This window comes from Nyctereutes procyonoides, unplaced genomic scaffold, assembly GCF_905146905.1.
Source record: "Nyctereutes procyonoides isolate TBG_1078 unplaced genomic scaffold, NYPRO_anot_genome, whole genome shotgun sequence".
Classification (NCBI taxonomy): domain Eukaryota; kingdom Metazoa; phylum Chordata; class Mammalia; order Carnivora; family Canidae; genus Nyctereutes; species Nyctereutes procyonoides.
In genome coordinates this window covers 68605-129552 of record NW_026575047.1, presented here as the reverse complement: position 1 = coordinate 129552, position 60948 = coordinate 68605, and the positions used below count along the sequence as shown (strand labels likewise).

The 60948-nt window shown below is 60.1% G+C and overlaps 3 protein-coding genes across 5 annotated transcripts; 1 reads left to right on the top strand and 2 right to left on the bottom strand.

Annotated features, from left to right (window-relative positions):
• Positions 1-1715: 1715 nt before the first annotated feature.
• On the top strand, positions 1716-8888 carry SLC49A3 (solute carrier family 49 member 3; the record flags this gene model as incomplete). Its single annotated transcript, XM_055326780.1, has 10 exons — positions 1716-1823; positions 4743-4901; positions 5086-5299; positions 5438-5514; positions 6432-6569; positions 6693-6809; positions 7066-7218; positions 7485-7642; positions 7855-7964; positions 8143-8888. Coding segments are annotated over 10 exons (1392 nt in total), but the record flags the coding sequence as incomplete, so codon positions are not given.
• A 32-nt stretch (positions 8889-8920) lies between these two features.
• On the bottom strand, positions 8921-14888 carry MYL5 (myosin light chain 5). Of its 3 annotated transcripts, XM_055326290.1 has the most exons (8): positions 12963-13713; positions 11862-12001; positions 11351-11458; positions 11104-11179; positions 10411-10515; positions 9995-10073; positions 9468-9516; positions 8921-9209 (listed from the first exon to the last, which is right to left on the bottom strand). In XM_055326290.1, the coding sequence occupies exons 2-8, from the start codon at positions 11862-11864 to the stop codon at positions 9108-9110; spliced, it is 522 nt and encodes a 173-aa protein (XP_055182265.1). In that variant the 5' UTR covers positions 11865-12001; positions 12963-13713; the 3' UTR covers positions 8921-9107. The 3 variants fall into 3 exon arrangements, with proteins under 3 accessions (XP_055182265.1, XP_055182266.1, XP_055182263.1); XM_055326291.1 differs by lacking the exons at positions 11862-12001; positions 12963-13713 and adding an exon at positions 14741-14888; XM_055326288.1 differs by lacking the exon at positions 12963-13713 and having other exon boundaries at positions 11862-12083.
• A 1142-nt stretch (positions 14889-16030) lies between these two features.
• On the bottom strand, positions 16031-46431 carry PDE6B (phosphodiesterase 6B). The gene is made up of 22 exons (XM_055326285.1): positions 45964-46431; positions 42033-42185; positions 41525-41614; positions 27346-27486; positions 27192-27266; positions 26291-26355; positions 25479-25545; positions 25346-25393; positions 24523-24672; positions 24258-24401; positions 23612-23677; positions 23210-23356; positions 22492-22599; positions 22294-22403; positions 22105-22192; positions 21688-21788; positions 21397-21504; positions 20868-20931; positions 20458-20532; positions 19593-19676; positions 18331-18487; positions 16031-17524 (listed from the first exon to the last, which is right to left on the bottom strand). Exons 1-22 carry the CDS (start codon positions 46429-46431, stop codon positions 17463-17465), a joined length of 2571 nt encoding a protein of 856 aa, XP_055182260.1. The 3' UTR covers positions 16031-17462.
• Positions 46432-60948: the final 14517 nt, after the last annotated feature.

Sequence of the window (60948 nt, the reverse complement as noted above, 5' to 3'; positions counted from 1 at the left end):
GTTTTGAGGGCTTTTTATATTCTAGATACCAGCCCTTTGTTGGATATGTGGTTTGCAAATATTTTTCCCAGTCTATGTCTACAAAACCCTTTTGATAGGAGCTGTCTTGAGTGTATAGATCATCTGGGGAGAACTGACATTTTAAAATGTTGAGTCTTCCAATCCATGAACATGGTACATCTCTTGGTTTTAAAAAGACCTTCACTGATTTCTTTCATTTGTGTTGCATAATTTTTACACACAAGTCCTGTGTACAGTTTGCTAAGTTTATACCTGTTGACCTTAAAAAATGACTTTATTCAGAAATAGCAAATAACCACAATGCAGGACAAGCCAGCTGCAGCCAAAACCATAGGGTAATCCAACAAACAGAGGAGAGAAATGTTATTCTAAAGAGAAAAAGGAGGAAATTGGGAGGGGCTGTTTTGAATGAAAGTCCATTGGAGAAAGGCAAGAGTCTACGGTGATGGCAGTTTCTCCCTGGGTGAGTTTCAGGGGTGCTTAATTTCTTGTAGGAGATGCAATGCACATCTTTTCCTCTTGGGGCCTGTAACTGATGATTCTTACCTATTGATGATTCTTCTGTTAGGGTTTGTAACGGCAGTTTTTGACGTTGAATGGTACAGCATGAGAGCTCCCCCTTTTGGACTCCTGACTCCATTTTTGTTGAGGTTTCCTCTGATCAATTTTTATAGGCCCAAGTATGTAACTTTCTGAAGTAATTGTAAATGGTAATGTATCTTTATTTTTAGCTTCCACATGTTCGTTCGCATGTAGAAATGTGACTGTGGCCTTGCTGAGCTGCCTGCCCCACAGAAGAGCCCCAGGGATGGGGGGAGGGTCAGAGGTGGAGAGTGATACCAGTGCCAGGGTTGTATCATGTCCACGTATGTCAGCCCCTAGACATCATAGGTGACCTTAGGGAGATGTCTGAGGTTCCCTTCTGGGTGGGGAGGAAGCTGTAGGGGAGGCTGCCCTGACACCCCCTCCTCTCTGTCTTCAGCTCTAGGTCCTCTCCCCACTCTACCCTTGCTGTTTCCTCAGTTGGCAACTGTGGACCATCGCCCTGCGGGGGAGGCCGGCCGCCCCAGGTCTGCGGGGACACTGCCCTTGCGCTGGGCAGGTCAGGCAGGCCTTGGACTCCGCCTTCCTCCTCAGCCCCTGCCTGCTGCCCCTCATCTCTGCTTCCCCACAGGACCCAACCCAATGACTAGTCTGGATGCCACCTCCCAGACCCACCCCAGCTTCCTCTTCCACGCTGGCCTGCTGCCCTCCCAGTGACTTGTTTGGACAGCAGGACTTGCGGAGGGGACCTCTCCCCAGCCCCTTTCGGGAAATTCGGACCTTCTGCGGGGCCGAGTGACTTCGCGGGGGGCCTCTCCTCTACCCACCTGCGTGGTCGGGTGTGCACCTGGCGGCCCACGCGGAGGTCGGGGGCTGCCTGGCGCCTGGGAGGAGACTCTGTCCCTGTTTCGGCGGCAGACACGCCCGTCCAGCCCGATGGAGGAAGATCCCGCGGCGTAACCGTAACCGTAACCGCGCCTTTCCTCCCGGCCCCCCGCCCGCCGCCCCCGGGACCCACCCCGCGCGCCCCGCCCCGCGCCCCGGCGCCACCTCCCAGGGCGGCCCGGCCCGAGCGCGATCCTCGGCCCGACGGCGGCGCGGCGCGGCGGGCGATGGACGGCGGGGCTGGGGGCGGGCGGGGGGCCGGGCGGGGGCCCGATGCGCCCCGGGCCCTGGGCGCGCTGCTCGGCTACCGCGTCTACGCGCGCCGCTGGCTCTTCCTGCTGGTGCTGAGCCTGCTCAACTGCTCCAACGCCGCGGTACGGGGAGGTGGGGGCGCGGGCGGGGGCCGGTGCGGGGAGGTGCGGGGAGGTGGGGGCGGGGGCAGGTGCGGGGAGGTGGGGGCCCAGCCGGGTGCGCGGGGTCGCACGCTGCAGCCCCACCCCCGACGGTGGGGTGGATCGGGGAAGGGGGGGCCCCTGGCTGCAGGGCCCGGACGGCCTCTGTCCTCCTGGTGCCGGAGCCTGGTCCCTGCCACCTGCAGTGATTTGGAAAAGAATTCCTCTCCTGCCCAGGGCGAGGCGGGAGTCACTGTCTAGCTGACAAGGGGTCTCCCAGTAGCCCCCCTCGCTCTGGAAGACCCAACACCTGACAACAGGCCTCCAGGTCGGGCCCTGCCTGGCCCTGCCGACTCCATCCCCCCCCCCCCAGCTTAGGGTGCGGGTGCCCTCGTTGGATTCCTGACCCCTATGGGGACCCTCTCAGGGAGCCTTGTCTGCAGGCCCAGGGTCTCCATAGCTGCCCAGCTGGGATCTCCGGCGACTGTTGTAGAATGTCCCCAGGGCTGGCAGGGACTCCCCCAGAGACCGCTTGGTCGGCCAGTGAGAACAGGATCTACCAATCTCTGGGGCTCGGGGCTCCAGCTTCTCCCCAGCTCCCGCCGGAGGCTGGCGTCCCTCCTTCCCCAGCCCACCACGTACAGTGGGTTTGGTGGGGTGAATATTTTGCGGACCCCACCCCATGCTCCTAGGATAGGTGTCCTCGTGCACTTGGATGGAGGGAGGGCTTGGAGCCACGCTCATCATGTCATGCCGGCCGCCTGCTCACGGGGTCAGGCCGTGGTGCTGGCCCACCCGGAGCTGCACAGGGCAGCCTCCATCTCATTCCCCCAAGCCGCCTCCTCTGCCTGCTACGTGCCTGGACGAACCTGCCCGTGACTCCTCGGTTCCCACGGAACCCCAGGACTGCCCAGGCAGCACTAGGCCCCCACGTAATCAGGTCATGGAAAGCTACCTTGGCAGAAGGATCCACGGCTGGGGAGGCCGTGAGTGGCCGGGAGACGATCGGGACGTGCAGAGCCCCAAGTGCGGGTGGCGGGCAGGCGTGGACGAGACCTCTTTTTTTCTGTGGGACTCAAGCACTGTGCTGTACCAGGTCCCCGTCTAGGAAGCCGGAAAGGGTTTTTGGTGCAGGGTCTCCTTCGGCCCCTGATGCTGCTTTGATGAGTCTGAGGTCGGTGGGTCTCTTGGTGGCCTGAGGAGTTCCTTGCACACCGAGGCAGTGTCCGGCTGCACTCCCCTTTGGTCCGCGGGTTGTCATGGAGCAAACAGGACTCTCGCCAGGAATTGTGATCCCTGTTCTGGTCACCCCTGGGAGCACTGGCCATCAGGCTTACCCCAGCCACGTCCACTCGTGTCCTTCATCAGCAGCTGGGTACCCACAGGTCCCAGGTTCCTAGAGGGCAGTGTCGGAGGCAGGTGGAGCAGTGTCTGGAGTGAGGTTCGGGTGGCCCCACAGTGGCCCAAGGAGGCAGCCCAGGGGTGTGGGCAGGGGCGAGCGTGGGGGGCAGCCATCAGCACCCTCAGAGGGATGTGAGCGGCACTGGCAGGGCTGAGAGCAGATTGAGGGGAGTTGTCCCCATGTTGTCTGGTGCAGTTTGGCCCTGTCTCTGCTCTGCTGGCCACAGGCTTGGGGAGGAACAAGGAATGGCCTTGGCTCGGCGGGGTGGGTTTGGGGAACAGATACCACGCTTTTTCGCTGCTGGATCAGTGTCTTTCTGCACCCGGAGGATCTGTCCTCTGCTTTGCCCTGTAAAAGAAAAAAAAAAAAGGGAACAAAAGGCAGCTGTTGCCCAAGTTCTCTGTCATGTGATGCTCTGCAGTCGGCATCTGCGTGGGTCAGCAAGCCTGGACCTCACCCACTCGGCCGTGGAGGATGTGGCCTGGGGCCAGCCCCTGCATTCCCGGGTCTCACAGGGTGGCAGTGATCATGAGCTTTGGATTGTGATGCCCTCATCTTTGGTCCATCCCTGGCCTGCTGCCCTTCTTTCTCCAGCAATAAGCCTTGAAGAGCCCCTCCTCTCACCAGTCCTCTAGGGAGGAGACGCTGTCTTACCTCCTCAGGAAGTCTTCCCCGCTGACCTAATGGAACTTACTGTTTGCTAAAGGTCTGTGGGGTTCAGAGTCCTAGCTCTTGACAGCACCCAAGGCTGGGAAACGTCACCTGTCATGCTGTCAGGGAGGGTCTTACCTCCCAAACACTTGGGTCTCCTGAAGGACAGGTGAGCTGGCCTTGGGCAGGGACAGCCCACAGTCCGGGTGTTTTCACCTGGGGCTCAATCGCCGAGTTTGTAGACAAGCTGGGGATACCATTTGGGCCCCTTTCTGTCCCCCTCCCTGCCATGGAAACATCCCTCCCACTGCCACTTCAGTGGCTCCAGGCCCACCCTGCTTCCTACCCTTATCTACCTGGGTGTTCCCCATAGACAGCGAGCGTCCCCCCAGATGGGCTCCTCTGCCCAGCCCATCTGCACATCTATGCCATGGGGTGCCAGGGCCACCGGCTCTCCTCATCGAGACCCCCTCTTCTTTCGGCCCGGACCCCAGTGCTGTCCAGCACCCGGTCTACGCCCCTCCCTGCCAACTCACCACGCAGAGCTCCCCTTCCCCCTGCAGACACCTGCCTCTGGGCCCTCCCTGTAGAGGGTCCTGCAGGCTCTGGCCAGGTCTCCAGAGCCTACCCCTCGGACCACGCTGGCAGGATGGTGGTGCTTTAGTCCCAGGCACGCTGTCTGACCCCCTAGCTGGTGCATGCCCCCGGAGGTGACTAGTGGAGACTCTGGCTCCTGTGGGACTGCCGGACACTCTCTCCCTTGGGCTGGCTGCCCAAGCCTAGGACAGCAGGTGGCTGTGATGTCTGTAGCACCTTCCCCCGGGGCTGACACCGGTGTGTATCCACAGCTGTGGCTCAGCTTCGCCCCCGTGGCCGACATAATCGCCCACCACTTCGTCCTCTCCACTGAGCAGATCAACTGGCTTTCGCTTATCTACCTCGTGGTGTCCATCCCGTCCGGCGTGGTGGCCATCTGGGTTCTGGACTCTGTTGGGCTTCGCTGGGCAGTGAGTCAGATGCCAAGGAGGCTGGTTTTTAGATGGGGCAGGGTCCTTGAGTAAGGGCTCAAGAGCCACTGCTTCCTCCCCCAGGGGATCCCCAGGCAGAGCCGTTGGGGGGGCAGGGCAGAGGTCAGGGTGCTGGGGAGGGAGTCCGGGCTGACCAGGCAGTGCTCTGACCCCATCCCTGCAGACCATCACGTGCGCATGGCTGAACTTTGCTGGGAGTATATTCAGAGCCCTGTCCTCTCTGGCCATCAAGATCGAGGACCCGTTTGCCTTCCTCATGGGTGGGCAGAGCCTCTGTGCCCTGGTGCAGACCGTGGTCATCTTCTCTCCAGCCAAGCTGGCTGCCTTGTGGTTCCCGGAGCACCAGCGCGTCACAGCCAACATGATCGGCACCATGTGTGAGTGGCAGGGCTGAGGCTGATGGGTCCTGGCACTTGCGTGCTCCCCGCTCTCCGAGGGCAGGGGCTCGGCCTGTGGGCCGGGGACCAGGCCTGGCCCAGGGCGGGGCGGACACGTGTCTCCATCTGCCCATCCAGCAAACTCCTTGGGCATCCTGATGGCCAACCTGCTGTCACCTACCCTGGTGAAGAAGGAGAAGGACATCCCCTGGATGGTGAGGGAGCTCAGACGTGTGTGCATTCACGTGGTGTGTATGTATGCATGCTGGGCTTGCACGTGATACGTGTGGGCGTGTATGTGCTTACGTGTGGACGTACAAGTGTGTCTACAGCTGTCTGTGAGTGCGCACCTGCCCCTCCCTGCTGGTGACCCCACCGGCACGTGCACTTGGTGCACACAGGGTTTTTGCACGTGTGCAGGTCCCCAGGGGCTGCCTTCATGCCAGGTAGGGACCAGGATGTCGGTTTCCTTGCTGGGGGGAGGCCCTCAGTTAGGTGAGGGGCTGGCTGGAACAGGAGGAGGTGTTGAAGGGAGGGCTGGGGACGGAGACAAGGGACTGGCGGAGGCCATGAGGTGGATATGAGGTTGAGGGGTAGGGGCTGGGGTCCCAGGCCAGCGTGTCTGCTGAGCAAGGGGGGGAGGATCACCCCAGGTGGCAGGTGCTTGGCGTTGGTGGGATGGAAAACCCGGGCGTGTCTGAGGGGAGACTGGTCTGACCTGGCCCAGAACGCTGAGGAGCCAAAGACGTGCTCGCAGGGTCCAGTCGGGACCTCGGTTGGGTCGGGGAGTGGGGTTCTGAGGGGCAGGGGGCTTCAGCTGTGCAGCTGGGCGAGCACTGAGGTCGTTCATGAAGGCGGGCAGGAAGGCTCAGGGGGCAGTTGGGCGAATCCGGGGCCTGGGAGAGGCTCGGGCTACGGCTCTCCCCGTGGGCGCCACCCTTGGGTGATCTTTCGGAAGGCAGGGTTCCCGAGAGCAGAGCGGGTCCTGGGGCTCAGCTTTGTCTGCGAGGGCTGGCGGTGGGGTGCCTGGCAAGGGGGCAGTGTGCCCAGAGCGGCGGGGGTGCGGTCCCTGTGTGCACGCCCACATGTTTGCACACTTGCACACAGCCCCTCACGCGTGCCCTCTCCTTAGCTGGGCATCTATATCATCCCCGCTGGCCTCGCCTGCCTCCTGGCCACTGCCTGCCTCTGGGACAGCGTGCCCCCCAGCCCGCCCTCTGCGGGGGCCGCCCGCTGCTCCTCGGAGAGGTTCCTGGAGGGGCTGAAGCTGGTCAGTGCGGTGGGACCCACGCCGGGTGGCCGGGTGGCCGGGTGCGGGCGCAGGCTGAGGAGGGAAGGGGCGGGACTAGCCCGGGTGCCCGGGCTCCTGTGCTGAGCGGGGCTTCTCCCCCAGCTCCTGCACAACAGGGCCTACGTCACCCTGGCCGTGTGCTCCGGGGGTGGCATCGGCATCTTCTCCGGCTTCTTGGCCCTCCTGGAGCAGGTCCTCTGCGCGAAGGGCTACTCGAACGTGAGTACCGCTCCCCGGGCCCCTGTCCCGTGAGCCCGCGGCCGTGACCTCCGCCAAGCCTGGGTCTCCAGCCCTGGACCCCAGTACCCCTCCCTTTGCGGGCGGTACTGACGGGCCGTCCCTCACCCGCTAACCGCGCCGCGGCCCTTCCCTGCCGCCCCGCCACGGGCTCTCAGGGAAGGCGGGCGGGCTGCTCCCCTGGGGCCCCAGCATCCCTGCACCGGGTGATGGGGTGCCCCGGCCTCCTCTCCTCCAGGAGTTTGCAGGCCTTTGCGGGGCCCTCTTCATCGTTTTTGGGGTCCTGGGGGCGCTGGTTCTCAGCCTGTATGTGGACCAGACCAAACAGTTCACCGAGGCTGTCAAGATTGGCTACTGTCTGACCTCCATGGTCTGCGTGGCCTTTGCCCTGGTGAGTCCCCCTGAAGCAAGACCACCCTACGGGGGCGGGAGGGGCTGCTCTGGGGCAGGGCAGCTGGAAGCTGGTCAGCAGGAAGCCAGGCCTTGCCAGCCTTTGGCACTGCCCGCGGGGCGGCCCCCTGGCCCTGGTGCCGCCGCCTTGGCTGCCCTGCGCGGCCGAGACGATGCTGGAGGGCCTGGCTGGGTCTGCGTGTCCAGGGCTGCGTCCCGCTGACCGCTGCCCTGCCCCGCCCCTCTGTACGGCCCCCTGCCCCCCAGGTGTCGCAGCTGCAGGGACAGACCCTCGCGCTGGCCACCATCTGCTCATTGCTCGGGCTCTTTGGCCTCTCGGTGGTGCCCATTGCCATGGAGCTGGCAGTCGAGTGCTCCTTTCCCGTGAGTGAGGGTGCCGCTGCAGGCCTGGTGGTTGTGCTGGGGTGAGTGTTCCTCCACCGCTTCCCTGGGGACCCTGAGACCTGCCCCTGCCCCAAGGCCACTGGCGAAGGCCACCGCGTTCTGAGCTGTGTGCAGCCCTGGGCAGGCCGCCCGGCCCACAGCGACCAGAGCAGGACGCTGCCTCCCGAAAGACCCGTGGCGGTGAGCGGTGAGGGGTGCCCGGGGCAGGGCTGAAGAGCCTGTGGCTGTCCAGGCAGGCTGTGGGCGCGCTCGTCGTGGTCCTGCTGACGGCCCTGAGCGTGCGGCGAGCAGAGCCGTCCACCTCCACCTGCCGGGATGGCCGGGGCCCCCTGGACTGGAAGGGTGAGTGCCTCCGCTGCCCGGAGCCCCCGGGCCCAAGTGAGGAGGTCCGTGCCTGGTCCCTCACCGGCCACGGCGGGGGTCGGCTGGGGCCCTGCCAGCTGCGTGGCTCCGCTGGGGCCTGCGTGGGGAGTTCCAACCGCGGGGCAAGCCTCAGCCGAGTGGGGCCGTGTCTCCCCAGTGTCCATGCTGCTGATGGCCGGCCTCTGCGCCCTCTTCAGCTGCTGCTTGACGCTCTTCTTCCACACCCGCTACCGGCGCCTGGAGGCTGAAGCCCGCGTGAGCCGCTCCATCCAGGACGACGTGGACCACGCGCCCCAGCCGGCGGCCACGCCCTGAGGCTCCCCGAGGCTCGCCACCCCACGCCACCCCTTGGCCTCCGGTGCAGACCATAGGAAGCTCGGGGCAGCTCAGTCCTAGAGCCGTGGCCCCGTCCCCCCGCCTGTTCGCGGAGCCCTGAGGCCCTGGAGTCCCCGGGACTCGCAGAGAGGTCACGGGGTCCCTGCGGAGTCCGGAAGCCAAAGGAGCAGTTGGTGCGTCGAGAAGTGGTCCTGGGCGTGAAGGGGAGGCCAGGAGGGGCGGGCTTTGACCACCACGTGCCAGCATCCAGCAGCCCAGGCACCCGCGGAGCGCAGCGGGGTGGCCTACGGGAGGCCCCGAGGCCAGGGGGACATGCAGCCGCTGGCCAGACGGGTGCCCCAGCGGCCAGGCCAGGCCCAGGGTGGCTGGCGCAGGAGCAGTGACGGGGGGGGGGGCAGCTGGCATGAGAGGCCAGGGCTGTGGGGGAACTGGATGGATCCCGGGCCCTGGGGTCCCCAGCATCACTGAGGGGAGCGGACAGTTGTGACACATGCCTTCCTTGGGGATCCCAGCCCCCAGCTTCTCTCAACCTGCCCTGCTGAGCAGGGGGCATCAGGCTGGGCTGGGAGGGGCGGCAGGGGGCGCAGGGGCGGCAGGGGGTGGCCCCTCGCAGGTCCTTGCTGATCCTCCCGCCCCCAGCGGACCCTTCCCCTCCAGACTCTCCCAGTCCTGAGCAAACACTCGCACCCCCAGGAGAACACCCCCCCGCAGACACTGGCAGGCAGGTTTGTGGGTTCGCGTTTATTGAACGGGCTGCAGCCTGGGGGGTGATGGGGGAGACACCCCTCACTCCTCCTTCTCCTCCCCGTGGGTGAGCACGTAGCTCAGCGCCTTGTAGTCCAGGTTGCCCGCAGCATCGATGGTGGCAAACTGGAACATCTGGTCCACCTGCGGGCCGGTGGGGGTGGGGGTCAGGCCCAGGGAGGAGGGGAAGGGGCGAGGCGGCCAGCGAATTACAGGCACTGAACTCCAGCCGGCTCCCGTGTGGTTCTTGCTTGGGGTTGGGGGAGCTGGGGGGCAGTGCCCTGCCCGCCCCATGCCGCAGCCTCTGGGGGCCCGGGGTGCGTCCCCTGGCCCAGCCCCCCACCCCCCGAGCCCACAGAGGACCATGGGGAAGGAAGTGGGGTGAGGCAGTGTGGGCCAGACCTCTTCTGCAGTCATCTTGTCTGCCTGCGACATCAGCAGCCTCTTGATGCTGCGGACAAGGAGGGAGGAGCCGCATCAGGCTGCCCGGCGAGAGGGACCCGCGAGAGGGACGCCCCCCGTGGTGGGAGGCCCAGGTGGGGGGTCAGCTCGCCTGGCGGCGCCCCCCCACGGAACAGGCGCCTCTCTCAGCCTGGCCGGAGGGCGAGTCCTGGGCTCCGGGACTCACTGGGGCGTCTTTCCTGACTCATGCTCGGGGTCACCTCCCTGGGGGGCTCCATGGGGGGGGCGCGGGGGAGACTGAGGCACGTGCCTGCTACACCAGGTACACCCACTCCCCCCAGCTCCCGAGCCTCCAGGCAGCTACAGACCCAGCGAGGGTTGAGGGTCAGCCCGGATGCCCCGCCCTGTGGGCAGGACCTGTTTTGCCCTCTGTGACCCTGAGGGACCGGGATCTGGGGCGGGCAGCCAGGGCCTGGACCTGGGCGGGTGGGGGCGGGGGCAGCCCTTGGCAAAGGGGCCACACTCACTAGTCCTTGTTGATGCTGCCTTTGCCGTCGGGATCCAGCATCTTGAAGGCATTTAGGATGGTCTCCTCGGCATCCGTACCTGCTCACAAAAGGGGGTCTTCAGGGCTCCAATCCCGTCCCAGGCCCCAGGGTTGGCCTGAAGGAGGACCTGCAGCTCCCAGCTGGCGGGTCCCTAGGATCCTGCCCAGGCCCGAGGCTGACGTGAGGCCCAGGGAGTGAAGGACGGAGGCTACAGGACGCCCGGTGAGCTCACCCGCCCCACAGACGTGGGAACCAGAGTGTCAGGTTCTAGGGCTTTTTGACACATCTGAAAATCTGGATTTTCATGTGAAATGGTGTCAGGAGCCAACAAAATGCACGGTGCCTCGGCCGCCTGGCCCGAGGGCTGCCCCTACCCCCGCCCCCGCGGCTCCCACCTGTCAGCTTCGCCCCGAACATGTTCAGGAACATGGTGAAGTTGATGGGCCCCGAGGCCTCCTTGAGCATGGCGTCCAGCTCCTCATCCTTGATGTTGGTTTTGCCTGTCACCGACACGAGATGGGGTCACAGCCACCCTGGCCGCCCTGTTGTTGATGTGACCCCAGAACAACACTGGGGAGGCGAGCCAATGGGGGGACCTGTCAGCAGAGCCCCAGACCCTGGGCCCTGGGAGGAGGAGGAAGAGGCGAGGTGCGGGGCTTACCTGGGCGCGAGGGGGCCCAGAGGAAGGAGACGCACATGTTCTCCCCCCCCCCGGGGTGGCCTCGGCCTGAGAACGTGCCCCCACACGGGGGTGAGGGACAAGAGGGCCAGCCTTCGGCTCTTCAGCGGAGTGTGAGCCGGCCTCCCGGTCCTCCCAGGTCTGCTCTGGGCTTCCTTACGGTGCTCGGGGGGAGGAGGACACCCCCCTGCGTGGGGCTCCTCTAAGGTGTTGGCCCCTCCCGGGAGCTTCATCCCGACGACCCCATCCGGGGCGCCCATGCTCGGGCTGTGCCACCGGAGAGGGACTTCTCCCCAGGGGGGCCCAGCCCACCTCCTCCAGCCCACGGGCTATGGGACGCCGGGTCAGGCTGTAGGGCCAGAGCGTGTTCCCGCGAGGTTGTGGCAGACTTGTGCCCCCAGGCACCTACCCAGGGAGGCGTAGGTGTCCTTCAGGTCCTCCTTGTCAATGAAGCCATCTCGGTTCTGATCCATTAGCGTGAATGCCTGAAACCGAGGCCAGGCTCACTGGGTTCCCAGGCGGGCCACCCCGTTAGCACAGGCTTGTCCTCTCGCTGCTTCCACAGCGAGGCTCAGCCGGGGTCTTTCTGTCACCTGTGTTACGACTCACAGGGGACCCCTTGGGCGGGAGTTACTGGGACAAAAGCAGAGCCTCACCTCCTTGAACTCCTGGATCTGGGTCTGCTCAAAGTTGGAAAAGACGTTGGAGGATGCCCTCTGGGCCCGGAGGCCCCCCCCTTCCTTCTTCTTCGTTTTCCTGCTGGCCTAATGTGAGGACACCAAGGCTGAGGGGCCTCCAGGCAGGTGTTCGGGAAGACGCAGGGGGTGGGTGTGGTTGGCACTCGGGCCCCTGGGCGAGGCCAGCTGCAGGTGTGCGTATGAAGCGGCCCGACCGGGCCCCGAAAGCCCTGCGCCCGGGGCCTGCCGTCCAGCCAGGAGCCAGCTGGGCCTGAGTGTGCAGGCGGCCGGCCAGCGGGTGGGCCTGTTCTGGGGACCCGTCCAGTGCGAGGCCAGGAGCCTCCACCGTCCAGCCCCAGACTGTCACCGGGGCCCAGATCTTCCCCACCGCGCGCTCTTACACGGGCAAACACTCGTGTCGGCGGCACCGTGACCGCACAGCCACGCGCACGCTCACACTCCTGCCTGCTGCCCGGCGGGCCCCACTCACCATGCCCGGGCCTGCCTGCTGCGATGCTCTGCGCCCTCTGGGCTCGGGCCACCTGTCTTAAAGCTCCTGCCCGGTCCCCCAGGACTGCTCGGACTCCGGCTCCGCTCCCTACAAGGACAGGCCTAGGGCCACCCTGGGGACTGGAGGGACTGCACAGTGAGCTTTGGCACCGGCGGGTGACTCAGATGCCCCCCTCCCGCCCTGGCGCCGGCTTCCCAGGCACCTCCCCACCACCCCTCACCCAGAAGCCTTTGTTCCGGCTGTGGGAGCAGAGGAAGGCGCCTCTCCTAGATTTGCCCAAAGTCCCTGTGAGTGGCTGGTGACCAAGCATCCCCCCCGGCATGTTGTGTACGCCCTCGCCTCCCCGCTTCAGTGGCAGGAGAGGCCCAGGGCCCCGTCCCCCTGGCAGAGCGGGGACGTTTCTGGGGTGGAGTGCCTCGGGATGGGCCGAGCCCTGCGCCAGCCTCCAGCCAGGTTTCCCCGCTGCATCACGGCCCAGGAGGCAGTCTGGGGAGGGGACCTGGCCCAGGTGCCTGTGGGGTGGTGTCAGGCTTAGAGATCACCCCAGATCTTGGGGGGCATGACTTGCCAGGGGACCTGGGGACTCCCAGAGGGAAAACACTCAAGTAACGTGGGGGACCTGGGCTGGGCTGCACTCCCAGTCGAGCGGGTCTGACTGTGATGCTCAGAGCGAGCCTAGTGGGACTGCAGGAGCGGGCCCCCCACGGAGAAGGGAAGGTGCTCAGGAGGCCCCTGATGTGGGGAGGCCGCCGGACACCGGCAGAGCCCCTGGGGAGGTCTCCCGGGCTGGCCGCACTAAAGATAGCCAGCCGAGGAGCCGCCCGGGGGCAGATCAGGATTCAGCAGGACAGCTGGCCCGACAGGTGCAGAGGCGTCAGCAGGCGGCTCCAGTGTCCTGAGCCAGGTGGGAACCCCCAGGCCCTAAGGAGGGGCCCGGGCCCAAAGTGAGTCTCCCCTAGCTTCAGGGGTCCCCCTCGGCAGCCACGTGCGTGTGGGCGTGTGTGCGTGGTGTCCCCACCGCCCACCCCACCCCCCTGGAAGCTACTGATGGGTGGTCCCCCACCAGCACCCTGGCCTCACCTTCAGCCCCAGAGACACTTATTTTTAATTCTGGAAGCAGGAGTTGCTGAGAAGCCTTGTTTATTTTAACATCCAGAGAAGGGAAAACGTGTTTGCCACCTGAGCTCATCAGCTCGGCTGCCCGAGGGCAAGACCCGGGCGGGGTGGGGACGCGCTCAGCATCCCACAAGGCGCGCAGCTGGAAGAGGCTTAGTTCGGCCTTGTGGGGTCAAGGTGCACGGACAGCTTCCTCGGGGGGCACGGAGGCTGTTGGGCAGGCGTCGCCCCACCCTGGCCTGGCAGAGGCATCCGGCAGGGTCCCCAGAGAGCCCGGGCAGGGCCCTGCAGGACCGAGCTGGCTCCCGCCCCGGGAACCCGCCGTGATCCTGCAGCCCCGGGGCAGAGGTGGAGAGGACCGCGGGGCCGCGGGCAGGCTGAGCCCAGGAGCCGGAGGTGGCCACGCCGCCCTGCGAGCACCCGGAGCGGCTGCGCCTCGGCCCGGAGCGTCCGTCTCCGCTCTTCGGACTCAGCTGAGTTCTCTCTGGAAGCAGGAGGGCTTGGGAGAGTCGGGAAAAGTGGGCTCCCGTCTGGTGTATTGGGGACCCCAGAGAGCCTCAAGCTCCAGTTCCCAGGGCTTTGGCCTGGAGCAGTGCAGGGCCCGGCAGAGAGCTCCTCCTGCTGGCGCCCCCCACCTGGCTGCCTGGGGAGCCATGTGTCCCCACAGCCAGCACACGGCGCCCCTGGGAGCTGCTCGCCCACTGCCACCTGCCATGTAGGGAACCCCCTCTGCACCCCTGCAGCTCACCTGGTCGTGACGTCACCCCCTGCACCCCTGCGGCTCACCTGGTCGTGACGTCACCCCCTGCACCCCTGCGGCTCACCTGGTCGTGACGTCACCCCCTGCACCCCCGCGGCTCACCTGGTCGTGACATCACCCCCTCTGCACCCCTGCGGCTCACCTGGTCGTGACGTCACCCCTGCAGCTCACCTGGTCGTGACGTCACCCCCTCTGCACCCCCGCGGCTCACCTGGTCGTGACGTCACCCCCTGCACCCCTGCGGCTCACCTGGTCGTGACGTCACCCCTGCAGCTCACCTGGTCGTGATGTCACCCCCTCTGCACCCCTGCGGCTCACCTGGCCGTGACGTCATCCCCTGCACCCCTGCAGCTCACCTGGTCGTGACGTCACCCCCTGCACCCCTGCAGCTCACCTGGTAGTGACGTCACCCCTGCGGCTCACCTGGTCGTGACGTCACCCCCTCTGCACCCCTGCGGCTCACCTGGTCGTGACGTCACCCCCTGCACCCCTGCGGCTCACCTGGTCGTGACGTCACCCCCTGCAGCTCACCTGGTCGTGACGTCACCCCCCTCTGCACCCCTGCGGCTCACCTGGTCGTGACGTCACCCCCCTGCACCCCTGCGCTCACCTGGTCGTGACGTCACCCCTGCAGCTCACCTGGTCGTGACGTCACCCCCTGCAGCTCACCTGGTCGTGACGTCACCCCCTGCACCCCTGCGGCTCACCTGGTCGTGACGTCACCCCCGCAGGCTCACCTGGTCGTGACGTCACCCCTGCAGCTCACCTGGCGACGTCACCCCCTCTGCATGACGTCACAGGGCGAGCGCAGAGGCTCCGAGGGTGGAGCGACTCAAAGGAGAGGCCCCCCGCGTCCCCCCGGAGGGGCAGAAGGGGGAGACCGCGGGGCTGCTGGGGCCCTCGGCCGGCCAGGCTGCTCCTCCCGGGAAGACCCCGCCCCGGGCAGGGCAGCCGCTCCCCACGGGGCGCGCTCCGCTCACACCTGGGTTCCCAGCCCAGCCTGGAAGCCCGTTGCGGCCGCTGCGGGCGGGCGACCTGGGGCGGGGCGTGGTGGGGGCTGCCTCCCCGGCGCGGGGGCCCCGGGCCGCAGAGCCCGCAGCCAGGGCGCGGGGGCCCGTGTGCTTGCTGAGCCTCACGCGCTCGGCAAACCCTCGGGCCCGGCGGGCGGGCTCCTCCCGCGCTGAGCCCGGCGGACGGCGGGAGGCTCGTGCACCCCGCAGGGCCGCCCCGCCCCCACCCCGCGGTCGCGCATGCGTACTGGTCGCCAGGCGCCCGCGCACGGCGCCCGCGGCCCTCGCTACGCCTCCACGTCACCGCGGCGCTTCCGGCGGCGGCGGTTGTGCTTCCGGCGTGAGGGTCACGGACAAGATGGTGCCGCCGGTGCAGGTCTCCCCGCTCATCAAGGTGAACCGGGCTCTGCGGCCGTCGGCGGGCGCTCGGCCCCGTGGGGCCCCGCGTGCGCGACCTCGGTGGGGTGGGAGCCCCGGGCCCGGCCCCTCCCCCTCCCCCCTCCCCCCCGGGACCCCGGCCCCGGCCCCCGCCCCCCCGCCCCCGCCGCCCTGACCGCCCTGACCGCCGTCCCCCGCAGCTCGGCCGCTACTCCGCCCTGGTCCTCGGCATGGCGTACGGAGCCAAGCGCTACAGTGAGTGAGCGCGGGCGCGCGGGCGGGGACCCCGAGGGCGGGACCCCTGGTTCTCGGGACAAGTGGGTGCGTGGGGGGCGGGGCGGGGCGGGGGCGCGGCCGCGTGGGGAGCGCAGGGTCGGGCTCTCGGGCGCCTCCAGGCCTCGCGTGGACCGTTTCCCTCCGCGCGGCGTTTCGGCGAAGAAACCGAGCGCCTCCGCGCCTCCGCGCCTCCCCGCTGCGCCCGCAGGTTACCTGAAACCCCGGGCGGAGGAGGAGCGGAGGGCGGCCGCCGAGGAGAAGCAGCGGCAGGAGGAGCGGAAGCGGATCGAGCGGGAGCTTGCGGAAGGTGCGGGCGCCGCGGGCCCTGGGCTCCCGGGGGGGCGGGGGGGGCCGCGGCTGCTGGGCGCGGGGTCGGCGCGGCCCGGGTGGACCGCCTGGCGGCGGTGGCGGCGGTGGCGGCGGTGGCGGCGGTGGCGGCGCCCTGACGCGGCGTTCCCCTCCGCCCTTTCAGCCCGAGACGACAGCATCCTGAAGTGAGGCGCCCTGCCCCGGAGCGGCGCGCGAATAAAGGCTTTGTGCCGTGCGATGCTGGCCCGCGCCGTCTCCGGTTGTCTGATTGCCCGGCTCAGGCTCGGCTGCCGCTCTCCGTTTTCGGTGTGTGCGGCCTGGCGACGGGGAGCGGGTTCTAGAAGACGCGGGGTGCGGGGTGCAGGGGCGGGGACACCATCCCGTCGCTTGTCTGGGGTGCGCGGCTGGGGCGCCCCCACGGGAGCAGCTGGCGCAGACACAGCCGGCTCGGGTGTTGTGGGTGCTGCTGGGTCTTCACTGAGCCTGGCGCAGACCCCTGGGGGGCAGCACGGGCGCCGGGCTGGGGGGCTGGGAGGCGGCCTGATGCCCTTTGTCTCCTTGTCGGGAAGCCCCCCCCACCCCCACCCCCACCCCCGGCCCTGGGGAAGACGTGGCCAATGGACCGGGCTCTGGTGGGCTTGGGCTCTCGCACCTGCCCCTCTGCCCCTCTGCCCCCGGGCCGTGCTCCTTCCAGCCTCTGAGGCCTGCGGGTGGAATATGCTGTTTTCCAGCCCAGGTCTGGAGCACATCCCTGTCCCTGAGCCAGATTTTGATAGAAAAATGGATTCATTTGCAAACGTGAGGGGAAGGAGGAGCAGCATGTGAGCGCTTGAAAGCCTTGGTCTTAGGGCGAAGGTTGGGGGAGCCCGGCCGCTCCCACAGTGCTTGGCTGGTGCCGTCCGCTTGGTGGGTGGCCTGGCCCTGATCACAGGCAGGGTGTCCCCAGGAGCCCCTGCCGAGAAGGGACCTGCCTCCTCCCCGTCCCCCCACCTGCCCGGGAGCTCGGGAACTCTGGAGGCGTCAGATCGTGCAGCTGAGAGCAGCTTGCTGTGGGTTCAGTGTTCAGGGTCAGGGGAACCAATGCTTTGGGGTTAAAAGTCCCGAGTTTCTCCCAGGAAAGTAGCGTCTGAATCGCACAGGAGTCCTGTGTCCTGGTCGGGTCTGGCCGTGCTGGGTCATGAGCACGAAGCCGTCGCTTGGACGGGACTCGGCAATGCCAGGCGATCTGTGCAGAGGGCTGTGCAGGGGTTGTGCTCAGGTCAGGCCTGTGACCCCTCCTCCACTCAGGCCTTGACCTTCTGGCAGAACTTTCCGGTGGGTCACGCGTGATGTGCTGTCCACCAGAATCTCTGTCGTATTGAAGAAAAGGACAACTTGTTTTTATTTTATTCCGAGTTTCTGGTCAGGGTTCCTCCTAAGCCAGGTTGGCAGCGGCACGCACGTATCTCGTCTACCCGGGTACACATAAGTACTCGTGCGCTTGGCGTTCCCACCCAGCCCTCGCGGACGCACAGTTCACAGCCCCTTTCCAGAGGGCTCCCCGTGGCAAGCGGTGGGACACTCGGAAGGTGGCTGAGCGTGAGGTACACTAAACTTTATTCATAGTTGAGTTTATAAAAACACCTTAAAAAAGTTTCAAAATATCCAAAATTGTCTTTAGTCATTTTCTGGGGCTTCCTAACGTGTAGCAAACCCTTAGAGGCGGGGGCGCCGTCCGAACCTGGGAGCAGCTCACAGGATGCAGCAGGTGGAAGACTTGGGTGCGGGGCCACCATTGCAAATCTCTGTGCCCCCTGCGAGAGAGACGGGTCGGTGAGGGGAGGGTGTGCACGGCCTGGCGTCCTCAGCCCGGTGCCCGCCTGAGCCGATTAGCCTGCCCGGCCTCGGCCCTTCCTGCCTTCGCTCCCGTGACCCGTCAGCTCCGGCCCTCACAGCCCCGAAGCCCTGTTCACGTGCGTTTCCTCCCGAGAGTGCCAGGGCAGCTCCATCGGGTTCCTGGGGGCCGCGACCCTGCCGCGGAAGCACATGCCCGCAGCGGCAGCCCCGGAGACCTGTGACGCGGGCCGGGGAAGTGTGTCCCGTGCGCCCGACTCCTAGCTCACTTACAGGTCTTATGTTCCGCTTTTTAAAAAAGATTTTGTTTATCTGAGGGGCGCAGGACGTGTGTGCACAGGCGGGGCGGGGGCGCCAACCGGCTCCCTGCTGCATGTGACCCCGAGGTCACGGCCGGAGCCACTCGGGCGCCCTTCGGTCTTCCACCGGTTTCTGAGGGCAGCATGGACGTTACCGGTGGATTTTTCTGAGCGGGTTAGTGGGGAGGTGGATTTTTCTGAGCGGGTTAGTGGGGAGCGGCGGCCACTGTGGGGCTGTGTCTGCCGGGCTCCCCTCCCCCTTTGCAGCGGAAGCCGCGTTCAGTTACTTGGTTGGAGGAAACGCGGTCGGACGTTGGGGCTCTTCCCTGTTCCCGCTCGTCGGGCCCACGCCTGAGGGTCCCCATGCCGCGGGCCACCAGCCTGCCTCCAGGCTCGCCTCTGCTGCCCTGCTGTCCTGTTACACGCTCCGCGGGAGGCTAACCCGTGCCCACCCCTGCGGCCCAGACCTTTCTTGGCTGTCGTCCTGTCCTCTTGTTGCTGCTTCTCCTCCTCCAGGGCCTTCAGCTTGGCCTCGTACTCATCAGCCAAGGCCTTCCATTCCTTCCTGTTGTTCTGCAGTCGGTCGAACATGGGCAGGATCTCTTCGTGGAAACGGGAAAACTCCTGGACACAGAATCAGGAGGTCGAACCACACCTCTCGACCGTTCCCAGGCAGGGGGGGCAGGTGGCGGCCCCACGGCCTGGCCCTTGCTGAAACCAGCCTGCCCCCCAGCGCCTTGCCTCGCTCCCCCGGGAGGAAACCCCGGGGCAGGGGGCTGCCTGAGGGAGAAGGGGAGGCCACTGAGGGGTCACTTCGCAGCACAGCCCTGGGAGGGAGGAGGGGACGGGGAGCTGCAGGGTGTGAGTGCCCATGGCGCGGACGGCCACAGCCGAGCAAGGACCCCGAGAATGCAGAAGGCACATCAACGGCAAAAGGGGGGTCCCGGGGAGACTCAGGCAGACGTGCAGGTCTTGCAGCTCCTTCTCTGGTGTCCTACATCACACTTGTGTGCGTGCGTGCACATGGAGTGGGCGGGCGGACTCTGGGAAGGCAGGGGTGGGGGGAGCGCTGTGGTGGGGCCGTGACCTGCAACCTCAGGACTGGGATGCACATCCTGGTCCCGTCCTCCTTCCCAGCGCTCACAGCCCCGCTGAGGGGGCAGCAAAGGGAGCTGGGGTGCGCGGTGGTCGAGGTGGGGCGTGGCCTGCCCAGTCAGGGGTGACTTTGCTCAGCACCAGACCACCCCTCGGTCACAGTGTGGGTCCCTGCAGCCGCCAGGGCCAGAAGGCGCGGAGCCCAGGGCCACGTAGGGCATCACGTGGGAGGGCTCTGCACCCGGCCCCCCGGCACGCCCCCGAGCGTCCTCTCGACTGCGAGGTCACAGCTCATGTCCACTGTCAACCTCGAGTGTGCAACCTGTTGGTCGGGAGAGGCCTTCCCAGCTGTGGCAGGCGGCCCTCCCTGTCCTGGCCTCACAGCCGTGAACGCGTGTGCCTGCAGGCAAACTGCAGTCTGTGCCCTGAAAATGTGTAGGCCACGCGTGGGGGCCCTAGATGGGGCTTGGGGTGAGGCCTCCCGATGAGCGGCGGCCCTTCCCGAGGGTGGAAGCGGCTGGAGTGACGCTGCGGCTTTCAGGTCTAAGTGCCGGGGGCGGAGGTGGGGCTGCGGCAGGTCAGGCCCCGGGCCAGCCCGCGCCGCCCGCCTGTGACCCCGATGCACGCTGCTCACCTTGTACACGAACGTGCACACGAAGTCGATGAAGCCAACCTGTAGTTTGGGGAGCTCGGCTGCCTTGTTCCGGTCCATCATCGGCTTGTGGGGGAGCAGAGACACCTCCTCTGAGCCTGCAGGAGTCGGCCCCGGCCCGGCTCGCAGCCCCGGCGCACAGTGTCCACGGGGTGAGGGCAGAGCCTCTGCTTGGGGCTGAGCCTCCCGATGGCGCTGGGCCTGGACGGGGGCGCCCTCCCCGCTCGGGGCCACCGGGCAAGGCCCCTTACTTGCCTGCACCCGAGCCCCTGGTCCTTGGGAGCCACCCTCGGTCTGGCCCTGGCCCCAGAGCCTCCACCTGAGGTCAGCCGGCCCTGGACGGCGGGGTGCTGTGCCTGTGCCCTTGGGTCACGCCGAGGCCGCGTGGACGGCGCTGTGCCCGTACCAGTCCACGCCGAGGCCGCAGTGGTCCAGCAGCCCAGTCGAGCCATGTTGCTGACCCAAGGACATCAGCCTCGTCTGTCCCCTGTGTGGGCTGGGCCCCGGCCACGGGCCTTCCCTGGCACCCTACTGTCCCCGGGCCAGGCCTTCCCGGAGCAGCCCCCAGCCTGCCCGAGCCTCACGGCACAGCCTGCTCGGGCCACTCTCACAAGGACTTTCCATTTCTGCCCGGACACCACAGCTTCCTGCAGACCCTAGGTCGGGGTCTACACCCTACCCAGATCTCGAGCCATCAAAGTTCACACCCACCTCGTGTCATGTGACCAACCCCACAAAGTGAGACTGAGGTCTCCGACCCCAAGTCCCCAGGGGTCCTCTGCACCAAGCGAAGCCCGAGGTTCCCAAGGAGCCCGGTGGGGTAGAAGATTCTGGAAGTAACACTCACAATGGGCTGCTGATCCAGAACTGTCCTTTCCAAGTCCCCTTGTTCCCAGAACTCAGCCGCCACCAGCAGAGCAACCTTGGGGGGTGGGTGCATAAAAGGCAGTCATCTTGGGGGGGGTTCAGTGCTTGGTCAGAAATTGAGGAAAGAGGCTCCTGCCCTCCTCTGCCCTCGGTCTCCTTGGTCCCAGGCCCTCTGGGGCTCCAATTCTTCAGGCTGGGCCTAGTGCACAGGATGCTTATTGGCACTTCCCAGTGTGGCCGCCAGCCAGCCCTGGAGCGGGGGTGGGGCAGGGCTGGAGGCCTCGGGGGCTACTTGCAAGAGAAGGTTCTGTACCCCTGCCCTCCCCTCCCACCCCACAGGCTTCCTCTCCCTGTGGTCTCCAGAGGCAGGGACCCTGCATGACTTCTGACCTTGCTCTGGACTTCCCAGGGCTTGGTGATGGCAGACAGGTCACACGCCGTCATCATCATGGCCCTGTGGGCAGATGAAGCTCCAGGGCGCTGCTGGCCCCCTCCCACCCCTCCACGGCCACCTCGCACTCCCCCCCACTGCAGGCCCCACCCTCGTGTTCCCCCCCACCCCGGCAACCAGCTATTTATCAGGCAGCCTCCCTGTGGACCTCGGGGGCAGGCCTGCAGCGGGACCCGAGTCCTGAATCTCCGTTTCGTGGCGCATCAGTGGAGGTTCATAAAGTGAGGAAATCACTGCCAAGGTCACGAGCTAAGGAAATGGGCCGTCTGACCCCCAGTCCTGTCCTGTCCCCCGCAGAGGAGGAGGAGCAGGGCAGATGGAGCGCTGGCTTGACGCTTTAGCAAAGCCGTTTAGAGACGAGCTGCTCTGTTGCGGCCCCCTCGGGCAGGGCCGGGGGTCTTCTAGTTTTGTGGGGGGACGTCTGAGATCGACCAGCTGGGGGGGGCTCCTGTCGCCCCCACTGCTCACATGACTATCTCCTTCCGCGTCGTCTCCAGGGACAGGTACTCCACCCAGCTCTTCCTGTCCTCGTAGTTCTTAGACTCATCCACGATCTTCTGGAACATTGTCCTCTTCCTGAACCCCAAGAACAAAGAGAGTCTACGCCCCGCCCCCTCCTCCTCCTCGACCCTCACCCAAGCACCCTTCTAGGAGAGAAACCGAGGCAGAGAGCCCAGACCTGTGCGGCCCCTGCTCCCCACCGCAGCTCCCCGCGTCTCCTGGCCGCCCCCACAGGGAGGCGGGGGGGGGGGCACCCACTTGAAGTAGAGCGCCAGGTCGGTGGCGATGATGGCTATGTCCATGAGGTGGATCACGTGCTCGTGCTGCCGCCGGTTCAGGTTCTGGTAGATGTTCAGGGTCTGCGGGGAGGGCTCTGGTCGCGCGGGCGGGCCGGTCTGCCCCCTCCCGGGTCCGCCCGTGGGTCCCTGTCGGGCTGCTGGCCGGCTTCTACCCCAGGTCGTGGCACTGCCCCCGGGGGGCCCAGGGGACCCAGGTGGCCTCGGGCTGGTGCTGGGAGGCGCTCGGCCTCCACCGCTGCCTGAGACTGGGGTGCACCCCCCCCCCCGCCCTGACCCCACTGCAGCCCCCGACGGGCCTCGGAGGCCGCTCGGAGCCCTGTGCTGTCGTCGCTGGGCCGGGGGCGCGGGACCTGCCCTGAGCGGGGGCGACACGGACCTCCTCGGAGAGCAGGAACTTCCCGAACTCCAGGTGGTGCCGCTCCAGGATGGAGGAGCCGTGGAGCTTGGCCAGGGGGTTCTGGGATCTGCGGCGGAGGTTGGCTGGGTCAGAGGCCCGCAGCGGGCTGGGGGCGCCCCCGTGCTTCCCACGGCGCGAGCTCCGCGCAGCCCCCGCCCCGGCGCCTACTTCATCTGGTACAGGTTGTTGGTGCCGCGGTGGTCGATGTCGTGGCACAGGCCGGCCGTCACCATGGCGAAGGCCTCCAGGTCTGTGTAGTAGCTCTTCAGCTTGCCCGTCTGCGGACACAGGCACCGGCTCGCCGCCTCCGCCCGCCCCAGGGGTCGGGGCCCCCCCCTGCAGGGCGCCCGCCAGCCGGCCGCGCACCGTGAGCAGCGTGAACATCGTCTGGGCCACGTTGAAGCCGTGGCGCCAGTTGTGGTAGGTGATCCTCCGGTACCCCTTGCTCACGGAGAACAGGAAGCGCACCAGGACCTAGGGGAGGCCGGCCGGGCTGAGCACGGGGGCGCAGGTCTGCGGGGCCGCTGAGGCCCAGGCTCTAGGGCCCGGATGGGTGTGACAGCACCCCGCAGGCACCGCGCGTGGGCTTGTGTGTGTGTGTGTGTGTGTGACCCCGGCTGGGGCCCGGGCGCCGCGAGAAGCAATAACGCGTCCTCGGTGACTTTGAGGGTCAGAAAAGGATTCTGAAATCGAAGCAATTCTATTAATAATTTCTGTACTTGTATCTTTTGTGTTTCCCTTCAGTATGTAGGGAAGTGGCTTCTGAGGCCGCCAGCGTGCACCCGTTCCCAGGGGAGCGCGAGGCAGGCTGCTCTGCTCCTCACTGGGCGGGGCGGGGGGGGGGGGGAGCGGGCTCCCTGGAGAGTGAGGTGGAGGCGGGGGGGGGGGGGGTGCTCCGAGGGGCTCTCTGTGTTCACCTGGCGGCCTGGGACGCCCGCGACCGACCCCCATCCACCTGCGCCCACACATCCCCTCGTCCTGCATTTCCTCTGGGCACCTGTGCGCGCCCTGCTGGCCCCGGACCTCTGACCACTCGTCCCCACTGTTGGGGCTCGGACCTGGGACCCCTCGCCCTGCCCCCCACCTCCTGAGGAATCTGGAACTTGCGGACCACGCCCAGCTCGTAGTACATCTGGATGCCGCACTTGACCAGCTCCAGCTCCGTGCACTCCAGGTCCGAGAAGTGGAACTCGTAGATGTCGAACTTGCTTGGCCCCGGCAGCACCTCCTTCTGTGGGGGGACGGCGGGCTGAGGGGGGCAGGCTGGGCTGTGCCCCTCCCAGCATCCTCTGTGCACCTCAGACGCCCCGGGAGCGTGGGGACAGCTGCCCTTCCTGCGGGGGGGACACTCACGTGCCTGTGGTCCCCGGCCCCACCAGGACAGCAGGGGCGGGGACACCCCAGGCACACAGCTCCCCGGGATGGGGAGGGCTCCCGCCCCTCGGGCCTCCAGGGTCCACCTGAGGGGTGGGGGTCAGATTCTGACCAAGAGTGTTCCCAGCTCATCCTCCTCACAGTCCGCAGGCTCCTTCCCCAGGCGCTCCCTCGTTGGCTAGGGGGGAAGGGGGCCGGTCAGACTGAGTGAGCCGCCCGCTCGTGGGGGGGACGGGGCCCCTGGGGGAGGACGGGGCCTCTGGGGGGGAAATGGTCCCTGTGGGGGGGGACAGGGCCCCTGGGGGGATGGGGCCCCTCATGATGGGGACGGGGCTCCTGGGGGCGGGACAGGGCCCCTTGTGGGGGTACGGGGCCCCTGAGGGGGGATGGTGCCCCTCGTGGCGGGGACGGGGCGACAGCGCCCCCTGTGCCCCTCCTGGGGGCCCAAGGTGGCTTCTGGCACAAGCCCATTGGAAGCCCCAGCCACAGCCTCAGAGGTAGGTGACGGTGCAGGCAGCGGCTGCCCTTCCCTGAGTCCGTCCCGACCTCCCCGGCACACGGACGACGCCCGCGGGAGGCCTGCACGCAGATGACCGCCACCCGCTCGGGCCCAGGACGCAGGGAAGGGACAGCCGCTGGCTGCGCGGAGCCCCTGGGCCGCCAGGGGGGCTCGGGGCTCGACCACAGCCCCCCCCCCCCCCGCGGGACGGCCTGCCTCCCCTCTGGGCAGAAGGGGCCGTGGGCGACAGGAGTGGTACCAGGATCAGCTGGATTTCGTCCTTGTCGCATCTCACGTGGTACAGGACCATGTCCTGGGCGATGTCCTTGCGGTTCTCCAGCTTGTTCATCTTGTCGTAGGTGTCGGTGTTCAGTACCGACCAGCCCAGGAACTGAGTGAGGGACTGCAGACAGAGCGGCGGTGCCACCACCATGGGCACGTCCTCGGGCCGCAGGCAGAAGGCGGCGAGGGCTCCCCCGCTGTGCCCGTGTCCCCCCCCAGGGCCGCCCCGGGTCGCGCTTTACCTCCATGAGGACCTCATCCTGCTCATCGAAGGGCTTCCCGTCCTTCCTGTTGTAGAACGTGGCAACCCCCACGATCTCCTCCTTCTTATTGACGATGGGCATGGAGAGGACGTTCTTGATGACCCAGCCTGAGTCGTCCAGGGGCCCTTCCTGCAGGGAGAGGCGTCGGGGTGCCCGCCACGCTGCTTGCGGCCCGGCCCGTCACCCAGCGGGCATGAGCGATGTCCTCTGTCCCCAAGCGGCGGTGAGGGCTCAGGGTTCCTGTGGGCTCGGCACCCCCGCCTCCACCCCGTGGCCGGGAGCTCCGGGTCTGGGGGTTTGCGCCGGGACCTCTCCCACGGGCCCCAGCTGAGGCTGCGTGCCCAGCAGGTGGCTCCGGGGCGTGGGTCCCGCGGTCACGCAGGCTCCCTGGCTCCGAAGGCTCCAGCCCGGTTGGCCCTCTGCCCCTAACGCTCTCAGTCCTCGGGAGCGGGGCCTTGCCGTCCCTCTGCCGGCCCCACGAGTGGTGCAGCTGTTCCCGACTCGCGGCCCCAGAGCCCTGGCCGGTCCCGGGAGAGGTCTTGGAGACCAAGGCCAGTGGCGCGGCCCCGCTGACTCGGGCCCTGCCCGGAGGAGCCGGCCCCACAGGAGGCCCCTTCCAGCCGGGCCGCGCACCCACCGCAGCCAGCGCACCCACCCACACCGTGGGGCATGCGGGGCCGCCTTGGCCCCGGAGGTTTGGAGGTGGTTTCTTAAGGAGCAAACGCTGCTTCAGTGCAGCCTTGCGGAACCACAGCGTCTTCCTGCCCAGCACGACTCGCGTTCTGCAAGGAGGGGGACGTACCTGGAACGTGAACATCTCGTCCGCGGCGGTGTTCATGATGTTACAGATCTGGAAGAGGATGGGGACACTACTTGCCTGGCGCGCCCTCCGCGGCGGAGGCGGCGGGCGGGGCGGGCGGGGCCCCCAGACTCACAAAGCCGCTTTCTGCCACGTAGGTCGGAAGGCCGCTGGCCAGGGCCCAGTGGTCGGCGGGGGGCGAGCTGCGGGGAGAGCAGGGCGTCGGGCCGGGCTGCGGTTCAGGGCTCTGGGTGTCCCTGTATTCCCTTTCCAGAGCTCCGGGGCGGTGGAAAGCTCGCAGGCCGTGCCCCGGGAGACTCGGAGGAGGCAGGGTGAGGTTTGGGGTGTCTGAGCCGCTCGTCCTGCCTCTGTTACACGGAGGCCCCTCAGCCTGTCGGAGCCCCCCTCCCACTGGAGGAGCGCCTGGAGCTCAGCGTTGGTCCCCTGGCCCGCCGGCCTGCCCCCGGGAGCCCAGTCCCTTCGTGGGACCTGCAGGGTGGGGTCCTCGCAGGCTCGTGGGGTCTTGGGGCCACATGGCCAGCAGCTCTCCCCAGTCTCGCTGGTTTGCAGCCCGGCCCTGCCCCCCACCCAGCCGCGTTCCTTCTGGGACGGGTTTCCCCTCCCCTCCCGCCCTACGGGCCGTGCCTTCTGCCCCCCCCACCCCCCCACCCCGGCCTGCGTGGCTGGGTGAGCTAAGAAGCAACCCTGAGGGATGCAAAGGTCAGTTGCTGCTGGCAGGGCCACCTGGATGGCTCACCTGGGCCCCTGGAGGTCCACCCTGGCCGTCACGGTGTCTCCCCCCCTCCCTCCCCCGTCCTGCGCGCCCCACAGCTGAGGGAGCACCCCTGGAAGGCTGAAGAATCCATGTGGTGACTTCCCGAGGCCCACCCAGCAGGGGTCTGGGGTGCCCGCCCCCGCTGGCGCTTCTCGTAAAATCCTGGCACTTACGGGATGACCTTGATGTCCTCCTTGCCGTGGAGGATGTAGTCGATGACCTTGTAGAAGACGATTTCCTGTGAAAGGACCGCCGCGGTGGTGAGCGGCCCCGGGCAAGGCTGCAGAGGGAAGCCCCCGGAGGGGAGGGGCCCCCCAGTGCCCGCCCGGACGTGCGCACGCACCTCACCGACACAGCTACTCACAACCTGCACGTGCACACAGGGAAGTGCACACACGCGCCCACGCCGTTACATACGACCACACACGCAGACCACCCCCGACGCTCGTGGGACAAACGCACGTTCTGTGTCCCGCTCAAGCCCACACACAAGCTGGTTCCCCCTCCCCCTTCACATGGACACACACGGCCCACTCACACACACGGCCCACTGTACACACACACAACCGTGGCAGGTCATGGTCACAGCCACGCCACGTGCAGGGCCTCTTCTACACCCTTGGCACACGGTGCTGTGAGGAAGGCAGCTACCGCCCCCATGGGACAGGTGGGGACACTGAGGCATGGCCGGGCGGGGTAGTGTCCTGCAGATTGGACGCACAGTAAGTGGCAGAGGTATCCGCCCACGCTTCCATGCCCTTTTCACCCCGCCTCTCTCGTGCACAGGTACACGTGCGTGCACACACGTCTACACGGTTCCTCACGGAGCTGCTACAGGGACTCAGGGTAGGACACAGGACAGATGCTGGTCGTCCCAGCGAGGCTGACAACCCTCCCCTGGAGAACAGCCCCCCCCTCGCGCCCCCGAGCAGCAGCTGGAGCCAGGGGGCAGCACAAGCACTCAGAGCCTCCCTCCCTCCAGAGGGGTCGGGTCCCAGCCAGCCCGCCACCCCTGTCCCCACCTCCCACGCCCACGCTGCTCAGGCTGCGCCTTGCCCCTCCTCCCGGACTCACACGGCCATCGGGTGTGCGTGGGCCCGAGTACGGCTGCGCTTCTCCCATCAGCACAGGCCACACGTCAAAGAATTCCTGAGCAGAGACAGGAGGGACGGACGGTCAGTGAGGCAGCACTGCGGCGGTGCGGCGCCAGGAGGAGCGCGGGCCTCACCTTCTCCTTGGTCATGTCCAGGAGGCCCACGGAGTAGCGGTCACAGTTCAGGTAGGCCCGCACGGTGTAGAAGGCCTTGTGGAACTGCCTCTCGATGTCCGTCAGCTCCTCAAATACTTTGTTGGCCGACCACAGCAGCACCTGCGGGGCACACCTGTGAGCCTGTGGCCACACCCCCCCACGCACACCTGGGGAGCACAGCAGCGCCTGGGGGCACACCTGTGAGCCTGTGGCCCCCCTCCACGCACACTTGGGGAGCACAGCAGCACTTGGGGCACACCTGTGAGCATGTGCCCCCCCTCCATGCACACCTGGGGAACACAGCAACACCTGTGAGCCTGTGGCTCCCCTCCACGCACACCTGGGGAGCACAGCAGCACTTGGGGCACACCTGTGAGCCTGTCGCTCCCCTCCACGCACACCTGGGGAGCACAGCAGCACCTGGGGCACACCTGTGAGCCTGTGGTCCCCCTCCACGCACACCTGGGGAAGCACAGCAGCACCTGGGGGCACACCTGTGAGCCTGTGGCCACTTTCACCTCCACACACACCTGGGGAAGCACAGCAGCACCTGGGGGCACACCTGTGAGCATGTGGCCACACTCCCCACGCACACCTGGGGAGCACAGCAGCACCTGGGGGCACAGCAGCACGTGGGGCACACCTGTGAGCCTGTGGTCCCCCTCCACGCACACCTGGGGAAGCACAGCAGCACCTGGGGGCACACCTGTGAACCTATGGCCCCCCCACACCTGGGGAGCACAGCAGCACTTGGGGGCACACCTGTGAGCCTGTGGTCCCCCTCCACGCACACCTGGGGAAGCACAGCAGCACCTGGGGGCACACCTGTGAGCCTGTGGCCACCTCCCCTTCCACGCACATCTGGGTGAGCACAGCAGCACCTGGGGGCACACCTGTGAGCCTGTGGCCACTTTCACCTCCACACACACCTGGGGAAGCACAGCAGCACCTGGGGGCACACCTGTGAGCATGTGGCCACACCCCCCACGCACACCTGGGGAGCACAGCAGCACCTGGGGGCACAGCAGCAGGTGGGTGTGAACTGTCACTCCCCCCAACACGTACACACTCATGGGACTGCAGAGGTCCAGAGCCACCCTGGCGGGTGGGTGAGTGGGGGGGCAGCTGCATGAAGGGCGAAGGCGGAACTCTGAGCAGCCCGACTCCCCCATCAGCCTGAGAGGCTGCGTCTTGGGAACGGGGATGCGTCGTGTTCCGGACACCATAGAACGGCTCGAGGGTGGGGGTTCATGGACCTGCTCTGTGAGACCCGGCCTGACCTGCCCAGGTCGTCGGCCCCCGGGTCACTGGCCAGGCCCAGAGGAACCCCATGAGGCCTGCCCCCCAGGGCGCCCCACTCGGCTCCCCGCTACCTTCCGGCGTAGGGCATGTCGCCTGGGGCCGGGGCCTCCTTGCACGGCTGCCCCCAGCCCCTCGCAGACCCCCTGCTGTCCCAGGCAAGAATGGGCCCTGGAGACCCCTGTACCCCGGAGCGCTCTCACCAGGAGGCAGCGCAGCTCCCCCGCCCCCACCCCCACCGCAAAGTTCCTGGAGACCTGATCCACCCACTACCCCCCGTGGCTGGAGGAGGCTTTTCTGGTGGCCTGTCCCTGCCCCTCTCTGCCCATCAGTGTCCAAGGCCTGTGGCCCTCCCACGTGCCCTTGGCACGCACTCCGAGCGGCCACAGGGCCTTTGCAAAAGTTTTGTCCTCTGCCTTCACAGCACTTCTCCGGGGCGTCCTCACCTCGGAGTCTGAGCCTAAAGCCGTCTTTGGGGGGCCGGTGCTCGGCAGCTGCCCCACACGCTGCTCCACTCTGAGCGGCCGGCGAGGGCTGCCCACCCCACACAAGCTCGGGAGGCCGGGCGGTGCCGCAGTTCCGGATCACAGCTCTGGGCACCGAGACCTCGCACCTGTGTGCGTGCTGGCCCCACGGACGCCGTGCAGCTCGGCACTCTGGGGCGCGAGTTCCGGTCCCGGGCCGGCGGCTGCCTGAGCACGGATACACGGGGCAGCGTGGACCCGCAGCCGCTCACGCACTGCTTGGGGCCCCCTCTCCGTGCTGCTGGCCCGCACCCCAGTCCTGGGGGCTCCGGGACACAGGACACTTCGCCCTCCCCCCACTTGGCGAGGGGGCCGCCCATCTGCTTCTCCTCAGCTGACTGCCAGGGCCTCAGTCTCCCCACCTGTAAAGTGGGGACAGTGACGTTTGCCCCCTCAGGGTGCTGGGAAGAAGACTGGAGGATGAGTCAGGCTCCCTGAGAGCCCCCACGAACAGTGCGAGCGTGTCTTGGGGGCCTTTCCGAGCGCCTTCATCCCACATCTAACCCCCACGTGCCCCCTGGGCCCCTGCGGACGGTGCCCGGGTTAGGACGGTGAGGATGGGGAAGCCGGGCTGGGGGAGGCCGAGGGGCCCGCGGCGTGGGATAGCCTGTCCCCGGGAGGAAGATGCACAGCACGGCACCCAAGGGCGACCCTCCGTGACTCCCCACCCCGGCCCATCCCTCCCTCCCGCCCCCCCCCCGCCCCCTCCAGTCCGGCCTGCGCTGGCCTCTGCTCTGAAGCAGGTTCTCTCCTGGCCCTGAGGATGTCGGGGCTCCATGGCTGGGCCACATGTCCAGCAGCCCGGCTCACCGGGGGCCGCAGCCCCCCACCCCCCCATTTCCTTCTTTAATTTTCCCAGCCGAGTCTGGCACATGCAGTAAGCGTTGAGGTGGGACACCACGGGATGAACCTTCACGTCTGTGGAGTCAGGATCTAGGACCAGCGCCCTCCCTGTCCCTGCTACCGCTCGTCTGAGCTCCACTCCCTGGACTGTTCTGGAACTTGGTCCAGGTGTCTTCATGTGCTGCCTGTGCTGTGTCACTGTGCGGTGGCTCTTCCTGACTCTCCCAGGGCCTGGGCCTCCTGGACGGCCTCTCAAGCACTGCCTTGACCCCAGCCTGGGGCCTTCTGAGCCTGCTCCTGCCCTTCCCGCCCCGGGACGCCAGGCCAAGGAGACCCCGGCATCGGCTGACACCCTCCGTGTCGCCTGGTAGAGAGGAGCAGGCCAGGGCCCTCAGGGTCAGTGGATGGGGCTCAGGCTTGCTTGCTTGCGTTTCTTTTTTTTTTTTTAAAGTTTTTTTTTTTTAATTTTTGTTTATTTATGATAGTCACAGAGAGAGAGAGGCAGAGACATAGGCAGAAGGAGAAGCAGGCTCCACGCACCGGGAGCCCAACGTGGGATTCGATCCCGGGTCTCCAGGATCGCGCCCTGGGCCAAAGGCAGGCGCCAAACCGCTGCGCCACCCAGGGATCCCTTTGCTTGCGTTTCTTAAGCAGCCTCCCCGCCCAGCATGGAGCTCAACGCAGAGCTTGAACCCGAGGTCTTCAGGTCAAGACTGGAGCCGAGATCAAGAGTTAGACGCCTAACTGGCTGTGCCGAAACCCAGCTTCTTAAGTGAAATCTCGTCTTTAAAATATAGGAAACTTGTTGATTCACACTAGGGCCTCACCTGGCTCACCAAGGGCCTCTTGGCTTCCCCCGTCCCCTCCTTTAGGGTGCAAGTCACACCTCATCTCCTGGGCCTGGGCCCCTCCCTGGGGAGGGGTCACCCCTTCCTGACATCAGCACCCAGCACACCAGCGCCACCACATGTCACGTGAACCAAACACCAGGTGGCTGACGGGCCCAGAGCCATGATCCGCGGGGTGCTGCGGCGCTGCTCTTCACGGACTCCTGCTCCGACATGAACCTGGGGGCCGCGGTGACCTCAGAAACAAAGGGGCGGACAACAGAGGCCTGCATGGCCTCCTGGAGGAGAGCGCTGCCTAGTGAGGCCTGACCCACACTCCCCCTTCAGGAGGCGTCAGGATGCCTTCATCGTTTTCTTGCTGTTTCACTAGAGTTCACCTTTATCCATCTCCTGAAGTGATTTGTCGTGGGAAGGTGGTCTGTACTACGGCACATCCTCCCCAACTCTGTGTCCAGGGCCATCACGCGGGGGCCGCCGCCAAGTCGGCTGGCACTGCCCAGCGGGGAGAGGCGTGCCAGCCCCTCCTGGCTGCTTCCTGACCTCTGAACGTTTCTCCTCAGGCACAGGACAAGAATATGGGGCCAGCAGCTGAGCCCTGGGCTGTCCACATGGCCTCCTGAGATTGTCCGGTCCCGGGAGGGGCGGCGCCTGTCTTGTGGTCTTCAAGTGAGCCGCAGGCCGCGGGCAGCCTAGCAGGTGGAAGAGGACAGAGTCCTGTCTGGTGGGGCCCTTCATCCAGCTTCTGGCGCCCTGTGGCCCGCTGGACAGTGGGAGTCACTCTGCTAAAACTGACCAGTCACTCGACTCAGCAGATTTCTCACGGAGAAATTCTAGCATCCATGGCTGCACCTAATGTTGACCTTGTTGCTTCTGTCACCTCTGACCAAATGGCTTAGACGCTTCTGGAAAGGGACTGACAGGGGCCCCTGCGTGGAGTGTGCCAGAAGGGTGGTCAGGGCTGAGGGGCCAGGGCCCTGCTGAGTGGCTGCGAGGACCCTGGAGAGCAGCGAGGTCGGAGCAGGAGGGGCCCTGTTCCCCAGCACGCGGAGGCCAGGGGGAGGCAGCCGCAGGCTTGACGGCAAGCTGCGCGGGGCGGTCCCTGGTCACGACGGACCTTTCTCCCCGAAGGTGTGTGAGGGACAGCCCTGTGCTTCAGGCAACTAATTTACGGTTCTTTAAAATGTTGCTCATGGTATGAGGTGTCAGAAACAGCTTTCTGCCCGGACGGGGGGATGTCTGAGCAGGAAGTCAAGGCACACGGAGAGCCGCGGACACCCACCTCGAAGTCCCCCTGGAGCCCTGGCCGGAAGCCCACCGTGCATGCGTGTGGTCCGAGGGGCCAGAAACCTCGCCTTCCAGGTAGCCCCTGGTTCCCAGGCGCTGGCAATTCATTTGCCGGAATGATACTCATTACCTGGTTTAGAGCTGGGGTAACTGGACGACAGAACAGACAAAAATCCGAGTCTTAGGATTCCCTTCTGGGTGGGGGCGGCGGGCAGCTAGGACACGATCAAAATGAGCAGCCATTCGGCTTGTTACAAGATATGAGTAGACCGAGGGAACAGGAGAGCAGCGCTGGATGTGGAGCTGGGGCGGGGGGTGCCCTGCGGAGGAGCTGCACAGTGTGTGGAAGCTGTTCCTGGCAGAGGGACCCCATGGGGACGATGGCTGGGGTGGAGCGGGGGGTGGGGAAAGTCAGAGGAGGGGAGGGGACTGCACGGGAGCCCCTGAGGCCACCCAGTGACGTGACCCAAGTTTTCCAAGCATGGCTCTGACTCCTGAGTCAGGGTGCAGGACCAGAAGGACCCTGAGTTGTGTCTGTGACAGTGGCAGACAGAGCCCTGATTATATTTATAAAGGGGAGCAGTCAAGTGGGGGTAGTTGGACACTGAGGTGGGGGCTCAGGACACGACAGACATATAATTAAAAACCTGGCTTCCCCTGGAGGAAACTGCATCCCTCCCTCGACCTGGGCAACACCCAGTGGGGGAACGAACATGTGTGTGGTCAGGGCCAAGAAAACGCTCCCAGACTTACACCTACAATGTATGGGGTTGGATTTGAATCCTGGCCCGAGGCCACTGTTTGGAGATGCTGCTGATAAGAGTTAGGGAAATGTCCTCAAAGCAATTCTGAGGCCTGACTGAGAGGAAGCTGCATTATCCACTTCTGGGAGAAGAGGGGGCCACAGAGCAAGGGCAGAATGAGAGCAACTCAGCCCGTCAGCCCTAAGGGAGGGGGCCCAGACCTTGCCAGGGCAGAGGGATACACAGAGACAGTATTTGAAGAAATAAGGGCTGGAAACCCTCTGAATTCGATGAAATACATGAATGTGAACTAAGAAGTTCAACAAACTCCAAATGAGATGAACTAAAAACACTGACACCAAGACACATTATAATCAACTGTCAAAAGCCAAGACAAAGAGAACCGTGAAAACAGTGAGGAAGGTGACTTGTCACACACAAGGCTCCTGAGGCTGTCTGCAGATTTCTTATAAGAAATTTTGGAGGTCAGAATGGGTTGACATAATCAAAGTCCAAGAAAAAGCTAAAATCAAAGGTAAAAGAAAAAAAACCCTGTCAACCAAGAATCTTATATCCGCCAAGCTGTCCTTCAAAACTGAGAGAGAAATCAAGACATTCCCAGGTAAACAGAAGCTGAGGGCATTTGCCACCACTAGACCTTCCCTGCAAGAAATGTTAAAGGGAGTCCTGCAGTGGAAATGAAAGGACATAAGATGGACTCAAAGCTGTATGAAGAAATGAAGATTTCAATAAAGGTAAGTACATGGGCCATTATAAAAGCTAGTATTGTTATGAGAACTAAAGCTAGAAAACATTGCTGAAATAAATTAAAGAAGACATAAATAAATTGACATGCTTTAGTCATGAATTGGAAGACTTAATATTGCTACAATATCAATATCACTCAAAGTGACCTAGAGATTCAATGTAATCCCTATGAAAATCTCAATGATGTTTTTGCAGAAATAAAAAAAAACAACAACAACCCATCCTTAAGTTCATGTGGAATCTCAAGGGTCCTAAATAGCCAATCTCGGAAAAGAAGAACAAGGAGGAGGACTTATACTTCCTGAATTCAAGACTTGCTACAAAACTACCTTAACCAAAACATTGTAATACTGACATAAAGACAGACATAGAGATCCATGGAATGGAATAGAAAGTTCAAAAATAAACCCTCACATAAGTGGTCAAATGATTTTCAACAAGGGTGCCAAGATCATTCACTGGGGGAAAAGATAGTCTTTGAACAAATGGTATTGGGAAAACTGGATATTCCTATGCAAAATAATTAAGGTGGATCCTTACCTCACATCTTTTGCAAAAATTAACTAAAAATGAAGGATCTAAATATAAGACCGAAAACTACAAAACTCTTAAAAGAAAATGTAGGACAAAAGCTTCTTGGTACTGAGTTTGGGATGAAGGCATAGTCAACAAAAGAAAAAAAATTGGACTTTCTGAAAATTAAAAACTTCTGTGCATCAAAGGTAAAAGGGCAGCCCACAGAATGAGAGAAAATATTTGTAAATCATATATCTTGTAAGGGGTGAATATGCAGAAAATATAAAGAATCCCTAAAACTTAGCAACAAAAATGAGTTTTTGTTGCCCAAATGGGTGAAGGACTTGAACAGACATTCCAAAGAAGATACACAGATGGCCAATACTCACATGAAAGAATGATCAACATTACTGATCATTAGGGCAATGCACACTCGAACTGCAATGAAGTACCACCTCACACCCATTAGTGTGCTACCATAGAAACACACAGGAAATAACAAGTGCTGGAGAGGGTGTGGAGAAATTGGAACCCTGTGCACTGTTGGTGAGAATGGAAAATGGTGCCACCACTGTGGAAAACAGTATGAAAGTGTCTCAAAAAATTAAAACTAGAACTGCCCTATGACCTAGCAATTCCACATCTGGGTGTGTACAAAAGAGCTGAAAGCAGTGTCTCAAAGGGATGTTTGTGCACTCCGATTTATAACGATGCTATTCACAGTAAAGTGTGGAAGGAAACCAACGTCCACTGATGGACGTAACGATAGCAAAATGTAGTCTCTCCAGACAACGGAATGTTATTTAGTCTTAAAAAGAAAGAAATTTGGATACCTGCCACCAAATGGACGAACCTCAAGGACTTTATGTGAAATGAAACAAGCCAGTCACAAAAAGACAAATGCCGTAAGCTTCCACTTACACAGGGTACTTTGAGTAGCCAGAAGCACAGAGACAGAGGGTAGGGTGATGGGTGCCAGGGCCTGGGGACAAGGGCGCTGGGGCATTAGTATTTAATGAGGATAGAGTTTCAGTTTGGGAATATGCGGAGAGTTCGGGAGACGGATGCTGGAGTTGGTTACACAATATGAATGTACCTAATACGACTGAACTGTAGACTTGGTTAAGACAGTAAATTTTATGTTATGTCTTTTACCACAATAAAAATAATTAGAAAAAAAGTAAAGAGATGGAGAAATACTATAGCATGCTCGTACCAATCAGAAGAAAGCTGGAGTAGCTGCATCTGTTGTAGACAAAGCAGACTTTAGAAGAAGGAAAACTGTCAGCGGTAAAAAGGGACATTACATAATGACACGGGGGACATTTCTCCAAGGAGAGAGCACCCTTGCTGCATATGCACCTAGCAAGCTGGTAGAATTGGGGGAGCAGTAGATAAACCCGCGAGCTGGCCAACTTCTGCGCGCTTCTGTCACTAATTGATAGACCTGGCGGGCAGAAAATCAGTGAGAGGTGAGCTAAACAGCTCTGGAGATAACGGACATCAACAGACCCCGCATCCAACAACAGCAGAATACATGTTCTTTCGCGGTCACATGGAGCACTCACCCAAATAGACCATATTCTGGGCCATAAAACACATCTTAACATATGTAAAACAATAAAAATCATAAGGAATATATTTTCATAAAACAGTAGAATCAGAAATCAGAAATTAAACAGAAAGCTGGAAAATTCCAAAATATATGAAACAGAACTCTTCTAAATAATACATGGGTCAGGGATCCCTGGGTGGCGCAGCGGTTTGGCGCCTGCCTTTGGCCCAGGGCGCGATCCTGGAGGCCCGGGATCGAATCCCACATCGGGCTCCCGGTGCATGGAGCCTGCTTCTCCCTCTGCCTGTGTCTCTGCCTCTCTCTCTCTCTCTCTGTGTGTGTGTGTGTGACTATCATAAATAAATAAATATTTAAAAAAATAATACATGGGTCAGGGCAGCCCCGGGCGGCTCAGCGGTTTAGCGCCACCTTCGGCCCAGGGCCTGATCCTGGGGACCCGGGATCGAGTCCCACGTCAGGCTCCCTGCATGGAGCCTGTGTCTCTGCCTCTGTCTCTGTCTCTGTGTCTCTCATGAATAAATAAAATATTTTTTAAAAAATAATACATGGGTCAAAGAAGAATTCTTGAAAGAAATTTATAGAGTTTGAGCTAAATGAAAAAAAATACAGCTTATTAAAATTTGTGGGATGTAGTGAAAGCGGTGCTTAGAGGGATGTTTACAACATTAAATGGACAGAGGAGATTAGAGGAGGATAATATTAGGAGGATAGAGGATTAGAGGAGAAGCAAGACCTGAAATCAATAATCTGATTTTAGGAAACTAGAAAAGGAAAATCAATTTAAGCCTAAAGCAAGCAGAAGAAAAAAAAATAATAAACACTAAGAACAACACTGAGCCCCCAAATGTGACAACTTAGATTAAATGAATTTTTCAATGCTTTGAAAGATATAAACTACCAACAGCCATATAAGGTGAAATGGAATAATCTGAACAGAAGCATATGTATTAAAAATATTGGAATAATAATCTCCCAAAAACAAAGCACTGGTCCTTGACAAATTCATTGATCAAGGGAAGAAATTACGTAAGAAATTACACCAAATTAAGTACAATCTCTTTCAAAGAATAGAAGCAGAGGGAACACCTCTTAACCCATTCTACGAAGCCAGCATTACCTAATACCAAAACCAGATAGAGACATCACAAGAAAGAAAAACTATAGACCAAAATGTCTTATCAACAGAGATGCAAAAAATCTCTATAAAATATTAGTAAAACCAATCCAATAATGTATAAAAATAAGTACATTACATGACTAAGTGGGATTTATCTCAGGTATACAAAGCTGGCTCAACATTTGAAAATCGATTAATACAATCTACCACAGGGCAGCCCCAGTGGCTCAGTGGTTTAGCACCTCCTTCAGCCCAGGGCCTGATCCTGGGGACCCGGGATCGAGTTCCACGTTGGGCTCCCTGCAGGGAGCCTGCTTCTCCCTCTGCCTGTGTCTCTGCTTCTCTCTCTCCCTGTGTCTCTCATGAATAAATAAAATCTTTTTTAAAAAAAAAGTACTCTACCACATTAGCAGGCTAAAGATGGAAAAAGTAACATGATCGTATCAATCGATGGAGAACAAGCATTTGACAAAAATCCAGCGCTCATTCAGAATAGAAACTCTATGCCAAACAGAAATAAGCTTCCTTAGATAGATGAAAATTCTACAAAACCCTTTAGTGAGCATCAAACTTAATGGTGAGAAACTGGATGTTTCCCCCTAGTATTGGGAATAAGGCAATGATGTCCCCTCTCACTGCTCATATTCAACAGAAGTCCTAGCAAGTGCAGTAAGATAAAAAAAAAAAAAGAAATACTATGTATATTGATTGGAAGGGAAGGAATAAAACTGTCTGCCTGCAGATGACGTGATTGTCTATGTGAAAATACCAAGGAATCAATTTAAAAAACCTTCCTGCAACTAATAAGTGATTGTTTTAAGGTCACAGGATACAAGGTTAATATATGAAAGTCAGTCACTTTTCTTTACATTCATCAATACCTAATTGGAACTTGAAATCAACAACACAGAACCACTTACATTAGCATAAAAATGAAATACTAAGGTACAAATTAACAAATGCAGTCCCAACTAAAATATCAGCAAGCTGTTTTGTGGGGATAAACAAACTGATTTTAAAGTCTGTGTGGAAAGTCATCCCCCACCCCGCCCATGGAATAGCCAGTATAATACTACAGGAAAAAAAACTTAGAGAATTGATATTTCTGATTTCAGGACTATAAAGCTAAAATGATCAAGACTCTATGGTATTAGTGAAAAAATAGATGCATACATCAATAAAACAACAGAGAACCCAGAAATAGACCCACATAACTGCAGTTTGATGAAGAAACAAAGGCAATTCAATGGAGAAAGGATAATTTTTGCACAATTTGACACCCATATGCTAACAAGTGTATCTAGACCCAGACCTGACACCTTTTATAAATATTAATTCATGGACCTAACTATAAAACACAAAACTATAAAACTCCTAGAAGACGACATAGAAGAAAATATGGGTGACCTTGAATTTGGCAATGAAGTTTTATTTTTATTTTTATTTTTAATTTTTTTTTTAATTTTATTTATTTATGATAGTCACACACAGAGAGAGAGAGAGGCAGAGACACAGGCAGAGGGAGAAGCAGGCTCCATGCACCGGGAGCCGGACGTGGGATTCGATCCTGGGTCTCCAGGATCACGCCCTGGGCCAAAGTCAGGCGCTAAACCGTTGCACCACCCAGGGATCCCCAGCAATGAAGTTTTAAAAAAAACTCTGTTATTTTATTCCAGTTAGTTAGCACACAGTCTTAGTTTCCGGTGTACGATGCGGTGATTGAACTTCCATACAACAGCGATGCTCAGCCCTGCAAGCGCCCTCCTTAATCCCCAACACCTCTCTCACCTACCCCCCACCTCCCTTCGGGGAACCGTCAGTGTGTTCCCTGTTTTTTGTTTCCTCCCTCTTTTTTTCCTCTTTGCTTGTTTGTTTTATTTTTTAAATTCCATATATAAGTGAAATCACGTGGTATTTTTCTCTGACTTCTTTTGTTCAGCAATATGCTCTCCAACCATGTCTTTGGAAGGGGCAAGATTTCATTCTTTGTATAGCTGAATAATATTCCATTATATCTATCAGCTGTCTCACATCTGCTTTATCCATTCACCTATAGATGGACGTGGTAATGAGGTTTTTTTTTTTTTGGTAATGAGTTTTAAGATAGAACACTTAACTACACTTTATGAAGAAAACAATAATTAATTGGACTTCATTAAAATTTAAAACTCCCGGGGTCGCCTGGGTGGCTCAGCGGTTGAGCATCTGCCTTTGGCTCAGGTCGTGACCCCGGAGTTCTGGGATCGAGTCCCGCATCGGGCTCCCCTCAGGGAGCCTGCTTCTCCCTCTGCCTGTGTCTCTGCCTCTCTCTCCTCTCTCTGTGACTATCATGAATAAATAAATAAATAATCTTTAAAAAAAAGAATAAGATATATAGATGGCAGATAAATATATGAAAAGATGCTCAATAGCATTCATCATTAGGGAGTTATAAATTAAAACAAAAATGAGATACACTTATTGGAAAGACTAAGATCCAAGTAACTGACAAGGATCCAGAGCGACAGGAATTCTCATTCCTCGATGATGGGAATACAAAGTGGCAAGTTGCTTTTTGGCGGTTCCTCACAAAGCTAAGTAACAGTTATACCATATTATCCAGTGCTCCTCGCACTCCTTGAATATATATATATTCATACTCAACTGAACTGAAAAGTTACACACGTACAAAAACCTGCACACAAATGTTTATAGCAATTTTACTCATAATTGTCCCAAACTGGAAGCAGTCGAAGGGAGGTGGGGGATAGGTGAGAGAGGTGTTGGGGATTAAAGAGGGCGCTTGCAGGGGTGAGCATCGCTGTGTCCTTTCATAGGTGAATGTGATTCATCCACACAATGGAATATTACTCAGCACTCAAAAGAAATGAGCTATCAAGCCATAAAAAGACATAGAAAATCTTAAATGCATTTTAAGGGAAAAAAAACAACCTGCAAAGCTATACACAGCATGGTTCTAACTCTATGACTTTCTGGAAAAGGCAAAGCTGGAGACAGCCAAAGGACAGGGGTTTGGTGCAGGTGGGGAGGGAGAGATGGGCGGGTGGAGCGTGGGGGATGTTCAGGGCAGTGAAGTCACTCTGTGTGATGCTGTAATTGTGTGTCCCTGTCATGATGCATTTGTTGAGGCCTCTAGAAATTTCCAGCACAAAGGGTGAGCCTTCACGCGTGCGCATAAACCAGTCACTTAGCGGTTGGGGGATTCCACGAAGGAATGCAGACTTGATGAGAGAATCAAACCACCATCTGAAAGCACCTCGCTGAAGGAGGCGAGAAAGGATGCTGATCGAAGCATTTTTGGAAATGAGCAGAGTCTGCAAGACTAAAGACAACGGGGCTGCACATGAACACCGTCCTCCGCTTGGTAAGATGTGTCCCGTGGGGACGGCCTAGCGAGTGGGTTCTTGCTGTGCACCCACTGCGACTGAGCACTTGGTGAGTGAGCGGGACGACGGGATCGGGTAGGGACGGCGGGTGTGGGGGGCAACGAGTCCCAGCAAGCGGGGAGGCCAGGACCACCCGCACGGTGACCGGCCCAGCGAGGGCTCGGGTTGACCTCACGCGGATTCACGGTCACACGTGGAAGTACTTGCAGATGTGTGTGTGCGCGGGCTGGCGCGCACGTGGGCCTCCTTCCCTGTGAGCCACGGGACCTGGAGAGGCCGCCTTGGTGGCAGGGAGGCGGCCGGCCCTTGGTTCCCCAGACCCTCCCCGGTGGGGGCAGCGGGGCTCCTTGGGGAACTGCTGGGTCCAGGCTAGGCCACAAACACGGGTGCGTCGGGGCATCCGGTCGCGCCAGAAAGTAAGTGCCCCCCCCAGACAACACACCTGCCCGCCCCCCAGCCCACAAACAGAAGCCCAGGGCGCTGGCTTATGTGTGACGCCCCAGGCCCACGGAGAGGCTCCCACAGCTGCGGACGGGCCGGGCCAAGGAGCGGAGCCCCAGGCTGACGGCTTCCACCCCGCACCCGACCCACGGCCTGATGTAACCAGGGGAGAAGCAAATCAATAGAAGGGCGAAGGGAGCCGGACCCCCGCGGAGGCGCCTCTTCCTGAGCAGGGCTCACCGCCGCCCCCTGCAAGGCACCGAGGCCAGCAGCCCTCCAGCTGCCCCCGCTGCCCGAGCCCTGCCTGAGCAGCCCCAGCTGCGATTCTGAAGGCCTCGGGCCATGTTCTTCCTCTGCCCGGGGGTCGTCGGGTCCTCCACAAGGGTCCTCCCGCTGCCCCCTTAGCACAGCCATGCCCCGGGCAGGTATCTCTCCCAGAGGCTTTTTTTTAATTCCCCAACCAGTGGGGCTGCCTGTGACCCCAGACCCCTGCCCAGGCTGCCCCTCTGCACAGGAGCCTCTCCTCCTGTGAAGCGGGTTTCTAGCCCACGGCCAGGACGCACAGAGCATTTGCAGACAGAGCAGAAAGCGGGGTGGGTGGAGCGACCAGGGCACCCTCCAGATCTGCTGAGGCTCAGCCCAGGGCCGCATCTCAGCTTCCCCGGCCCCCGTGGACAGGAGCCGCCTTCTCCCCGCCCCCCGTGGACCGAGGCCGGAGGACACAGCTCACTGCCCACGGGCTCTGCACCCATCCCCACACCGGCCGCCTCACTCCCATCAGGCCCCACCCCGTCCTCGCGGGTGCGCAGGTACCTGGCCTCGGCGCGTCTCGCAGTTGTGAAGGTAGCTCAGGTGGTAGATCTTCAGGTTTAAGGTGCCGAAGTTCAGGTACTTCAGAAAAACCTGCAGCAGGCATTAGAACAGCAGCAGTTAGAAACCCCGGCGGCTTTCAGGTGTTCAGGTGTGCGAGGCGGAGACGCCGGCTGCCTGGCCCAGCGGCCTCCCGGGCAGCAAGCTGGGCGGGGGCCGGCGGGGGGGCAGGACCCACGGGGGGGGGCGGGAAGAAACTCACGGGGGGGTGGGACCCACGGGGGTGGGACCCAGGGGGGTACCTACGGTGGGGGGCTGGGAAGAGACCCACGGGGGCAGAACCCACAGAGGTGGGAAGAGACTCACGGGAGTGGGACCCATGGGAAGAGACCCACGGGGGGGGGGGACCCACAGGGGTGGGACCCACCGGGGGCGGGGCGGGACCCATGGGAAGAGACCCACGGCACAGGGGGCGTGGGGGGGCTGGGCTGGGGTGGCCGCGGACACTCACGTCTTCGTCCTCGCTTGTGAAACACGGGCCGTCGAGCTTGTTCAGGGCCATGATGACGGCCACCACGTCCTTGCCGTTCATGATGGGTGTAGCCAGGATGTTCCTGGTCTCGTAGCCGGTCAGCTCATCGGCGAAGGGGCTGAAGTGGGGGCACTGGGGAGGAGGAGGGAAGGGAGGCGGTCAGCCTGTGGGCCCGTGCTCCCGCCCCGTGGGGCAGCCCCGAGCTCCGCCGAGGCCCGGCCCGGGCATCAGGTGCCCCTGCAGGATGAGAACGCGGCCTGTGGCTGTTCCCGTGGCTGCAGCCGTCTCCTCCCCATCGGAGCCCAATACCCCAGGCCTCAAGCACACACTCTCCTGAGGCCTCACAGGCTGGGGCTGGGCCTGGCCTGGGTGCTGCCGCCCTCTGGCCGAGGCAGCTTCGGGGTTACCCCTGGAGTCTGTGTCCCGGCCCGACCCGAAGCCCCTTCTAGCTCAGGGTGCCCTCTCCTCTCACCCCCACAGGCTCCTCCCCAAAACTCTGTTGGCTGCATAAAGGGAGAGTGTGAGTCGCGTGGAGGGTCCCTGCCGATCCCCTGGGGCCACGCTCTGCCAGTGTCTGCTCCATGGGGTCCGTAGATGGGGCCTTTGTCCACTTGTGGCCCCTGGGCGGGTCCTGCTAGTCTTAGAGTTGCTCTGGGGGCCTCTCCTTGCCTGGGGGCTGGTTGAGGGGCTCTTCTGTTGTGTCTCTACAGGGAACGGGTCAGCTGGGCTTGGCCTTGACCCCGGTGAGGCCCCTCGGGGTGACAAGGACTCTGTGCTTCAGAGTGGATGTGACTCCCGCTCCACCCTCTTACTTCCCGGGGCTGATATTTATTTGCGTGAGGCCCGAGTGACCAGACGCAGAGCTGCAGTGGACGGCTCAGACTTGGACTTCCTGGCTGGGGCCTGGGCCTACCACCACGTGACCCCAGCAAGGATGGGATGACCCCATGCCCGCTCCTCCCCGGTCAGTGTGGGTGGAGTGAGGAAACCCCTGTAAATGCTTCCTACACTTTGTTATTATTATTTGCTGTTAGGGGAGCTCTTGCGGGTTTACTCGAGGACTGTTGGTCCCGTAGCAGACAGAGGGGTGACTGACCCCCGTGACTTCCCGAGCCCACTCTGTGGCCCGGCCTCCATATGGCCCGGCCTCCATGTGGCCCAAGGGGGCCGCGTCCACCGTCCAGCCTCCGTTGCAGGGGCAGCTGGGCCACAGTTCGGGCCAATGGGAGGTCAGGTCCCCGCGTTCCACATTCGTGACCTCTCTGGTGTCCTGGGCACCCACCACTCCGCAGGTCTGCTGCCCTGGCCACACAGCCCAGTCTCCCAGCAGACGTTCCTTGCTGCCTGGCAGCGGCCATCTGGGGTCCTGCACAGTGTGCCCCGCTCCCAGGCGCCCCACGCTGTGCCAGACACCCCCTCGGGTCCCGCCGCACTGGGGCCTTCATGCCACGGCCTGGGGCTGCAGCCTCTCCCTGGAGGCCGCTCATCGGCTCCCGAAGCCCACGTGCACGGTGAGGGGGAGCCTCAGGTCAAGAGCAGGCTCTGGCCAGGAGCTGTGCTCTCTGAGCAACGTCGCCCAAGGCCTGGGGTCACCTGCATTCCACACGCTTGTACCCTACCCCGGCTGCTCTACTGAATCAGACCCTGCGGTCCCAGAGCCTCGCTCAGGGCCCCAACCCCTGGGGGGCAGCGGACGATGCTCAGGCTCCGGAGGCCTGGAAGCAGAGTGTCTGAATAGGAGCAGCCCCAGGCCCATTGCACCCTAAGCCTCATTCCCAGAACATCTGTGCTCTCAGACCCCCCATTCCAGGAGTTGGAACTCACCCATCACCCCAGGGAAAGGACCCTGCTGTCACCTTGCCACCTCCCACCGCCTCAGGCTCAGCAGGTCTAGGGGTCCTGTGACTGCTCTAAAGCGCCTCCGGCTCTGTCCCCACTGCCTGGACCCTCGTCATTGCTCACCTGCCGCACCCACCCTCCTGGCCCGTCTGTGCCCCAATGGCCGGCCTGGTCGTGCTGCCCTCCTCCCTCTTCTGAGCTGGCCTGGCGCCCAGAACTTCCCCACAAACCATGTCCCTCATGCCAGCCCAGCCTCCTTTGAGCCCACAACGGCTGGCGGCCACAACCGGGGTCTGGACACCTCAGCAACATGCAGGACCCTCGTGATGGGCTGTTTCTGAGCCCACAGCTCTTTGGAGGGGGTCAGAGATGACCACAGAGCCAGGGCCTGTGGCTGAGCTGCGGCTCCACCTCCTTCCAGAGCCTTCTCTGCCTGGCTGCCTTCCCAGGAGCCCTCGGGGGTCTCAAGAGCTGCCAAGTGGTGCTAAGGTGATGTCCTCCTCCTGCCACCGCACAGCAGCCGTCCTTGCTGCCTGCCAGGGGTCCCTCCCCTGGGCACACCCTGGTCTCCAGAAACAGCCCCCACGCTTTCTCACGGAGCAAGGGTGGTGCTGGAGTCCCGGTGGAGCAAGGCCCTCTGCCTCAGTCTCCCCTCTGAAGACAGTGTGCGTCCAGGAGGCTGACACTTGCATTGCTTAGGTCTTCGTGACCCACTTACTGGAAACTCGCTGTTGGGCAGATTTTGACTCTGCTGTCACTTCACCGCATCTGAGGTAAACAAGACCCGGCGCAGCCCTGAAGGTTGAGGCGCTACGGGCGTGATCCCTCGCTCACCGGGGAGAGAGCAGAGTGGCCTATCCCCGGAGGTGGAAGGTCTCGAGAAGCCAAGGCCTTAGGAGGGGGAGGGCACAGGACCTAGAACAGCCCTGCCACCTGAACCGGGGGGCAGCCGGGGGACAGACCCCTCGGGGCGGAGAGGCACCCCAGCCTCAGAGCAGGGAGGGGTCGCGGTAGGAGGGAAGGGGCGGAGGACGGCTCGGAGCACACCCCCGCTCCCCCGCCAGCTGCCTTGGCTTCCGGGTCCTTCAGGCTCCTGGCATCCCCATGCAGGGGGTGACCCATTTCTTAAAATGGAGTGAAGATGAAGCTAATCCCAGAGATTACTATATTCAGGTCGCCGGGCCCAGGGTTGTCGAGAGCAGAGAAGTTTAAGAGGATTGCCATCACTTCCTTCCCAGGCCGCAGAGCGCCTGGGGGATGTGCACGTGTCCGTGGGTCTCCCGGGAGCGGGGCCAGGGGCTCTTCAGGAGAGGCCCATCCCCATGGGCCGTCCCCTCCGGTTCCCTCACAGACAGCGCAAGGGGCTGATGGACTCGGGGCTCCTGCTCCCCCTCTCAGAGGCGGGAGGGGCCAGAGGGGCCGAGGCAGTGGCTCCTGTCCTCCCCCAGCAGGAGCTTCCTGCTCGCTCCTGGAGCCCCTCATCCCCGTGCTCCCCTTGGGGGCCTGCCCCTCACGCACACCCAAGGGGCACCTCCATCCCCTGGCCCCAGCCGCCTGGTGTGCCCCCGGGGTTCCTGGTCTCCTCGTACCTCCACACCCCCGCCTCCCCCTGCCCCTCCTACAGGACCCTGGCCTCCTGAATCTCAGCTCCGTGCACCACTGCCTACCCTTCCTGGCTAGCCTGGTCTCCCCGCTGCCTCTCCCGAACCCCCAAACTTGCCACACCAGGAGGCAGCATGGTCCCCTAGGAGGTTGTGAGTTTGGGGCTCTGGGGCCCACTGGCCCTTCCCTTCTGGGCCTTCGCACCAGCCCCTGCTCTGACCCCTTCCTCCCCAGTCCTCTGTCCAGGGACGTCTGGGTCACGGGGGCAGCGGCCCTGCCCAGACCACCCTCCCAGCCACCCCAGAGCTGGCTGCCTTCCTTTCTGCAGGCTCTGGCCCAGCCTGCCTCGCCCGCCCCACCGCCCCAGGCTGCCTTCCTGGACGTGGAGGTGCGCACATGTCATGCAGGCTGACCCCTGGGACCTACGGGGACTCCTCGCCGGCCCCACCCGCTGCGGCCCAGAGCCCACCTCTGTCACGTCCTGGACGTTCACCATCTTCTTGGTCTGAGCCACGTGGCCCACCACCCCAATATCCAGCGGGAAGACGATCTCCGAGTCGGGGGGCACCAGGCAGTCCTCCAGGGTGCTGCCCGGCTGCACGCTGAAGAGGCGCGTGGCGAGCTCGGCCACGCCGTTGCGCTGCCGGTACATGAACAGGCTGCAGCGGTCGGCGCGCAGGATGGTGCAGAGGCGCCGCAGGATCTTGAACACCACGCGCTCCATGTTCACGCTCTCCTGCATGTCCTGCACCAGCTCGAACAGCGCCGCGCTCTCCTCCACCTGGCACAGCTCGCGGAAGCTGGCGCAGTCCGTGGGCTGCCCGTCCCCGCAGGCGCCAGCCACATGCTCGGGGCTCAGCGTCTTCCCGAAGTACTGGTCCGTGAAGTCGGGGTTCTGGTCCAGGAAGTGCTGCACCTGCTCCTCACTGAGGCTCATGGTGTCCGACTGTCTGTCTGGAGGCACGGCCGGCCCCGGGCACTCGCACACTCCCGGCAAACACTGTCATCAGCAAAGCCTTTCTTAGCGACGATTACGAGGCCTGGGCGGACACCAGCTGACTCGCCCACGCCTGCCCCCCTTGGCCCCGGTCTAGGACGGTGCACCCTGGGCCCTGGGGCGATCAGACCCCTGGAAGGGGGGCGCTGGGGAGCAGCCCGGGGTGGGCGCAGCTGGGGGCAGGGCGCTGGTTTCCCTCAATCCTAGTCCCTCGACGCCGCGCCCCTGCCTGCCCGGGGCCTGCCCAAGAGTTCTGGGAGGCCCAGCCGCAGCTCCCCCCAATCTGGGGTGCTCTGACCAGCCCATACTGGCGTTGGGGCACTGCAGCCCAGCCCTAGGCCTGGAGGAGCCCTGTGCAGTGCCGGTGCCAGGGGTGAGGGGTGGTGGAGTAGGGGGTGGGGGAGGGGGGGTGTCCCTGAGAGCAGCTCCGAGGCTCCCCCTCCTGGAGGGAAGTGAGGAGAGGGCATGAAGGTGGCCCAGGCCCTGGAGCCCCGGGACCTCGAGATGGGGGTTTGCAGACTTTCTCTGCTTGGTGGTGGGGGGTGGCCTTGCAGGAGGGGTTTGCACGAGAGAACAGGTCACCTGAGTGACAACAGAGCAACTCTGGTAAGAGCCGCGCCCCGCGTCAGAAGCTGTCCTCGTGAATCCCCAGCACGCACCTTCTTCCTTGGCCCGATTCCTACTTGGTGGTGCTCCCCGCACACGCAACCCACACCCATGCCGTGGGCACAGCCGTGTGTCACAGACCAGCTTGTGCCTGGGTGTCTGTGCCTCGCACAGGACCGGTGCGCCCGGCCGCAGCCACCGGCTCTGTCCCCACTGCCTGCCACCTCCGTGGGGACCAGGCTGGGGGCCCGAGGGCTTGCTCCGCTCTGTGTGAGTCTCCAGGGACTGGAGGGCTCGTGACGTCTCTCAGACGTGTGTGTGCCTGCTGTGCGTGTGTGCACGCCGTGTGGACTGTGGGGGCTGGGGGAGCCGTGCTGCCCGCGGCGTGAGCCCGCCGGGCCCGTCACTCAGCAGAGCGCGGTGGCCCTGGCACCCTGGGCCCAGCTTGGAGGTGGCCGCCATGGCCCTGCCCACAGCTGCCCAAAGGGTGACGTGTGTGAGTGTGCACACGTGTGTGACTGGGGGCCGAGGGACTTCTGTGCTCACACACGTTTTCTCAGCACAAGCCTTGGTTGGGGGACTCTGCACGTGGGCTCTGGGCCGGCGCCTTGCAGCTGTGCTGGCCACAATGGGCCCAGCTGGCCGAGCGCCGGGCACAGGCCCTTGCGCTGCGACATTCCTGTCTCTGCTTAGTCACGCAGCAGACTCCTTTCAGGGATCTGCTCTGAACATCCCACTTTTTCTAAAAATAGTGAGTTCTGCCTGGGGACCCGGGGACAGCAGGGAGGCAGGTGCTGCACTGCTTAGATTTGGGGCTGGGGCTGGGGGTCACCTTGCTCCGAATTCAGTCCCCAGACAGCTTCCGGAGCCTTCCAGAGTATTGTCCCCAGACACTCCGAGCTGCAGTCCAAATTATGCCTGGTGTGAGGGACATGCCAATGAGCCAGCCATCTGGCTGGGCGGCCCAGGGCAGCAGGGTCTCCGGGGGGACACTTCCCAAATCCTTGGCTCACTCCACCCCCAGGCACACTCAGGGCCGCGACCCCCCTCCCTGCCTCCGTCCCCGCGCCCCTGCCAGCTGGCCCCTTCCCTGCAGGGCTGAGGGTGGGTAAGCCCACCTGCCTGAAGCCCTGGGCGGGGTGGCCCTGCTGGGGCTGGGGGCTGCCAGTGAAGGACGCACCTGTGTCTGGCGGCCGTAGGCCTAGGTCACGGCAGCGGGAGAGGCACGGCTGGGCGGGCACTCACAGGCACCACGTACTCAGGCCGGTGGGGTGGAGGGGGGCTCCCTGCGAGTGGGTGGGACGGAGGAGGGGGCTGGCTGAGGAGTTCGGGTACCATCGTGCCACAGCCAGACACCTGGGGTGCTGGCCGGAGCAGAAGGGGGCCCAGAGCATGGGGCGCCCCCTCAGCCTTCACCATTACACAGCGTGCCCGCCGGCCCTAGCCGTGGTGCCCGTGTCACTTCACCTGCGGGTTTCCTTGCCCGGCGGCCCGCAACGTTCGCAGGTGTGGGAGCCAGAGGCATCAGGGGTTAGCGTCTCCGGGGAGTCCTTGACCTGTGACTCACGGGGTAGTGCGCGAGTACCCCCGCTGCCTCACCTGTGGGCCCAGGTAGCTGCTGAGCGACAGGCTGGCGGGATTGGCCCTGCCCTTCCTCATCCCGTGATGCCGCGGCCCTGAGCCGCCCTGAGGGGTGGGCGCCGATGCAGGTAGGGATGCGCCTGCGAGAGAAGCCTGGGGCACACACGTCTGACTACACGTGTGAGGTGTGCTTGCCAGGCGTCTCTGAGGTACGCCCGTGAGCACACCCTTGAGACGCCGTCATGAGGAACGTCCGTGAGGATCACCTGGGAGGCGCGGCGGGCCCACGAGATGCACCTGTCGGCCGCACCTGCCAGCCAGGCCCGCAGAGAACGCTCGGGGGGGGGGGGGCGCCCGCGCACAGGGCCCATCGGAAACCACAGGTAACCTCGCCACGAGTGAACGTGGGAGATGCTCGAGGACAAGTGGGATTTCTCCTCTGCTAGGTTCCTATTAATTTTACCTCATCCTAATGTGGGATTTCAAAATTAGCAAGTCCACCCTGGGAGCCATTTATAACAAGGAATATGTCTTAAATAGCTATTACATGAAGAGAACTCCAGTTTCTTACCCCAAACCGTGGGGAGGATGCAATTCCACAAGGAGCGTTACGCCTGAAATTAAAATTAACCAGTGAGGAGGAATGGCAGGGGACGGCCGGGATGGGAGGCATCAGAGTTCACACTCGGAAATCTCATTTCGTTGCCAGAGCAGAGACACAGACACATCCATCAGGCCCTGTACTTCCAGAGCATGACTTCTGCCAAAGGGTGACAGGAGGGGTGTTAACTGCCACGTCCTCATGGGAAAGGACAGATGGCAACGTGCACGGTGGGGTGCGCAGGGAGGTGCCTCAGACGCTGACCTCAGGACGGGGCCTGGGGCATCGTGTGGGCTCCATCCTCTGCTCCCACCGGCTGCCTGACCTCCAGGAGTCTCGCAGCCCCTCTAGACCCCATGTGGCTTCTGGCCAACGGGATCTTGCTGGGGTTTTCTTGTGGGGGGAGGTACATGACTAATGGTGACATCAAGTGTGTGCCCTGAGCAGTAGCACGTGGTGAGGTCCTGTGGACGGCAGGCTGCAGGGGACCCGGTCCCTGCCCGACCAGGGAAAGAGGGGGAGGCTGAGGGTGTGGGAGGGAATGGAGGCCAAGGTGGGGGGCGGGGAAGGAGGAGTGCGGAGCTGCAGGTAGTGGGATGAGGGGTGATGCAGGCAACGGGTGGGTCCTGCGCTGGCCTGGGGCTGGGGCAGGTTGGGCAAACCTTGGCTAGAGAGTGATGCTGGACCCAGCACAGGAAGTAGGGCCTGGGCTTGGTGTTCGGGGAATGGGGTCCAGGGGCAATCGGCACTTACTCACTTTGTGGTCACCTGCTGGCAGGGCAGGACCAGGCTTGATGTGCCTGAGCCGCTGTCACGGGGTGAGGGGACTGCAAACCCTAGGACCACGTGCCTCTGCTGGGGATGCGGCAGGAGGGCCGGTGCCCTGTGTCCTGGGGACTGCCAGTGGGGCATAGAGTGTGGGAGGGGGCGAGAGGGGGCGGGAGGCAGATCGTACATCCTTCTGATGGTCTGGGGTCCCCTGCCCCATCCCAGCAGGGTCCCGGGTGCCTTCCCGGGCAATGTGAGCATTGGTGACTTGTTGTCCCTGTTGAGCCCGCCCCAGGGGCAGGAGATCAGGGAGGGGAAGAGCGGGAGCTGGGGCAGGGCTGAGGGCTGCCCACGGGCCAGGCCCAGCTGCTGGGCCAGCAGGGAGGTCATCTTAGGCTGCTGCCATCTGACCAGGGCTCCAATGCGACTTCAGGCAAGACCGGCAGAAGGCTGCCCAGCCGAGCCCACCCCAGGTGGCCGACCCACAGAACCAGGAGCAAATGAAAATGGGTTAAGCCACTAGTTTGGGGGCATTTTGTCATGCAGTAAATGTACCAGATACTCCTGGATCCTCTAGAAAACAGAGCCTGGGGCCTGGATGCAGAGCGAATACCTCAGTCCCAGGCAGCAGGGGGGGCGCAGAGTGAGTCTGGGGGTGCTGGAGCGAAGCCAAGCCAGCCCTGAGCCTCTGTCCCCAGGACCCCTGGTTGCTCATCAGGCTCACACGGAGGAATCACACCTCAGGGCAGCCGCAGACGAAGGATGGAGGGGGTCGCTCTGCTCCTCCCATGGTCCCGCTGCCCACTGGCCACTTCGCCCTTGGGCAATGAGCTCGGCTCGCCGGCCCGGGTCCTCCCAGCGCCCTGGGCAGCCGTTCAGAAACCCCACGGGTGGCATTTCATCCACAGCAGGAGGGCGGGAGATGCCCACCAAGGGGGAGGGTGCCCGCCCCACGCAAGAGACTGGCCAGGACCGGGTGGGCCAGTCAGAAGCGCGGAGGTGGACCCGAAGCGAGGACCGAGGCTGAGACAACTGCGGCGCTGGCGTGTCACCAGCGCACAGGATGCAGCCCTTCCACTGAAGTGGAACCTAGAGAGATGACACGGGGAACCGGGGAGGGTCGGGGAGCGGAGCTGGAGCCCCGAGGGGCCGTGGGAGGGGGTCGGGGGTCGGGGGTCGGGGCCCAGCCGGCTCTTCCTCGCCGCTCGGGACGTGGACCTTTCCACCGCAGAGCCGCAGCACACGGGCCAGGACACGGGCGTCCCGCAGCCTGCCGTCATCGTCTGTGGCGGCTCCCACAGCTCTGCCACGGGCGTCTCCGTAGCGTACCCAGCAGCCTCTTCGTGGACACTTAGGGCATTTGTGTGTGGGCTTTGGGGGAGAGTAGGTGATGCTGTTCTCTGCCCACCCTGGACCAGGCGGAGCCCTCCGTGGGGGCGGCCTTGCGCACGAGGCGGGAGCGAGGAGCCGGGGTGTCGGCCCCCGGAGCGGTGCCGCCTTGGCTGCGCCCAGAGACCTCTGGCGGCCTCCTCCCCACACGGGGCGCTCGGGGCAGGCCGGTCGGGCAGGCCCCTCAGCACCGCGGGGCTTGGGCTCTTCTCTTCAAAACTGCCCTCAAGAAGGCTGAGGTGAACACCTAGTGCCTTTTGCTTGGTAGCTTGGAGCTGTGAATGCGATCTTATCTGGAAATAAGGTCTTTGCAGATGTGACTAATTTAAACGAGGCTGCACCGGATGGGGGTGGACCCTAAATCTCACCACTGGTGTCTTTATAAGAGGCCATCGGAGAGGGCCCCCCCGAGGGCGGGGTGGAGACTGGAGGGACGGCGCAAAGCCAAGGACGGAGGGAACTGGCTCTCGATCTCGCACTTCTGGTCTTGGATCAGGACTGAGAGACAACAAATAGCGTTTGTTGGAAGCCCCCACCTTGTGTGTTTGGTTAGAGAGCCCCGGTGACTCGCCCAGGTGGCCTTGGGCCACGTGGGCCACCGTGGGCCTGGTCTAAGCCGCCACAGCCCCAGCCCTTTGGCCAGGCTGCTTGGGGACCAGATCCGGGCCACACGGCGTGTTTCCTGGCCGTTGCTACAGGTGCAGAGGGGGAAGCTCCTGGCCCACTGAGCACTCACGGTTCTTTCCACTGCTGGACTTGCCCCAGGTGTAGCTGTCTTGGGGAACGCAAGTCTAAGGTGGAGCCGAGACCAGAGGAGGGCAGAGCCCCAGAATTCGCGGGGGGCAGAGCTGGAACCTGCCCTCCCATTATTGTTCCGGCCATTTGAGCAGCTTTCCTGTAACTGTAGAGGAAAACATTGTAAGACGTTTACCTGCACATCACAGTTCAGTTACTGCACTAGTCAGGGACCCCAGGAGAAAGAGAACCAGAAAGAAGGGGATTTGTGTCAAGGAATTGGCTCAGGCAGCTACGGAGGCTGAGAAGTCCCACAGCCTGTGGTCCACAAGTTGGAGACCTAGGGATGGGATGGTGTGCACTCCTGCCCCAGCTCGGCAGGCTGGAAGACTGAGTTCTCCCCTCCTCCACGGTTTGTCCTCTGCGTGTCCTCCAAGGGTGGGACGAGGCATCTACTGATTCAAATGCTAAGGAAACACTCACAGACCCACCCAGAAATCACGTTCACCCCGAAGAGCTGGGTACCTGTGGCCCAGCCAAGGTGACACATCAAAATCAGTTACTTAAAGATCAGCTGTTGGACCCGACGAAGCCAGCTCTGATAACCGGGCCCTGCCAGGTGGAACCTGCGCCCTCTGAGACCACGGTCTCTCTGGTGGGCAGCTGCCCCAGACACCCCCAAGCCAATGCTTGCCCCTGAGGATGGCAGCTGAGGCGGAGCCGACCCGGACCTTAGAAGTGCATTATCTCCCCTCCTGCTTCTGACCCATGAACTCCTGCTCAGCTTCCACATGGAAGTCTTCCAGCCCCATCCTGCCTCCAAGCACTAAAACTAGCTTTTCCCACCCAGAGACCATTGCCAGCACCACACCCACAGGATGTGAATGCTACATGGGGCAGCCTCAGACATGAAGTAGGAAGGGCCCTGGGAGCTGTTCTGGGGTGCATGGGCAGCGGTAAGCTGGGGCCCAGCCACCTGGGGGCTCAATGCTGCCATGAGGTCCTGCTCAGAGCAGCCAGGACAGTGGCAGAGACCGGCTTGAACTGCCTTTAACAGTAGGGAAATGTGTCATCTCACACAACCCAAGTTCAAGAGGTTGGGTGACCAGGGGTCTGTGCAGCACATAGTGTGGTCACTGCAGCTCAAGGGCTGGCTTCTCTCCTCATGACAGCTCTGCACCCCTTGGCATTGCAGGGGGCCCCAGCTGGTGGCAGTGGAAGTCAAGACTGACTTATTTTGGGCCCCCAAGAAGTTGCAGAATCCAGCAGAGCCCATAGTGGAGAGGGAGAGGGATCCCTGGGGGGGCGTGGCCTCTAGGGAGAGGTGGCTCACGGTGGACTTCACACAACGGGGCTGCTTGTAGCTGAGCCCATGCGCAGAGACCACATGGCCTGCAAAGCCTAAATTATTTACCATCTGGCCCTTGGCAGAAGGTGTTTGCCATCTCCTGGCCTGGGGTTAATCACAGCCCACCCCTAGAGCCAGTAGAGGTGTTGGAGGAGGGCACTGCGAGGACCTGACTGCTGGTTGACCTGTGAGTTGGATAACTGGAGGCTCTTCATTCCCTCCCCTGTCCTTGGAATGCCCATTCTGCTTGACCTCACCACTCCTAGAAGCTGTTTCTAAATTTTTTTTTTTAATTTATGATAGTCACACAGAGAAAGAGGTAGGCAGAGGGAGAAGCAGGCTCCATACACTGGGAGCCCGACGTGGGATTCGATCCCGGGTCTCCAGGATCGCGCCCTGGGCCAAAGGTAGGCGCCAAACCAATGCGCCACCCAGGGATCCCCCCCTAGAAGCTGTTTCAAAGAATAGCTTTGAGAAAGTAATGTGGTGAGATCATCTGGATGGCATATGTGACTGAACACTCTTAAGATCTCTATGTAAACTTTTAAGGTTCTGGAAGGAGATGTGAAGATACCCTTGTCTTGTGACCGCCCAGATAAGCCTCATGGGAAGTTCCCTTGCTTCTTAAACCTGCCACCTGCCAACCTGAAGAGAACTGTCTTTTTCCTCCATCTCTCTCTGTCCTCTGTGTCTGGAGACTTGTTTCAGATTTCACCTGGGAGGCTCCCAGGGAGGTTGCAAACTAACAGGAGGGTCATTGTCCCTGAGATGCCTGGGCTACTTGGAAGAGGATGGAAGTCTGAACAAAAATCAGGTCCTATAAACATCCAGTGGCACCTCAGGGCAGGCTTTGGGCAAAGCACTGCTGGCACCAATGGGGACTGGAGTTTACTGTAGCTTTGGTTTCTCTCTTCATCCCGTTTCTCAGCTAGGCAAGAAGATTGCTATATTCCAAGCCTGGAATTTCAGAGATGGAATGCATTAGAAAACAAGTAATGGGGACGCCTGGGTGGCTGAGCCGTTGAGCATCTGCCTTCAGCTCAGGGCGTGATCCTGGGGTCCTGGGATCGAGTCCTGCATCGGGCTCTTTGCGTGGAGCCTGCTTCTCCCTCTGCCTGTGTCTCTGCCTCTCTCTGTGTGTCTCATGAATGGATGGATAGAATCTTAAAAAAAAAAAAAAAGAAAACAAGTAAAAAGGGACAGGATCCTCACTTCAGAGGAGATGTGATTATAGTGGATTGAGACAGAAAAACTCAAGTAATGATCATAGACCCAAGGACTGAGAGGGAGACTTAAAAGCCCCATGATAGAGTAGTTTGGCTTGAAGGATTAATCTTCCCAGAAGAAACTGTAGCTGCAAGTAAGGTGGCTTCAGGGCCAGGAGTTGGGATAAAACACTATTGCCCAGCTGGGGTTGTAAAGCAGTGGCCAACACTCTAATAACAGGATTGAGATCCACCCCCTCCATTCCTGCAACCTACCTCAAGTACCTGACCCGCGACATTGGCTAATGTGGGAGGAAGTGAGAATGTTACTTCTAAACAGCCATAGGGTAGGTTCATCATTGCTTTTTATCCCTTTTCCATAAACACGTCCCCTAAAGGCCTGTTTCTCCATTTGGGTCCCCTAACGAAGAAGACGTTCTACAGCTGTCCTGTAACCGTGCGATGTGAATGAGGGTACCTTGGTTGTTGTAAGCCTTGCTCATCGGAGACAGTTTACTACCTCAGCATAACACAAGAAGCTAACTTTAAAAAAAAAAAAAAACAAGATTCTGAATTGAGTTAATCCTGTTCCCTGATTCATGAGCCATTATCATTGTCCATGCAAGGCCTCTCGTATCTTATTTTATCCATCCACCACCTTCCATCACCCACCATCTCGCATCCATCTATCCTTCATCCACCTATCCACCATCCGTCTGTCTTCCCAGCTTTTGTCTTCAAGTTTGAGCACTCCCATTTAGTATCTTCCATCAAGTAGCACCTTAAAAAGTTTGGGGGAGGGGTCCCTGGGTGGCACAGTGGTTTAGCGCCTGCCTTTGGCCCAGGGCGCGATCCTGGAGGCCCAGGATCGAATCCCACGTCGGGCTCCCTGCATGGAGCCTGCTTCTCCCTCTATGTCTCTGCCTCTCTCTCTCTCTGTGTGACTATCATAAATAAATAAAATTAAAAAAAAAAGTTTGGGGGAGTATAAAGAAAAAGTGAAAATTTCTTTTACGAATTCAAGTTCAATTGACTTGTTAAAACCACTAAGCAATGTTTAAAGGAAAATTTATAGCATTAAATGATTACATAAGGAAAGAATAAAGGTCTCAAGTCAGAACTAGAAAACGAAGAGCAAACTAAAGCCAAAGTAAGCAGGAACAAAGGTACTAATAAAAGAGCAGAAGTCAATGAAATAGAACACAAACAAAAAGAAAATAATGAAACCAAACACTAGATTTTTGAAATGATCAAAAATATTGATAAACCTCTAGTCAAATTGATCAAGAAAAAGACACACACACACATTACCAATATCAGGAATGAAAAAGGGAATTTCACTACAGATCCTACAGACACAAATGAATTTAAACATTATTCCACATCACTTGCCATCAGGGAAATACAGATCAAAACCACAATGAGATCCCACCTCACACCAGGGAGAATGGGGGAAAATTAACAAGGCAGGAAACCACAAATGCTGGAGAGGATATGGAGAAAGGGGAACCCTCTGCACTGTTGGTGGGAATGTGAACTGGTGCAGCCACTCTGGAAAACTGTGTGGAGGTTCCTCAAAGAGTTAAATATAGACCTGCTCTACGACCCAGCAACTGCACTGCTGGGGATTTACCCCAAAGATACAGATGCAGTGAAACGCCGGGACACCTGCACCCCGATGTTCACAGCAGCTATGTCCACAATAGCCAAACTGTGGAAGGAGCCTCCATCGAAAGATGATGTATAGAGATGTGGTCTATATATAAAGTGAAATATTCCTCAGCCATTAGAAGGACAAATACCCACCATTTACATTGACATGGATGGAACTGGAGGGCATTATGCTGAGTGAAGTAAGTTAATCGGAGGACAATTATCATATGGTCTCACTCATATGGGGAATATAAGAAATAGTGAAAGGGATTATAAGGGAAGGAGGGAAACTGAGGGGGGAAAGATTAGAGAGGAAGACAAACTACGAGAGACTCCTAACTCTGGGAAACAAAGAAAGGGCTGCAGAAGGAGAGCTGGGTGGGTGGGGGGATGGGGTGACTGGGTGACGGGCACTGAGGAGGGCACTTGATAGGATGAGCACTGGGTGTTATACTGTATGTTGGCAACTTGAACTTAAATTAAAAAAATTTAATAAAGGAAAATAAATAAAAAAAGAAAATGCTGTTTTTTAAGCATTTTATTCTTTCAGCTTTATTGAACTTTTCTTTTATGAACTCAAGCTCAAACTAAGGGATTTGATTCATGCATTGTTATTTTAAGCCACTAAACCAGAGGTAAAGAAGAAAAACAAACCCTCACAGCTTGGCTGGGCTGGTCACTTTGTGTGGGAATATCTTTCCTTTTCAGATTCGGTGTGTGCTCCTTTGTTCTGCTTAAATGTGTGCGCCGTGTGGCACCTGAGCAAGCCCACTGCTGCATCTGTCTATGCGGAGAGGGCTGGAGTTCTGCTGCAGCACAAGAGGGCTGCATGCAGGCTAATGGCCATGCATCAGCCACTGGGGGGCACCCATTGGCCATACAGGGGCCAGCACTCACAACGGGAAGCTGATCTTGGTCTTGACTTCTAGGGTGAGTAAGCTTGCTCCCTTCAGTGCTTGACTGTGGTTATTTATTTATTTATTTATTTATTTATTGTGGCTCTAACAGCAAGATGTAATAGGCAGAAATATTTGTACTTGTCTTGAAAACAGGTAACAGATGCTATTTCCTTGACAATGACCAAATGGGATTTATATCAGGAAGGCAAGGTTGGTTTAATACTGAAACTCAAGGAATGTCATTTACCATATTGACAGGCTGAAAAAGAAAAACCAACTTCTAAGTTAACCACTTGTATTGTGGACAACTTTATGGCAACAAATCTAAAAACATAAATGAAATGGGCAAATTCCTTGAAAGACATAAACCATTAGCATTCAGTAAAAATTTTTTAACAGGAATATCCCTAAAACTTAAAAAAATTTTTTGAATGTATTTGAATTTATAGTTAAAATCATCCCATAAAGAAGACTTTAACCCCAGACGGCTTCATAAGTGAATTCTACCAAACACTTAAGGAAGTGTTTTCTTCAGTGTTTCTTAATGAAGAAATACTATCAATTTTATACAAACCTTTACAGAAAGGTTTAGAAACCTCATTAGAAAATGAGGGAGCATTTCCCAACTCATTCTATGAAGTCAGCATCACTTTGATACTAAAACAAGACAAAACATTACAAGAATGAAAACTATAAATAATACTCCTTATTAATACAGACCCCAAAATCTTCAAAAGAATATGTAAAAGGGATCTGTGTATCCACATATGTGTAGAAAGGATAATAGATTATGACAACAAAAAGGCATTTGACAAAATTCAGCACCTATTCATGATAAAAACTCTCAGCAAACAGAACTAGGTCTCAACCATGTCAGTTATCTACAAAAGCCTATATCTTACCTCAGACGAAAGGGTGAAGGACTAAATGATTTCCCACAAGATCAGGAGCAAGGCAAGGATGTTATTCTCACTACCTCTGCTCTGCATGAGGGCCAAGCAGGTGCACCATAGCTCGAAAAAGGGATAAAAGGCTTTCAAGGAGGAAGGGAAGCAGTGAGGCTGTTTCAACTTGCTTGTGATACGTTGTCTATGTAGAAAATCTTAAGGAAACTACAAAAATAGCTGTTAGAGGGGTGCCTGGGTGGTTCAGTTGGTTCGGTGACCAACTCTTGATTTTGGCTGGGGTCATGATCTCAGGGTCATGGGATCGATCCCTGCGTTTAGCCCCGTGTCGGGCTCTGAGCTAAAACGTAGAGCTTGAGATTCTCTCTCTCCATCTCCCTCTGCCCCTCCCCCTGCTTGCACTCTGTCTCTCGTTGTAAAAAAAAAAAAGAGAAAAAGAAAAATAGCTGTTAGAACTAATAAGTGGATTTAGCAAAGTTGTAGGATAAAAAGGTAATTAAAAAATTGTATTTCTATATACTACTAACAAAGAGTTGGACAATAAAATATTAAAGTAGCATTTACAAAAGCATTAAATATATGAAATACTTATAGGTAAATTTAGCAAAATGTGTGCAAGGCCTGTATACTGAAAACTATAAAAATAGAATTGAGAGAAATTAATAAAGACATAAATGTAGAGACAAATCATATTCATGGATTGGAAATTTTTTTAAAAGATTTTTATTTATTTATTCCTGAGAGACACACAGAGAGAGGCAGAGACACAGGCAGAGGGAGAAGCAGGCTCCATGCAGGGAGCTGGATGTAGGACTTGATCCTGGGACCCCGGGGTCACGACCTAAGCCCAAGACAGACGCTCAACCACTGAGCCACCCAGGTGTTCCTGGAAAATTTAATATTGCTAACAAATCAGTTATACCCAAAGTAATCTATAGTTCAGTATGATCCCAATCAAAAGTTCGATAGATATTTTTGGGTAGAAATTGACAACCTGATTCTAAAATTTATATGGAAATTCAAAGGATCTAGAGTGGTCAAAATGATTTTGAAAAGGAGCAAATTTGGAGGACTTACTACTACCTGATTTTGAGATTTGCTAGAGAGCTGCAATAATAAACACGGTATGGAATCAGCACAGGACAGACATACAGACCAATGAGACAGAGTTGGGAAAGTAGAAATAGACCTACATTTTTATAAACAACTGATTTTCAATAAAAGTGCCAAGGTAGTTTAATGGGAAAGGTGACTATTTTCTGCAAATGGTGCTGGAACACTTGGACATCATATGCAAAAATAAGAGCCTTGGGGATCCCTGGGTGGCGCAGCGGTTTGGCGCCCGCCTTCGGCCCAGGGCCCGATCCTGGAGTCCCGGGGTCGAGTCCTGCGTCAGGCTCCCAGCATGGAGCCTGCTTCTCCCTCTGCCTGTGTCTCTGCCTGTCTCTCTCTCTCACTCTCATAAATAAATAAAAATAAAATCTTTAGAAAAAAATAAGAGCCTTGACTATTATCTCACACCAAATACAAAAATTAACTCAAAGTGGATCATACATATATATGTAAGGGCTAAAAGTATAACACTTTTGAAAGACCTGAAAGAAAATATTTGTGACCTTGGTTTAGGCATAATTTCCAAGACAGGACACAAAACTCATAAAAGAAAAAGTAATAAATCAGACTCTATCAAAATGGAAAAGGTTTGCTTTTTACAAAATACTGATGAGCAGATTGAAAGGTGAGTCCAAGATGGGGAGCGTATTCCCCGAGTATCTGGTAAAGAACTTGTGTATGGAATATATGGAGCACAAGTCAATGACATGAAGATGGCCCAGTTGTTCAGAATTGGCAAAAGACTCAGAGAGGTATCTTACTAAAGAAGATAAACAAAAGGCCATAACTTATTAACATCTCGTGAGCTTTTAGGAGCAGATACTTTGCCAAAGAAGAAGTATCAGAGGCTCAGCTTCATTAGTCATCAGGGTAATTAATGCAAATCAAAGCTCCTGGGAGATACCACAGTGGACCCGCCAGCACGGGCACTGTTGAGAAGACTGCCGAGAACCTCAGGTCTGGAGGGGGCACGGGGCTCGGTACAGGGCTGTGCCCGCGGAGTGCCAAGCGGCACAGCCACTCCGGGAAGTGGTTTGTCAGCTCCTTGTAAAGTCAAAGACAGACTTACTGTCCAACCTACCGATCCCACTCCTGCGGATATGCCTGAGAGAAATGAAAACATAGGGTTACAAAAGGCTGGTACGGGAATGTTAATAGCAGCTTTATTCATAATAACTCCAAATGGAAAAAAATGTAATAGCCTCCATTTTGTGAATGGACAAGCAAATTTTGGTGGAATTTGGCTCAGCAATATGAATGAATGGGTAAAAACAAAGCATTATGCCAAATGCAAGAAGCCAGACATAAAAGAATATATATATTTTATGATTCTAGGTATATGAAATTATAGAGTAAAACTACAGCACAGAAAGCAGATGAGGAGGTGTGAGGGGGTTGGACTGAGGAGAGGGGCGGACAGGAGGTGCTTTGGGGGAGCTGGAACAGCCCGCATCATGACCTGACCGCGGCGTGTACAGTTATCTAAATTCATGGAATTGTACACTTAAAAATGAGTGATTGCTATCCACGCCAGTTGATTCTCACTACAAAAGGGCACAAAAATCTGAACAGATATATTACTCGGGATCCAACAGAATGCACGCCAAAGCACATCAGTACACACGCAAGGAAGTTCACAACAGCTTTATTCATG

Excerpts from the sequence above, each read along its gene's own strand:
- PDE6B (XM_055326285.1), bottom strand. The coding sequence starts at position 46,431 with ATGAGCCTCAGTGAGGAGCAGGTGCAGCACTTCCTGGACCAGAACCCC. Across the intron at positions 22,193-22,293 it reads AACAACCTGTACCAGATGAA|ATCCCAGAACCCCCTGGCCA; the intron begins GTAGGCGCCGGG and ends CCTCCGCCGCAG. Across the intron at positions 21,789-22,104 it reads AGTTCCTGCTCTCCGAGGAG|ACCCTGAACATCTACCAGAA; the intron begins GTCCGTGTCGCC and ends CCCTCCCCGCAG.
- MYL5 (XM_055326290.1), bottom strand. Across the intron at positions 10,074-10,410 it reads GTTCGGGGCGAAGCTGACAG|GTACGGATGCCGAGGAGACC; the intron begins GTGGGAGCCGCG and ends TTTTGTGAGCAG. Across the intron at positions 9,517-9,994 it reads GGCAGCATCAACAAGGACTA|CATCAAGAGGCTGCTGATGT; the intron begins GTGAGTGTGGCC and ends CCTTGTCCGCAG.